We start from the raw sequence: 72,089 nt of genomic DNA, 5'->3' as shown, positions 1-72,089 counted from the left end.
TTGCTCTAACCTCCTTTAAACTTCATAAAATATTTAGTCTCTTGCACTTCTTCCTTTTGTTTTTACATTCTCACCTACTCTTACCTAGTTCATTATTGTATCCTTCACTCTTGTCATGGAATGTCAATGAGCCAAGCTTAGACATGGAGCTAACTTTCATGGGGAACTAGAGAACTCAAAAACACAAGAAATGGATGTCAAATCCACGTAAAGTTATAGACAAACCTCAAGAAATTCAATAGGAAATTAAGCAAGTTGAGTGAGAAATTGTGATAGCATCACTACTTCACTAACATGGAGAAATTGTTTCACATTTGGGATTGGCTACTTGACACGGGTCATATCTAGGAAAGTATAGCCAATACATGTATATTATAGATATATATTGACATCTCAAACATCTCTATGACGACCTTTTCAAAACGATTACTTATGGAGGACATCCCAATAGCCTATTTGATTCCCATAGGCTGTAGTCAGTAAATAGTGGATTGATTAATTTAATTTTTTAAATGTTATTTGGGTAAAAAAGAAACATGTAAAATTGACATTGAATAATTAAATTAAGAAAGGTCATAAAACAAAGACCCATGGTATTTTGATGACATAAAAATGAGAAATTGACCTTTCTTTTGGTCGTGCATTGGATATTTTTCTCAAGTCAATTTTGTAGAGATCTTAGATATTTTGAGTAAAACCTTTCAAACCCTCACGAGGATTAGTTTTGGTGGTTAAACATATCCACCCTAGCTAGTAAAAAAAGAGGAATCCTATAGATTCTTCATAGGTGCTCATATTGAAGGAGAAGATACATTTTGCCAGAGATCATGGGAAATGGAAGGAAAATTGATTCATATAGTTATAAAAACTATTATTGTCGTAGAGTTTGAATTCATAGCGGAAGCCAAAATTATTTTGAGAAAGCTAAATATATTTTGTGGGGGTTGAATTCTCTATCCATGCAGAGTTTCCTTAAATAAGTTGAGTTTATTATTGTGGAGGTTGAGTTTAGTAAGGAATATACAATTCACTGAGGAGACTAAAATTATTTTTGGAAGTCGATTTTACTATGGAGATGGTGTTACTTGAGGCGATTGTGCTATTTGGATGGGCAACATTCTTCCTCAACAAATTTCTTTAGCCAATTAGTGTCGTTTTCCATAGCAACTCCATTTGGCATATTTAAATGGCCATCTAGCATGTAATTTCATGTTGAAGGTTAATAAACATTGGCTTGAGTTATATAGCTAATTTGGGAAATTTTATTGAGTGAGGGTTTCATCTTTAACAACATGAAAAACGTTTGAATAAATGCATCTAAAAAAATAGATCTTCTTGTTTCCATACAAAGTGTTCAAGGAGATATTTACATGCAAAGTATTTTTCAAAATTCTTAAAAGATAAAGTTAAAACATTTTGCAAGTTCAGTTATCTTATTTTTTCAAGGGACATTACATTCTATTGAGTGGGGTCTTATTGTGTAATAATGATACCAAATAGGATATTTTAGTAATTTTTGATGACATACAACTGACATAGCAATCTCTGGAAAGAAGAATAAGCCGTGTGTATGCTCATGTTCGAATCTTGCCTCATACCAGTTGCTCACCTCGTAGTAGCAAAGTGTTGAGAATTCAATAGAGTCGTAAGTATGCTAATTCTCTTAACTTCATAATTTTTTGTGTTACCTTTTTCCTTATTAGCTTTGTTCCTTATTATTATAGTGCGAGATACATCAAACAACTACCAAAACAATAAGAATAGTGACACAGTATATAGGCTGCAAGCCAGAGCCAAAACCCCTCCTCTTGAGGGGAAAACCCTTAATTATCTTCTCTTATTCTAGATTCTTCAATTGACGAATACCATGACCTAGTGACTCGAAGAAATATCCTCCAATATCAATACCAATTCAACCTCCTACTGCAATGATTTCATCGTCCCACTATAGATCCAAATTTTTTTCTCCTGGCAACTGTTGTTTCTCCTCTTAGAGTCTTCGATCTCCCTTGAATAGCCTTCTCTTCCCTTCGCTTCCCTTTCTTTGAGACATAGGGCTAGTGAGATTCCCCAAGTGACCTTTTTTTCCTTTCCTTCTTTCTCTCCTTCAAGATCGAACTACAGACAGTCCTAGTACAAAAACCCTAACTTCAATTTTCACAAGAGAGATAGAACTAGCCCAAGATTTTCGACTTCCTCTTCTTCATAACCTCTTCTTAGAATTCTTTTCTTCCTCTTCTTCGCATAGAATGAGATGAGTGAGTGTGTCTAATGGAGTATGAGTTCCTCTCTATATATAAGCTCTTCTAAGGGTAGACGTGGCTCTTCATGTAGGCTGACTTGACAACTCCTTAGGCTGACTTGATCTTTGAGGTATTTGGACACTTTAAAGACAAAATAATTTTTTCTTTACAAGTTACAATGTGCCCATAGGTCCTTTAATATATGACTATGACTCTTTAACCTATGAAAAATCATAGAAGCACTCAATGGGTGCTTGAACTATAAAATAAAAGAACTTGAGCATGAAACCCATGCTCCAATAATAATTTCTTTTCAATTTATTATTTACAAGAACACATTTCATAGTTATGAAGACCGAACCTAGTTACATATTCTTCAACACTCCCTCTTAACTAGGGTGGTATTCATAAGAGGTACATGGAAATTTTCAATCTGAAGGGATCTCATAAAAAAGAGTTGGATTGGTAACCCATCTGTTTAGCATCATATCAACCAACATTGTTACATAGCAAGGCCATGACTAACAACTCTATCCACATGATCAGAGCACAATGATGGTGTGAGAAATGATTCATAGACACCATAATCATTGTCTCTCAAGGTAAATACTCCAACCAGGTGTTCAAAGAGTATGAACTTCCTTTGGACTACTCTTATCTTGGATAGCTAGTCCTCAAAGAATATTCTTCCATGACTACTCTTGTCTTAAATACCCTACTGCATTCTCAAAGACTATCGAATGCCATATGGTCACCCAATCCTCCATTCTTTCTTCCCAAGTGAAGACAAGAATGTAGTGTATATATCTTCCTCTCAATTATGGAGAATACATCTACCCAACCAAGATTTTCCCTTAAATATACAAGCTTCTTCTTTGGAAGTGAGTTTGTTAATATGTCAACTACCTTTTCATTAGTGGAGATGTATTGTAGCTTCACCACACCATTTTGTAGTAGATCTCAGATATAGTGATACTTGTTGTTTATATGCTTTATCTTTCCATGAAACACTGGATATTCAAGTAGACATATACAATTTCTGTTATCACAACATACGACTGTAGGGTTCATCTATCTTTCAAACAGATTGGATAACAACTTCTTCAACCATACTATTTCTCTGCTTACTTCACAGACTGCAAAATATTCAACTTCAGGACTACTCAAAGTAATTGAGTCTTAATTTTTGCTCATCCATGAGACCATGGAGGATCTAAAACTAAAACATCCTCTTGTAATTCTCCTTCCATATTTCTCACTACCTTCGCAATCAAAATTTGTATATCCAATTAATTGGACATCATTCCTTCTATCATACTTTAGACAATAGTGTATGGTGCCTTGTAGATATCTCAGAATATGTTTTGCTACTACCCAATGATCATGCTTTGGATCTACTTGGAATTGACTGAGAACATTTACTGCAAAGCATATGTCTGAATGAGTATTCACCAAGTACATAAATGAGCTAATGAGTTGCCTATACTTGGAAGGATCCACAGGGCTAGATTCAGAACTCCTTAGCCTTTTCAAGTTTGTGATCATCATAGTAGTCATAGGTTTGCAATCCATCATGTCAAACCTTTTCATCATCTCGATCATGTACTTTCCTTGACCCAAATAAATTTCATTAGGTCCTTTCCATATTTCTAGTCCCAAATAGTAATGCCTCAGCCCAAGATCCTTCATGTCAAATCCTGTTGCTAGTTTCTTCTTACATTCTTCAATTCGACCTTCTACATCTATCAAGAGAAGATCATGTACATACAAAAGAATGATTACAGGTTCACCATATACAACCTTAATGCAAAGGTTTGAATCAGTAGAGCTTTTATTGAAGCCTAGCCATTGAAGGTATGCATCCATTCTAGCATACTGTGCCCTTAGTGCTTGTTTGAGGCCATATAATTCTTTCTTCAGTCTGAAAACATATGCCTTTATATATTTGACTTCAAATCCCAAGGGTTTCTCTATGTAGACTTATTCATCTATTGTGCTATTCATAAACACATTCTTCACATCCATTTTGTGGATGTTCCATCCCATCGATGCTGACAGAGACACTAACTATCGAATCATTTTATATATTTTTGTTGGAGAAAATGTCTTTTCATAGCTGATGCCATCAAGTTGAGAGAAGTCTCTAGCCACAAATATTGTTTTATACTTATATATACTTCCATCAGCTGCATGTTTGATCCTATATATCCATTTAGAAGTAACCACAAATTTGACTTTGGGCCGAGGCATGGTATCCCAGACTCCATTCTTCATTATAGATTGATACTCTTCATTCATGGAATCCTTCCATTCTCGATTATTTATAGCCTCTTCAAAAGAGGATGGTTCTACTTCTATCATTATTTCATGTATGCAACATATCCAAAATATCTCTTGGGTTTCTTGCATTCTCTAAATGAGTTTGTCATTGCTCCATGACCTTTTTGCATGAGGTAGTGTAGATTTCAACCAATTTGGTATTTTCCTTGATTTAGGGATGAACAAAGTTTGAACAAGTTCACAGGGACCTTCTTCTTCATGGTGCAATTCTTATTTTCCTTGGTCAACTTCTGCCTCAAATATCGGGAGTTCTTCATCATCAGATTCTATGCAAAGTTCGTTTATTTCTTGAATATTATGCTTTCATTAAATATGACATAACGACTGACTTCTATATGATGTCCATATTTCATGTAGATCCTATAAGCATTTATTGAGTTGTTATTCCCAACAAATGTTCCCTTTATGCCAAAAGGATTTAGCTTATTTTTTTTTCCTTCGGTATATGCATATATACAAGACACCCAAATATTCGGAGATGATCTACAGATGGCTTCTTTCCAGTGAACACTTCTTCTGGAGTTTTGTTGTATAGATATATGTGGGGACTTCGATTCTGAATGTAGACAACTATCTTCATGGCTTCTCCCCACATAAACTTAGGTAGATCCTAATCGTGCAACATTACTTTTACACTTTCTTCAATGGATATATTCTTTCTTTTTGTAACTCCATTTTGTTCGGGATTATATGGGACTATTAGCTCCCTCTTAATCCCAGATTCCTTACAGAATTCTATAGTCTCTTTGGATGCATATTATCCTCCATTATCATATCTTAGTATCTTGATTTTGCTTTCTATAAGGTTCTCCACTTCACCTTTGAATTCTTGAAATTTTGTAAATACTTCTTCCTTGGTTTTCATTAAGTAAACCTAGGTATTTCTTGAATGATCATATATAAATGTAACATAATTTAGATGAACTCCAAGTGATTTACGAGTCATAGAACCACATACATTAGAAAGAATGAGATCCAAGATTTCTTTTAACCATGAAGCACTGCTTCCAAATGGTATGTTGGTATTCTTACCCAATGCACATCCCTTACAGACACCTTCATGATCCTCCTTTATATTAAGAATTCCATCTACTATGGAATTAAGGGTTGGAACATTTTTCAAATGTAGATGACCAAATTTTCAATGCCAAAGTTCACATGGGCTAATTTCAATGTGATCTAGGGATTGGGCCACATGAGATATCAGTATGTAGAGTATTCCTTCTCAAATGCCTATAACTTTGGCTTGATCTATACTTCAGTCTTTTCCCCAAACAATGACCTTTTCATCAATGAAGGCTATTCTATCACCCTTATCTTCTAGACTTGAAATAGAAAGTAAATTCTTGTGAAAACATGCAATAAAGAGAATGTTGTTGATGTGGATGCTTCTTCCATCTTCTAGCTTTATGGAGATTGATCAAATACCTTTCGCGGGATAGCTCTTATTGTCTCCAAGTTCCACTGAATAAGAAGACTTTCCTTTTGATATGGTTTCAATCTATTGTTGATCCAGGTGGATATTGTTGGCCACCCACCTATTCCACTTGGACCCTCACCATTGTTTCTTTCAGTTTTTCAATTTCCTTAATTGTATCATAATTTACTATTTTTGGCAGTTGTTGGGGTCCTGAACTTCTAGAGTCGTTTTTAGGCCCTAAACAACATTATTTTTGCAGAAGGAAATCTAGTGATTGCTAGGGAAATCGCATTGATAGCTATATTCCTCGAATATATCTTTCCAACGAGGTATCATGTGTGCCAAACGAAGATAATATGACCAAGTTATGACCCTGGGAAGTTGACTTCCCAACTAACCCCAATGGGGCCCATAAACTCTTGGTGTTACATCTCCTCGGGTTATGGTTTTGATTTTTTAGGGTTTTCTCTTATTTTTCAATAATAAAAAGGCCCTTGAGCCTCATTGTAACTTATTTCAGAGGAATGCAACTGCCACATCTCTTCTCACAGATAAGCTACCATTGCCCGAGCTATCTTATTTCCATTATGTTTGTAAGCATAGTTCAGTATTTTTCTATTAATGAAATGGAGTGTTTTTCTATTGCATCTCTATGTTTATGATTATATCTATAAGTTGTTGCGTTCCTGTTTAAGTTCGGATTAGTGGTATCAAAGCAATTTGCTCTTTCTCTATTTTTCTTTTCATGTCCCCAACAAGGTCAGAGTATAAGGAGTTAGGGCTCAACCTAGTTGAAGCATTGTAGGATCAATGTCGTAAAACCTGATGACCTCCCACGGTGGAAGAAACTAAATACGAGGGGGAAGGAGATCCTTTCAAAATGTTGCTCGGAGAAGCCCTCAAGCGACATAGAGACACGATGATGGATAAATTTGCCCAGATCCTTCAATGGCTACCCACAAGTGATGCATCTTCATCCAACAACCACTTTAGCGATGCCACCCCTTTTAAGGTACAGATTAACTTCGATATTCCCATATTCAAAGGCCTGATAGATGCAGATGCCATAGATAAATGGTTAAATCTATTGGAAGGATATTTTCCAGTTCATGACTTTTCCAATAGGGAAAATATTACATTTTTACTTCTCAAAGCTGCTCCACACATCAAGGACTGGTGGGAAACCTACTGTGAACAAAAGGACGAGAGTGAACCCTCATTTTTTTCAGCTACACCCACTTGGAATTCTTTCCAAGATGCCATCAAGGAACAATATTACCCTGTCGAGAGCTATGAAGATAAATACATAAAGTGGACCACACTATGGCAATTAATGGACCAAGATGTGTCGGAGTTCACAAATGCTTTCCATACCATTCACATGAAGTTGGGTATCAAGGGTACTGAGTGGAATTTGTTGCTTAAGTACCGTGACTATCTATACAAGTACATCCGGGACGAGATGGAGTTCTTGAACATTTCCTCACTCGGCACGACATATCAGTACACTATAAAGATTGAGCATCAGTTTAAACAAAATAAATGGGACTTTGGATATACAAATCCAAAGCAAGGAAAAGATGCCCCCAAACCACAAAACAAGGGAGAAAGCCAATGGAGGGCTACCCAGGACACCCCACTGAAGCTACAAGAAAAGAACAACACCATGAAGACGAAGAAGGACAAGGGAAAATGGTGTGAGTTCTATAAGAGGTCCACTCACAATAAAAGTGATTGTCGGGCTAAACAGTCACTAGTGGCCAAGCTGAAGGCTTCCAAATCAGATGCAGGATCTGACTCTGAATTAGAACCCAATAAAGGACTAACAAAGGGAAGCAGATCATTGGTGTGGAGCCCAATGCCACCATGGCCACCATAAAGATCCAGAAAATTGAGCCCAAAGATCTAGAGAAAGGGGAATGCCTCTTCCACTCATAGATACGGGTGAAGGGTTCTGCGTTGTAGTTCATTGTCGACAGTGGGAGCCAAAAGAACCTCATTTCAGTAGAAGTCTTGAAGCCATTGGGCTAAAAGACTACAACACATCCACAACTGTACACCATCAGGTGGCTTCACAAAGGACGAGATCTTCGCGTCAGCCAGCAGTGTCGCCTTCCTTACAACATCAAGCCCTTCAAAGATGAGGTACTGTTTGATGTTTCTCCTATTGAAGTTTCTGATGTATTATTAGGACAACCATACTTGTGGAAGCGACATGCTATAAATGAGTCTAAACCTCACTCTATGATTATTACTTTGGCCAATAAGTTATACAGGATACCGGAGGTAACCCCGCCTACCGCTATCTCTTTGATAACTGCAAAGAAATGCAATAAGATCATTTCCCAGACCAAGAAATTCATTTTCCTTATGATTTCCCCCCAAGGCAAGAAGAAGGTTGTGGCAATGGCTTCTATGCAGGGCTCCTCTACACAGCAACAGTAGATGGACGAAGGCATGGAGGAGTACAAGGACAGTTTCACCTCATCCATTGGGGTACCTTTGCACTATCAAGTTAATCACTCTATCGATATAACCTTGCGCGTTGCTGCCCAATGGACCGATCTATTGACACTCTGTTCTGGAAAATGATGAGATGAAGAGGCAGATTCAGGAACTACTCTAGAAAGGGAACATCGGGCTAAGCTCATCACCTTGTGGGAGCCCGATTATATTGGTAGAAAAGAAGGATAGGACCTGGAGGCTCTCTATTGACTATCCAACACTGAAGAAGATCACTGTCCGAAATAGGTACCCAATCCAGCGAGTTGATGACCTTCTGGACCAACTCAATGGGGATAAATATTTCACCAGGATTGAATTGAAGCCAGGTTATCACCAAGTGCCTATGGAACCCTCTAATGTGTGCAAGACTACCTTCAAATCCAAGGAGGGCTTTTTCGAATGGTTGGTCATGTCATTCGGATTGACGAATGCCCCTGCAACCTTCATGAGATTGATGGATGACATCTTTCATCCCTTCACCAATGCATTCATGGTGGTGTATTTAGATGACATCTTAATCTTCAACCAAAGTTTGGAAGAGCACCTCCACCATATTCGACAAGTCCTTCAAACCCTTCGACAACACAAGTTGTGTGCTAACTTGGAGAAATGCACCTTTGGCCTCACCCAAATTCAATATCTAGGGTACATCATTGATGAGAAGGGTGTACATGTGGACCCATCCATGATACAAGTCGTTCAGGATTGGCCAACACCAACCGCTCTAACAGAGCTCTGTAGCTTTTTGGGTCTTGCCAATTTCTATTGTAGGTTCGTGTTGGGGTTCTCTCATATCATTTGGCCTTTAAATCAAGTCACCAAGGGTAGAGAAAAAGAAAATTTCTTTTGGTCGAAAACCCAACATTGAGTGTTATCTGAGTTGAAGAATCACCTCTATTCTACACCAGTTCTCACATTACATGACCTACAACAACCATTTGAGATTGAGTAATATGCCTCTGACTATGCTATTGGTGTAGTTCTTACTTAACATGGGCATCCAGTGGCTTACCATAGTGAGAAATTTTTAGACAGTTTGAAAGTACCCCACTTACGACAAAGATATGTGTTCCATTGTGTAGGCCTACCATCAATGGAAGCATTACATTCTAGGGAAGGAAATGGTCATCCACACAGACCATCGGCCTCTACAGTTCATACATACATAAGGGAAGTTGCAAAATGATAACCATTAGAAATGGTCCACCTATCTACAATAGTTCCATTTAAACATTAAGTATAAGAAGGAAAACACTAATAATGTTGTTGATTTCCTCAGGTGACCACTGGTCATGGCGCTAATCATTGTTCTTGACTCATGTGGACACGAGACATTGGGGTGGCCACATCTTTACAAGAGCAATCCAGAATTTGACAACATATACCAAAAACTCTTGGAAGGGACTAGAGTTCCAAATTTTCACCTTCAGGATGCACTGTTATGCCACTTGGGACACGCATGTGTTCTTTTAAGTGAGTATTCCAAGATGATTTGGGAGGCGCACTACAGTCGGGTCGCTGGACTTTTCGGATTAGAGAAAATATTGGTGGTACTGTAGAAGTATTTTTATTGGTTGAAACTTCGTCAGGGTCTTGGGAAGTAAATTAGATCCTACACTGCCTGTGCCATTTCCAAACCAACCATCAAGAAGAAAGGCATGTATACGTGTGTACCTACTACTAGTCGAGCTTGGGAATTCGTCTGTATGGATTATATGTCACGACTTCCTTCTTCTAAGAATGACAACGATTGTGCTTTTAGGGTCATCGACATATTATCTAGTATGGCCATTATGGCGGCCTGTAAGAAGAGTATCACAACAATGGTCACTACTAAGCTCTTCTTTGAGTGAGTGTGGGTACACTTTAGGATCCCACAGTCCATTATCTCAGATCGGGATAGTAGATTCCTGAGTGAATTCTGGTTAAGTCTTTGGCCGATGCTGGATACAAAACTCACTAATTCCATGAATTTCCATCCCAAAACTAATGGCCAAATAGAGGTTGTCAATAGGATGATCGTACACATTCTGTGCATGTACAACTTGAAGCATCCACACACATGGGATGAAAGTATCCCCTATGTCCAACATAGCTACAAAAAATCTCTCCACATCACAACAAGCCATAGCCCCTTTCAGGTAGGGCTGAGATTTTAGCCATTTTGCCACATTGATGTGGCCATACCATTTATAGCCACTCAGGTAGATTTGTCTAATGTGCAATCAGAAGCTAAAAGGGATAACAACTTCATTAAGCACATTTAAAACATCTGCCAATAGGTCCATGATATATTGGACAGATCTAATGCTAAGTACAAGCAACTCCATGATCATCATTGAGTGTCGCACAATTTTTAGGTGAGTGACAAAGTTTGGCTTCATTTGCAGAAAGAGTGCCTTGCTGGACCCCACCGCAAGCTTGGCCCGCTCCGATATGGGCCATACACCATCACCAAGGGCATCAGTGACAATGCCTTCAATATCATCGTCCCACCATTCCTTGGTCTTCACCCGGTGTTCAATGTAGATCGCCTTTGGCCATACTTTCCACCATTGTTGGACACATCTGACATTGCATAACAACTCACACCAATAGAGCTCAACCCAAACTGGATGGAATAGGACACAACTAATAAAATCATGGACACACAAATGAAGAACACTCAGCAACAGAGGATACAAATATATCGAGTTGTCAAAGCAGGCCAACTCCTTCACCAAGGAAAATGGCTCACCAAGGACCAAGTTTAGCAGAAGTTTCCTCATCTCATAGAGGAACTCAATGCAATGGGGACCACTTCTTCCTAAGGGGCGAGGACTAATCCAGGTGGATATTGGTGGCCACCTGCCTATTCCACTTGGACCCTCACCATTGTTTCTTCCAGTTTTTCAGTTTCCTTAATTGTAACACAGTTTACTATTTTTGGCAGTTTTTGAGGCCTTGAAATTTCGGAGACATTTTGAGACCCTAAACGACATTATTTCGACAAAATTCATGTGTTAATTACCAAGGAAGTCACATCAACAATTGTAGTACTTAGAGAGATCTTTCCAATGAGGTATCATATGCATCAAATAGAGATAATATGACCAAGTTACCACCACAGGAAGTTGGCTGCTCAACTAACCCCAACGGGGCCCATAAACTCTTGGTGTTACATCTCCTTGGGTTAGGGTTTTTGTTGTTAGGGTTTTCTCTTATTTTTCAATAATAAAAAGGCCCTTGAGTCTCATTGTAACTTAGTTCAGAGGCATGTAGCTGCCATATCTCTTCTCAGACATAAGCTACCATTGCCCGAGCTATCTTATTTCCATTCTGTTTGTAAGCATAGTTCAGTATTTTTCTATTAATGAAATAAAGTGTTTTTTGGTTGCATCTGTTTATGATTATATCTATAAGTTGTTGTGTTCCTGTTTACTTTCGGAACAATTGGAATGAACAATCGTCTGCCTTGATGCACCATTGTCAATTACCGAAATTTCTTCTTCCTGGAATGTGCTCAAGAGAGCCAAGAAGAGACCTTCATCCCTTTCTTTGATTGATACCTTGTTTGTAGAGAATAAGAAATTCCATGCTTCGTTAATGCCTTTCTTGAGATGTCTTGCAATATTCTTGATGAACTTCTTCATTGTAGAGGATATCTTCGTGATGCCCTTAGATAACCTTAACTCTGATACCATGTTGACAAATTCAATAGCAAAGTAAGTATGTTAATTCTATTAACTTGATAACTTCTTGCGTTACCTTTTTTCCTTATTTGCTTTGTTCCTTATTATTACAATGTGAGACACATCAAAAAGATACCAAAACAATAAGAACAATGACATAGTATATATGCTGCAAGCCAGGGCCAAAACCCCTTCTCTTGATGGGAAAACCCTTAAATATCTTATCTTCTTATAGATTCTTCAATTGATGAATACCATGACCTAGTAACTCAAAAAAGTACCCTCCAAGATCATGATCAATTCGACCTCCTGTTGCAATGAATTCTACCTCCCACTGTAGATCCAAAACATTGTCTCCCGACATCTACTACTGCTCCTATTAGAGACTTCAATCTCCATTGAATAGTCTTCTCTTCCCTTTGCTTGCCTTTCCTTGAGATTTAGGGCTACTGAGATGCCCCAAGTGACCTTTTCTTTGCTTTGCTTCTTTCTTTCCTTCAATATCGAACTAGAGATAGTCCCATCGTAGAAACCCTAACTTTGATTTTCATAAGAGATATAGAACTAGCCCAAGCACTTTGACTTATTCGACTTCCTCTTCTTCGTACCCTCTTTTTCGACTTCTTCTCTTCCTTTTCTTTGCATAGAATACAATGAGTGAGTGTCTCTAATGGAGTACGAGTTCCTCTCTATATATAGGCTCTTCCAAGGGTAGGTGTGGCTCTTCATGTTGGTCGACTTCACAACTCCTTAGGGTGACTTGATCTTGGAGGTATTTCGACACTTTAAAGACAAAAAAAAAATTATTTACAAGATACAATGTTCCGATAGGGTCTTCAATATATGACAATGACTCTTTAAATTAGGACAAACCCTACAAGCACTCAATGGGTGCTTGACCTATAAAATAAAAGAACTTGAGCATAAAACCCATGCTCCAATAATAATTTATTTTCATTATATATTATTTAAAACAAAACATTTCATACTTATGAAGACCAAACCTAGCTATGCATTCTTCAACACAAAGAACCTATTATAGTGAAGAATATAGAATGATAATTCCAAATGATCATCTTCTTTAAGTAGCTTGTTTTTAATATTCTTTTCATTTTTTAGTTCCACAATTAAACTATGGTCTTCCAAGCCTTGACTCTATAATTATTTTTCTTGATAGACTAATAAACATTTAAAAGGTGTTTAAACATATGGTTTTTAAGCTTTAATTTTGCCTCCAATATGTTTCCCTAGTGGAAAAATAGTGTCAACTCTTCTTTGCTGTAAATCTTTCTTTCAAAATGATAATTTTTTGACTCGCAAAAAAAGTTTATATATATAGGTGCATTTTTTAAGATGGAGATGTGTTATTCAATTAACTCTCAACATGGAGTTGGCATATTACATATATATTCAAAACCACCAGAAAACCATGTTATCCAGAAATCTATCAAACGTTAAAAATGATCAAATCTTTGGAGATGAAAACCTTCATGTTTTACTCTATACAAGAGGTTGCAAAGAAAATGATTCCCTTTAGGCATTAATAGATCTGGGGTTAACATAGATCTATGTTGGTTTCATATAACAAATTTACAGTGTATCATCAAACTCCTTTCTTTTTTACTTGGAAGCATATCTTTTTTATGCCATTCATTAAAAATTTTGTTTTAAAAAGATATTTAAATAATTAATTAAAATACTTAAAAATGGCATCGTCGTCTCTATATTTTGTTAAAAAATATATATGTTAAATTATTTATTATATTCATACACTTTAAATGTTTAAATTTTTTTATAGTATAGTTTAATATATAACTCTCAAAGGATCTTAGCTTGAGTGGTTTGGTGAAAAAATTGTTTCATTATCTAACATGAGTTGAAGTCTCCAGAGCCATGTTGTAATAAGCATGTTTGTGGCATTTATGAAATAGTTGTATATGTTGTAATAGTGGTAGTTGATCTCTGGAAGTTACCGACTCTCCATAAATTCATTCAGAATTTTAATATAAATATTATTTAATTCATTATAAATATGTGAAATTAATATTTTAAGTATCTATTTATTGGTTAAGAGCATGTTGTTTTTTTAAAAAGTCACAATCCAACGATTAGGTGAGTAGGTTTGGTCCCCATAGGTCTTGTGTCAATCCCAAGTAGGACTATGTATGCCTAAGAGTTTCTCTAGGTACGATTTCTTCACTTGAAAAAAATATAGATGACAGATTATGTGCACCTCCATAGACTAGTGTCATAAAGGTGATAAAATATTTTTATCTCTTATTGTTCTGAGAATTTTCCAACACCAAATTTAACCATAAAGCTCATAAATTTTGTTTCTTATTTTAGTAATAAGAAATATATCTATATACACTACCAAATATGTTAATATACTCTAATTAATAATTCATAAACTTTTTTTTAATAAAAATATTTAAGATTACATTAAATATTTCAATTATATCATGAAAAGAACATAATTTTTAAACATTCCAAATAAGTTTTTATACCATCGAAATAGTATATCTAATTAAATAATAAATATTTGAAAAAAATTGTAATAAACAATATAATTATTTATTCAATACTCATATAACAAGACTTACAAGCAAGGGTAGTCATTGCAAGGTCCGAAATCCTTAACTGGTTATAAGTGTGTGTCATTAATCGTTTGCAGTCGAAAGACCTCATCAATCCCCTAACGACATTAGATGACACTCTCATTATACATTTTCACAAGATTGAAATGACTTTGTAGAAAGGGATCCAACGAACCCAAGAGGCAATAAGTGCCTATTAGTGTGCTATCCACGGTACATTCCAATCTTTTGAGATGACTATCTTCGATCCAAGAACTTATATGATTATATATAGAATTGTTTTATATAAATTATATGATGATATATAAAATTGTTTTAACTACACGAGAGAGGAGGGTAATTTTTAATATCCATTTGTTTAATTTAAATTGATATAATTAAATTTGATTAACCATATGCATAGTAATTCCAATTAAATAAAATTCTAAATGAATAAGATACGTAGATGTTCACTACATATAGTCAGCCCCAATAAATAATTTTAAACAGCAAATTATAGTCTTGTGCATCAAATCATTGCCTTGATTAAACTTGGAATTACATTAAAATGTTATAAATCCAAATTATGCCCTCGAATGTGCCAATATGAGAACCATGAAATTACATGTGCACGCCCACCAAAGCAAACAAAACCACCCGCATACATGGATTACAATTACAATTGCATGCCCATGAAAGCCAAACAAATCGATAAGTTGTCATTGGATATTAGGTCGATAAACTCCATGTGTGCACTCCATGGTGAAGAAAGCTTTAGCTAATGAAGGGGCCTTTTACATAGCAGTAATTGTCAGGGTTTTCAAACCTTCATACAAGAAGGCGTACAAGAACATTGTGAGGTGTCTCTGAATGTTGTGATGGGAAAAAATTGACTAGTCAACTACCTCTGGCCTTGTCTCACTCAATGCAAAGGAATAGATATGTTTCAAGCATCTCCCCCTTGGAAATGAATATTGTTTTATGGTTATGTTGCAATTTTTTCATTTCTTACCCGTGTTAATTCATTCTGCTTGTTTTCCCTTAAAATGCAATGGGTAAGCGCCTAATAAGTGGGTGCATATTGATTCCTTTTCCTAAAATGGTGAGGCCATCTAGGAAGAGAGTGACAGAAGGAAATGAAGATACCCAGAAGATACCCCTATTGTGAAAAAATCGTTGTGCACTATTTCCTGCATAGTTTTTTTAGTGGTACTTTAATTCCCATTTCTTAGATATTTTATTTCCCCTTCAAGCATTCTTGAGGTTGCTGCAAGATATAGAGCTAGCACTAGTGTGAATACCATTTGTTGTTGGGGTAATAGCTTTAGTTGAGGGAAGGTTTAGTCCTGCTTTGTGTCTCGGCCGTCCTTCCATCCCTCCCTCCACTTCTTTATCCACCATTTGGTTGTACCTTAACCTGTCCTCATGTTTGGGGATGGCATGAACGTGAATTCAGGAAGGTTATTCCATGCCCTATTGTACATGTCGAGGATGTCATGCCAAAGATTACATGCCTTAAAGTAAGTGCTAAGAGCCAGTCATTTACCGGAGCTTCTAGCATGTTGTCAGCATATACAAGATGTGGTGCTCAGTTCCAACCGATGTAGAGATTTCCAATCATTCATCAGTTAGAGCTGGGATTTTCTCATGTGATGCTTGATACTTTAGAAAATAGATGAGAGCTAAAGTACAAGCGCCTTCCCTACGTGCAAAAATTTATGTAATGTGTCGTGACATGATGGTTTGGATTACTCTGAATTAACGCAGTTGTTGGCTTTTGAGAATGAGAAATATGACTTGATGTTGTTCAAGCCATCCAAAGAGAAATAAAAACTTCAAATTAATTACCATAACCTCAACGAGGAGGAACAACATATATTCTTAGAGGTGCATGTTTTCTCATAGGAAAAAAGAGGGATACTAACATAAGAATATCGGAGGGATGTGGCTAGAAAGGTGGTAAATGGGTTTCAAATTCTAGAGGATAGATGGCTTTTGAATGTAGGTTGTGAAAATAATATAGAAACGCACGATCACCTTAGGGATTTTGAAATATTTATGGTTGATACTTTGTGGCCTCGTCGCCTTTTGCATTCTAACCACATTAAATATATATATTGGAGGAATTACAGAGATATATTGGAGAAATTATATGTGAGTGCTCAATTATGAATCTAATACACTATTCTATAAGAATGAACTTTCAGTTTTGTAAATTTTTTTTATCTGTTTCAAAATTGAAAAGGAATAACCATCAATTCTCAAGAAATTGGTATTGATGTATAATACTGTAATTTTTCTTTTATCATTTTCGAAAAATGAAATTTAATAACTATCATTTTCTACGAATGATCAGGGAAAAAATGTAGGAAATCAAGCCGAAACAATTGTGCAGGAGAATTAGGATGGTATTGGGTGAAGATAATGGTACTAGGTGAGATGGTTGAAATAAATCTCTAGATGTTGCCACATGCTTTGCAGGTTGTAAATTGGTAACTGTGTACTTGTAGGTTAGTATATTGGTAACTGAATTTTTGTTCAATTAATATAATTGCTTTCAAGTTGGGATGTTGGAACTTAAATGCAATAGTTTTCATTTTCTGTTGAAAATAAAATCTACCTCGCCTGTTGTTGTTGTTGATACTTTGGTTCCCAACTAACTGAAAGCTTTTATTTCAATGAAATGTTAAAAGTGTCAAGCTTATTAATATTCCAATCTTGTTAATAGAAAAATAGAAAAAAATTTAGACAAATATAAAAAACATTGTAACCTACACGGGCTTGACTCATTTATGAGCATTAAACACTAAACTTACCTCACTTGTAGGGACTCTCATTGATTGTTGCATGTCTTTTCTACAGGGTGTAGGATGATTATTGCACTTATTTTCTGTGGGATGAGTTCATATGGCAAGAAGAACATGACCTGTATTTTCCTTAGGATGAGTTTTTGTGGTTAGAAGAGTAGTACCAAATAACCTCTTTGTTGGTGGTGGAATGAAGTAGTCATGTGAAGAATAGATGTGTTGGCCTTGAAATGAAATAGTGTCAGGTGGTGAGAAGTTGCTATAAAAAATATGGCAAGTGGCTGGAAGTGATGGCAGGTGACATGAGCATCAAACTTTGGATAAAAGGTACTAGACTTTGGATAAAATTAACAAAGCGAAATTACAAGGGGAATCTAGACTTTGGATAAAGGGGAACATATCTTTCCCACCCCATGGGCTCCACCACGAGCTGTCCAAACTTTAGATAAATTTAAAAGAACCAAATCTCAAAGAAAATTCATAGTTTAGATAAAATCTATTTGTGGATTGAAAATTCTAGAACCCAACAATAAGACCTCAACAATGAAACTTTAGATAAAAAAAAATATTTTTGCAAAACCATTAGTTAAATGCATCTGTCAACACAAACTCATATTAATATGAATTTAACACCAAATCAATGGCTATAATCCCCGCACTGCCATAAACAAAGACTAATAAAAAAAAAAGACCAATCTACTATAATTATTTTTATTTTTACTTCCTTAAAAAAAAATTGGAATAAACAATTTCCTTTTTGTTACCGAGAAAATATATTAATCCCAAGAATGTTGTGAAAACCACTTGTTTTGGCACATCAAACGCTAGATGTATTCAAGGCATCAACATTGTTATAACGAGAAAGAGATAGTCCATATGACAAATGTATGGATCCCATGAACCCACAAAGATGAAACAAATACATTAAACTCCTTCCATGGTCACCATGAACCCACGTCTATCTATTAACTAAAATACCGTAAACTCCTTAAGTGGCTACCATGGAATGTACTCGTATGTATGGCCACCATGGAATGCACTATAGCACATATTTCCCACTTTTCACGTAATAATTTCGGTACCAACTGATTTCACGTAATTGTTGGCAAGCACTTGGCTTCCATGTGAGCTAGATAAAGCATTCATATGTGGTCCATATTTTAAATTAGTCATAACTTACTAAAGGTGGGTATATACTAATATTTGTTATTTTATATATATATATATATATATAATTATAATTATACATTTAGAAAGTTGTAATTTTTTTTTTAATATATAATAGTTTTATTAATATATGAGAGGATCTCTACAGTGGGATCTCGGAGGTATATGAAATTAATATCTATCCCTATGCTAGGGGTTTCTTTATAGTAGATTTTGAAAACCCTAAAAGAATACAATGTATTCTAGATTCCGACCCTTCGTTTTGGGAAAACTCAGGCTTATTCATGAAGCCATGGAACCTATCAAGATTGCCAAACCTACACTTGCATCTCTCGAATTTCTCCTCGCTAAAAGCCATTGGAAATGCAACTGGGAAATTTTATTGCAGGTGCCTAGAAATAGTGGAATATGCCAAAACCACCTATGCACACATCTGTGTGGAAATGGACTTTCGCGCCGGATTCCTAGCTGAAATAAACCTAACAAGTAAAGACTATGTGTGGAACTAGAAACTCACTTATGAAAGTGTCCTTTTCAGATGTCGATCCTACTTTGAGACATGCCATCTAGCCAAAAATTGCCCAAAAGCCTCCAAGAAAAATTCTACTTGAAAGAATCACCATAGATATGCATGGTGGGAAGGAGCACAAAAAAAACATTGCAGTGTCATCAACGAAGAATACTCTCCAGAAAACTCTGAATCGCAAGAAATCGGGCAAGAAAGAAACAAATCTCAAAATAAGCAGGGGAAAGCCCCGCCCAACAGCAAAAAAGTGAACTTGACAACCCCTCAAGCATCAACACCTATGAGGATTCGAATAACACACAAAATAAATCTTCATTTAACAGCAAAGCAGATCTCCGAGACCAAACTTCTTCTCCGACTATCTTCAAAAGGACGAACACAACAGATCGCGAAGCTAAGACACGAATGTCCCAAGAACCAGAAGAGATGAAGGAGATGCAAGATAAAGGAAGTTGGAAGACCGTACAGAAAAAAAAAAAAAAAAAGCTACAACACCAATCTTGCCAAGAAGGACGAGAAGCCATACAATTAAGAGCTAAGAAAATTATAGGTCTGATAGACCAATTTGGTGGCCATTAACCACCACCACCATCATCATCATCATCATGTTATTTAAAAGTAATTTTATAATTTATTTTAAAGTGGTTGTGTAATTTTTTCTCTATTCATAATAAAATTAAATGTAACATGGAATTAACCTATAATGGGAAAAATAATAATGTTAAAAATATATTTTAATATTGATTATTAATAAATATTTGAATTTAAAATTTAAAATTATTTTTATCAATTTTTTATATAAATAAATATTGGTAGTTAATTTTTATATTTTATTTTGAAAAAAAATTGTATAAATATTTTAATGTGGTTTATAAATAAAATATTTCAATATCTAAATTTAAATAAAATATTTAGATAATTAAAGTAAAATATTACTTGGTATAAAAATTAGTTTATTACATTTTAATATGAATGAGTTGTGTTATTCTTCTAATTCAATAAAAAGTTGACAAGTGAGATTTAAAAAATTATTTGAAAAACATTTCAACATTAATGTTAATAAAATAATTTTGAGTGAATTTTATATACAAGTGATATAAACTAAACTTGTTGCATTGATAAATGTTTTCTAATATAAGGGTGGTGTCTAATTCCTTCAATGCTTAATATGGAGTTTGATTATAGTAAAAGATATTTCAATGCTAGTCATAAATAAAATATTTCATTGTCCACATAAAATAAAATTTTCAATTACCCTCAGATTGGGTGATGAGAGGAAACAAGTGGGAGGGTGCATGACCACCATCCTAGTGAGCATTACCAAAGGGGCACATTTCTATGCACTCTCCTTGATGATATTAGCATACCATAATGCACCCCTTCTTGACGGATCACGTGACCTTATGTGGTTCGATGAAGGAAACATGTAAATTTGATTCTAACTTAATGGAGAAGATCATGTGGATGGGCATTGCAGTTACAATGTGGGGTATAGTCTTCATGAGCCATAATGGAGTCCCCACTAGTGTATTCTCTCATGTGAATCACTCATCACATGCAAGTGAGACCTTCGACCTATGTGGTCAAGGGAATTCACATGAAGAAAATGTTCATTCAAGGTACCATTACTCTTAAAGCAGTGAATTATCATGGGATCTTGCTCCTTGACATAGAAATCATCACAATGGATGGCTTCAAAGAATATAACTTAAAATCCACTCCATGGGAAACACATTCTCCTATTTTTTCCTTTCTCTTTTAATTCGTCCCTAATGCATCCCTGAGGAGAAGGTAACTTTGTTTCTATTTCTCTCAAATACAACACCAATGTATAACCTTTTTCTTATTTTATCACCTTGGGTTAGGTGGGATGACCCCTTTGTTTCAAAATACTTTCTAGGATTTCTATATTTCTTCCTTTTAGCCATCTCTTAGTCTTCCAAATCTTGAATATTTTCCTCTTTTCTGAGATAATCCCCTCCCTGACCTACGTTTTTCTTTAGCCCCTCCCAGAGTAGAGTTCTTTCTCTAAATAATTTTAAGTTATTTTGGTGAAATACCATAATGTATCATTAGTTGCAACCACAATCTCTATTTACTAAGTGTAGAGTCGAGCAAGGGATACTTATTTTATAGAAGAAGGAGGCTCTCGTCTCTAGGAAGGAGTTTAAAATCCTGCAAGGCTATTCCATGGAAACTCTCTAAAAAACATATAAGATGGAACTGGATGAGTAAAATAGGACATTGCGGTGAACATGGATGTTTAATTAATACTAAATTTCCTATAAAAGTAGCCTATTTTGGGTTAGATACTTGACACATTATATGTGACACAACTAGTATATGTATACACTTGACATTTAGTGGCATCTAAAAATTGTGTTGAGATGTTTCTTGCTAGACTGAAATGAGGCTAAGGAGGAAATCCTCCTCATGTTTGAATAGGTAAAACTTTCCATGAAGAAATTAGATAAGCACATGCATCATGTTAAAGAACATTTGGATTTTATATATATCCAAGTGGCTCACTAAGCAACAACAAGGAGCCAATTACTATGGAAGCATTAGACTTAACCATGTTTGAATGATGGGTTATAACTATTGCGACATACCATGTTTAAACCCCAAGCTCATACGAAGAGTAAAAGGAGTTGTTACTATCATTGACCCAACCTCCAAAGTCCTCTTATTGGAATGGGTGCTTAAGAATTTCATCATTTTTCAAACTTCATGAAACTTAAAATAAACAATACCATTTTTCTCGGCTCGTCGAGAACTCTCTAGTGAAACAAAACCTTAACTCAATTGACTCCCAAATCGAAAGTTATGGCCATCTCAAGTTTAGGCCAATACCATCATTTCATCGATCTTTACCACATGCAACCCATGTGGCACTCATCGTTAGGCCACGTCAACCTCCTAGCTAGCTCACCCCTTAGTTCATATATATATATCTATATATATATATATATATATATATATATATATATATATATATATATATATATATATATATATATATATATATATATATATATATATATATATGCAAATGCACCCTTGATTGATCAATAACATACATCCAACGGAGGGATCAACAATGTAGATTGAACTAAGGAACCCCGCCCCCCCCATTGATGTCACCATTTAAATCCCTCAAATGTAATCCTATTTATGGTTTTTTCTAGGAAATTTTCTCCATCTCCTGGGTCAATTTACTTTAGGCATATCCTGATGCCCCCCTTTCGAAACTACCAGGGTGACACCAGTTCCTATCATGCTAACATAATCATATCCATAAAGCCTCCTCTGGATGTGCCATGTGTCTTCCATTTTTTCCCCACTTGGCCCCTCCAAAAAGATGAATATAGGTTCCATGTGGCATGCAAAGGCCATGTAGTCTGGGTCCCACAAATATCTTTCCTTTGCACCCAAATGAATTTCCATCAACTGTGGTATTCTTTCCCATATCAGGACACGGATACCCTGGTACCTAAATTCCATAGTTTTTTGGTTCAAAGTGCAAGTGATCATGATCGTAAAATGTTAGGGACAGGGATTTCAAGTGGTGGTTACAACCTCCAATTATATGGACCCTTTCCACTAGCATAATTTTTATGCATGGTTTAGAATTCCTCCCATCGCTCCATACCACCTTTATATGATAGTGCTACATAGGTTGGAACTTCCACATCAAAATATAGGGATATTAACCCAAAGTTGGTGGATTGTTAAAAATAAAGGATTCATCCACCTTGTGTCATCTTTGTGAATGGTTCCCTCCAATGCTTAACATTAAACCTCTACTCAATCCCTTCCTAACATTGATATATGTATGTGTGTGTGTGTGTGTGTGTAATGAGTTTTCCCCTCCTGATATTTTAATAAAATAAAATGAAAGGCTATCTCCTCAGAGCTTCTGAGGCACACACACACGCACCCACACATGTTTACTAATCGCTTTCAACACTTAGTCGACAAGTTTCCCTTCTTGATATTTCCATACATATTTAGGATTATAAGGACATGGATGTCCTCTGTTCCCTAATATAATAGCCTATCTCTCTTGAGCTTAACTATGCCCATTCTCAACACTTACTGAATTTGCAGGCTATCCATCCTAAGCTTTTACAACATATATAAAATCTTACATATATATTTATATATGTACAAATGTAATACAAGAAATAAATGCTCATAGAGGGCTTGTTATTACCACATTTTAATGCAAGAGATTAATCATGTCGTAGAGGTCACTCATCCCATATACTCAGGAAATTAGGTAAAAGTTTAGCTCATAAGTAAAATTAGAATTGGAAATAATGCATCAAGCACATAGGAGCCCAAAACACTCCTCAAAACCATGAAGGAAGGAACATTTCTTGGCATAATACATGTATTTAATACATAGTGAGTAATTACACAATAATCACAAGCACATATGGCTAGATAAGAACTTATCTTTCAGTAAAGGAACTAACAACTAAGACTGAGACTTCAACTCTCCAATCAAACTTAGATTGGTATGCACTATAGTATTTCTTATAACCAATCATCCCCAAGCCAGATTTTAGAGCTTGAGGAGGGTCTCTCAAAGGATCTGCTTACATACTCAACACCACTAGGAGTCCAAATATCCTCCTATCTCCACCCAACAACCATTTTCCCTTCCAAAACTACTGAGATCAACCCTTTAGTGTTTTTTTCTTTTTCTATAGCTATACCACTCTATTCCTTGGTGTTTTTCTTAGCTAGTATTCCTTTCCCCACACAACACTGCTCTTTAGCTCCTATGGAGAGTTTCCTCCCTATTATCCTCCCTTATTTACTTTGTTTCTTATTGTATTTCATTTTCTCTCTAATCCTCCCACTAATGTGTACTCCTACATGTACTCTCCTTGTTGATTGATTGCTTTCCCTTGAGTATTCCTACCCCAACCCTATGGTTCTCTTCCCTATTGCCATGTTCTCCCTAACTATCCTCCTTTTCTTGGTCTTTGACTATATTTTTGTTTCCATTTCATCGGGTGGTGGTGGTGTTATCATACCAACTCCCCATGCCACTTCTCAACTAGTCATCTTTTTCATGCTCTACTCCTGCCAACATGGCCCACTCTTTAGTTATTTGTCCTCTTTCACTTGTGGACTTTCCCATGAGAGGTATGGCTCTCATCCTTTTTTCCTCTTTCCACAATGTGTAGTCATCCAATTTATGGCCTCTAGTCATCTTTCCATAACTAGTATTAAATAACCAACTTCCTCTAATTTTCCCAAGAAAATATCCATCCCTTAGCTCTAAAATATATATCCTGTGTCTCATCTAGATTATATTTTGATTACAACAATGTTATAAATGTTTACATAGTTTTTTGCATATAAAATCAATTAGCATAAAATTCATCAAATCATCCATCTTTCACTGGATCCATTGTAGTTTCTTGTGCTTTTTTTGCACTCAATGTAACTTAATAATATTAACATTTTCCTAGATTCCTGCCTACCTCCAATATCAAACTTTTTTGTCCTTTGTGCTCCTTATTCCTTTAATAAAAAATCTTGGCACGTTGCTTCCCAAGACACATACAATGTGGTTATGATTCCAATCGATCATTCCCATGACCATTTTTAAACCAAATTACTTTCTAGCATCCCCTTCTCTAAATCACAGTTGATTGGGTGATTTAGTTCCTCTTCTATGTAGTCACTAACCTTCTAAGTTCAGGCACCCTCCTTCCTTTGGCAAGGTTTCCTTGCATTGGAAGAGCTTCAGAACCGAGGTAATTCCTTGCCTCAGTACTTTCATACCTATCATGACATGCTTCATGGTAATCATTGGGCACTATTAGGTGTTAGTGTCCCACAATGGCCCTATTCCTGAAACATTTGACTTCAACATATTGTTGCATCCTTTAATACCTTTACTATTGTTGTCGTTTAACCTTGCAGGCAGTGTTGTTCACCCAAGAAGGGTAGCTCCCATGCTTTCCTACATCATGGAATATGATCTCTCATGAGATTCACAGTAAAGAATATTGTGAATAAACTTAAATCGTACCTCACGTGCAATTTTTCCATGAGATGAATGTTGCACTCTGATTTTACTTCCTATCATAGCAAGACTAAATTAGTTTGTAAACCAAACCATTATAAAATAGAATATTAAATTATCTTCATAGTTTAGAAATTCATAAAGTCCAATGAAATGTTGATACTTATCTTTAGTTTTCTCTTTTTTTCTTAATTCATACACACTTGATCAATTTCCAACCTCGGAAAATTCCCAATGGTATTCTCTTCTCTTTTTCTCTCACACACACTACATTGGTCACCAAAATCAAAAAGCATCTATTGGCCTTCTCTTCTCTTCCCTTCTATTGACTCTCACTGTATTAGTTTTTGAACTTGGAAAGCACCTAGTGGTGGAGGTGGTACATGCAATCTTCACTGTTCAACCCCTATGTGTTGGATCAATTTCCAAACTCGGTAAGAATTTAGTGGAAGATATATATAAATAAATCCATTTACTTCACTATGAGTATTGACACTACCAATCTCGGTAGTCTTCTTTCGACAAGAATATAGGTGTTAACATATCTTCACAAGCCAAAGCGACCCCCAAACCTAGGTGCTCTACCAGCCCAACACATTACACAACACACATGCATAGACAATCCCATACCTGCCTGTCCCATTACATTACACCACAGAATCATATAAACAGTGTACAACACACACACCTACACATGGCACAATACAACATGTACACATATGCATTTTACAAAATATGAAGGCAAATATTAAGACTACACCATCTCTACCTACATGAACTAGGAAATATCACCTCTAATCTCTTTCCAAGATTTCCACGTGTACCTAAAACCCAAACCTAGGTTTGTGGTTCCTTCAACTTTCCCATGCTTGTCCCAACATGTCGTATATCACACTACTCTTTATCCGCTAACACAACCCTCAACCTTCCTTATTCATAATCATGACAAAACATGAGTGTCATAATCTCGTGATGATAAAATAAATAACAACATGAATTTCTCCTTCCTCAATAAACTTCATCCGATAGACAAGAATCTCTTTGGGTAATTTCATTGTGTTATCTCAACAATCTATTAATATATGCATCAAATTGATAACAAATCAATCATCCTTCCACAAGAATGATCCCTAAAAAGAACTTGTATGTCACCATGGTTTTTTCACACATTCATTTAAGCATCATCATATCATGACTATAAGACATACACATAATCCCATATGTTAAGTAAGATCAAGGTTAAGATAACCTCCTTGTTGTACCATTTCTATGGCTTCCATATTATTGTCCATTACTCCCATGGACATCACACACATTAGCATATTTAAAATTAAACTAGGGTTTAGAGAACTCCCTACATCTACCCAAAGTATTCATAAAATTTAGAACAATAGTTTCCATTTCGATGAATAAAATTGTTACCCAAATTTCCTTTCCTTTTACATTTTAATGTGCTTCCATCATCAACATGATGTGTTGATACTATTGTTGTTGCAAAAATCAATAGCTCATTAGACTTTGCAATTCTTATTCTAGTTGTTCACACGGTCAATTGTCAACACACATATATTCCCTCATTCATGCTTGTAGTCACCTTCAGGTTCAATGCTCCCATATACACCAACAATGGTCCTTTTTTTCCCACCTTTCCAACTCCATCCTATCTCATTTTCTAGTCAATTCTCTTTATTTATGCATAGGGCCATACCTAGGTTTCATAACTCTATTGGGTTCCCCCCAACTATTTCCCTACATCTCGATGGATTTCCCACCACAACCAACAAATTTTCCAAGCCCCTAAAGCATGAAAGATAGAAGGAATAATCAAATGGGAATGAGGGCAACAATAAAAGAACAAATAAATTCATGAAAGCATTAATAAAATCACAAAACAAATACCATGGTCATGCTCAACTCAATAATCAAAGTAATCAAACAAATCATGAGGCCAACATTTCAAAGAATTATATGCAAGCATTTAAAAATACCAAAACAACTCCATTGCATAAGTCAAGAGTTCAGTGTGTCCTTTTCCAACATATAAAAATGTGTATATAAAAAAATTATTCTAGGACTTTTCCAAAGGTTTTACAGAAACATTTAAGTCTCAACATCACTCAATAATTCACAAGGGATATTTCAATATATATATATATATATATATATATATATATATATATATATATATATATATATATATATATATCAGGGAGCTTGAAGGGATATCCCCTCCTCTTTCCCAGTCTTGTACACCACTTATTCATGTCCCAGTGGCTTGCAGGGACTTCTTTCTTTATTTCTTAGCCTACAGGGAAATTCCTTTTTTCAGTGTTGTCCTCCACGATACCAACATAATATCATTTTCCTTTTCTTTTGTACCTTATGCTGCCTCTTTCTTGCTTTGTTAGCAAGATATTTTTCCACATCTCAAAGGGGTGAAGTGTGTTTTAATAGTCCTTGTATATAAGACAATTTTTGCACCAACATGGCATTTAGCCTTCCCTATTCCCTTTTCCTTCTAATAAGCTTTTGATTCATTTCCTTATATATCTTGAGAACAACCTTCAAGTCCTTGAAGTCCCCTTCTCTTCGAGCAGAGTTCCCCCTTTTCTATTCATGTTGAATTCCACTAGTCATGCCTTTCATTTAGTGATAATTTCATAGGAGATAAGTGTAATGATTAAGGATAATAAATAATAATGATTTATTTAATTATTCCTGGATGATACAGTCAAGAGGAGTTAGAAATAAATAGTAAATAATGATTTAAAAATTATTTAGAGGGAGATAAGTTAAATGATTAATGAATAATAAATAAGTAATGATTTATTTAATTTATTTATGGATGAGGGAAAATATTTTTAATTATTTCTTAAATGTATCATTGTTTTTCATTTTGATAAATCTCAGTATTTTCACTAAATGGGTAAGTATGAAAATAACATGAAACTAATTAAAAAAAATTGGGTTATTTCAAGTGGGTAAACATAAATAATTTAGCAAAAACGGTTCTCTCAATTATTTCCTAAGATGAAAGTGGGATTTTAATGTGTAAAAGCCCATATTACATGGTGTATTTCGATCATCCTACTGGAACATGGCTAGGTGATCACTTTTTAGGTGATAAAAACTGCCTAATTGGTTCAACCTTGGTGTGTATGTGTGTGTGTGTGTATCAATGTGGCCCATTAATGAAACAACTATATATATACACGTTCCACCTTGACTAATAAACAACGTACATTCAATTGATGGATGGATGACACGGATTAAACTGAGGAATCCCCACCTTGCTGAAGTCATTACTTAAATACCACAGGACAAAATCTTGTTTATGACATTTTCTTGGAATTTTTCTCTGTCTCCCGAGAAAATTTACGCCATGCATTTTTTGTTGTCCCATTTTCAAAATCTTCGAGGTGACGTAAGCCTAGGGTGACCTCAATTCCCGTCACATTGCAATCATCCTATCCATGTGGCCACCTTTAGGTGTGCCACATGTCTCCTAGTTTTGACCCAAATGGCCCCTCTAAAAGGCTAAATACGACTACCACATGGCACGCCACCATAGCACCACTTCACTTGGGTCCACATCAAAGTCCATGTATTCGAAGTTCAACCATGCCCTTGCCTTTTCACCCAAGTAATTTTTTTTCAAATGTAGTATCTTCTCCCATCTCATGATGTGAATATCCCAGGACATAAATTCCCTCGGGGTTTTGGTTCAAGGTGTAAGTTGTCACAGTTGTAAAATTTTGGGGACCAAGATTTAAAGTGTTGGTTAGGACCCCTAATCATATGGACCCTTTCTTCTAGCATGAATGTTAACAAATTACTTATAATTCCTCCCACAACTCCATACCACTGTATATATGAAAACGCCACATAGTTTGGGACCACCACGTTGAAATACAAGGATATTAGGTAAGAGTTGGGGGTTTGTTAAAAATAAAGGATTTATTTTGCATGTATGATCTTTGTGAAGGGTTTCCCTCCAGTGCTTACCATCAAACCTCTACATAATCCATTCATGAAATTGATTTATATACACATAACAGGGCTTTCGCTCCTAAGCTTTTAATTAAATAAAACAAAGGGTAAATCTCTTCAAATATTCTAAGGGATATATATATATATATATATATATATATATATATAAGTAATGAATGATCAAATAAGTAATGAATTTAAGAAGTAATAACAAAGCACCGATCCATGCAAAAGTAGTAGCAACATAAGATTTTGCAATATAGCACCGTTAATAATTCATTATATCCTTGACCTCTTGTTATAAGGGTCATCACACTCTCTACACTCATACAATGATTTCATAATCCCAACAATAGAAGAATTAGAACCAAAATATCATAAACAACATGCATACTCTCATGAGACTCAACTAGCTGCATGCTCTCTCCATGTGTCATCAACAATATACCTCTAATTCCACTTCCACAAGCACATAAGCTCACTACGACTCAACTATCCAAATGAAAAAAATCTTGGAAGCAATATGCACCATACATCTAGATATATAAACCATGAATGAAAATATGTACACTCTAGAAGTTCCAACTCTAATACACCATCGATTGACCTCAATAGTAGCCACACATGTAGGACAATGAATGACATAAATGTGATCTAGAAATATGATCACTAGTAGTATACCAACTATGCCATGCATGCATACTAACACTTATAAATATCTACGAGGCATCAACAAAAAAACCCATGTCAAATAGATGCATAATAAGGTCCTCCACAATGAACACAATGCGAAAAATATATATGCAGATCGCAAAAATTATCCTCCTCAATATGTGATCTTCCTTTACTCCTTCACATTCTTCTCTTTGAAGAGTGCATGCTCTACCACTTGATCACCAAACTCTGAGATGATTCGCCATTAGTATCATAAATCATTATAGCATGCATTAGCTCAAATACATGGCTTCCATGTCCTAAGAAATACCATAAAAATAAACATGAAAATGCTCCAAACCTATCAACAAATATACATGTTGATGACTCAACTGCTAAAAAACTATATTAAGAAATTGAAACAATACTTCAAACCTCATGTACCTCCCACTGAGCTCATGCATCACATTCCTAGTATGTATAGTTATGTTCTTACAATCTCTCTGATATGGCTGCACCTCCAATGATCTACATGCAACTCAAGATGAGGCCATATGATACCCCTAAGACCATGTAGACCTTGATTTTTGGTGCGAGTACCTTTATCCTCCTTTATCTTCCATACTTTGATATTCTAATATTTGACATGTGCATTTCCTTCTTTCTTCTTGTGTAGTTGACCTTGCCTGAATTTCTCCCTTTGACTGGATATCCTATAACAAATGGGAAACTTGCAAGATTTGGCCTTATGGCCAATGTTGTAACACATGTAGCACCTTATGTGACCAAGAGGCAAAGGAATAGGCTTGTATATCTTGGTGACCTATTTTCTACTCCTTGCATATTCCCTAATTCAAAAACCCTATGGGAAAAATCATCGCATGAGAAACAAGAACCATGAAAAGGATTGTTATACGTTATTGTTGGTGAACTTCATGGAGAGCAAAATATTCTTTGCATGCTTGCTTGATGATGCTTCTCCTTTGGATGCTCATTTTGTTGAGAGGACTTGATTTCTTTCCTTTTTTAATTCACTACTATATATCCAAAAAACTTGACATTTCTCATTATGGGAGAAATATATTTTCTTGGTGAATGTACCTTTCTTGGCCCATTCTCTTGCTCCTTTCTTGGTTGTTGGTTTCTTTGATCATTCTCCTTTTCCGTGTTGCTACTATTATTTCTTGATTTTCTTATAGATGCTTTTTTGTTAGATCTTCTCCTTTTTAATTCTTATTTTGTAGAATCTTTTTCAACCTTCAGTGCTTCATATTTTTCTTTAATCTCTTTCATCTGATTTCTCACTTCCTCTTTTGTTCTCCTTTCCTCCTGCAGTTGGGTTTTCAAATTATAAATATCTTCCTTGAAATTTTTCTCTCTTTCATTAATAATTTTAAGAAGTTTCCTCAAGTCTCTATTTTCAAGTGATAGCCTTTGTATGATATTCAATTTTGATATAAGTAGCGTTTTATCATCAAATAGTCTCTCGTTTTCTCCAACATCACTATTAATTTCTTCTCCAAAAGGATTACCTCCAATTATAATCAAAATATCATTCTCAACTGATTGGTTATCATATTTTAACCCATCAATCTCAAGAGAATCATCATCATTACATGTGCAAGAGGATGGGAAATTAGATATAAGAGGACCATCATGATTATCTTCACCATTCTTTATCAGTAAAATGAGAGATTCTTTTGAATTTGAATTTTTTCTATCTTGTTTGTTGCTCTTATTCTTTTCAATCGTCTTCTTCTTGTTTTTGGCCATGGCTCCCAATCTACTCTCGAGCAGTTAATATTCATTGGAGAGAACCCACTCTGATACCACTTGTTAGAAATGTAGATCACAACTAAAGGCGGTGGTGGGGTGAATAAATAGTGATAACACTTATAAATTTTTCACATTTTTTTCTTAATCACTAAACAACGATACACATCATAACATTAGTATATAAATGTACTATAAAATAAAAACACAAGAGAGATGATAAACATCAAGATAAGCATGCACAAGGAGACACAAGTATTTCTGATGGAAGCCCCAAAGAGACAAAAACCACCCACTGTTATTATGTTGTCTCTCGTTATCTTATTATTATATAATAAAAAAATTTAAAAATTTCAGCTGGCCACCGCCATCTAGGAGACACTACCCCTTTGACAGTTATGTTGGCCATCACCATGTAGGAAGTCTCTAATCACATGACTTTGTAGGCCACCACCTGCTGCAAACCACTACTCACAATAACCCTCACCCAGTGAGCTTCGACTATCTATCCACTACTAGATATTCCAATATATTATTTTTCTGGCCACGAACACCCTTTCCTCCATCTTCTCACTCTCTACTCATGATAGTGATTGAAACATGGTTTTGATACCTTTTGCAAGTTTTGATCTATCTCTGCAAGTCTTCAGGAAATATGCATAGTTTGCTCCAATTGCATACTCAAATATTCTCACACAAAGTCAACCAATAATACAACCCACCTTAACTCCTCAAACCATTCTCCAATATATAATTTTATGAAGTGATTAAAATAATAATTACGAAGGAGTACCAAGCTCAAACAACTTTGTTCATTCACTCATGAATTGGTTTAGTATTTTGAACATTTTTAATCCTTGACCTGATCCTTGATAATCTTCATTGAATGAGAGGAGCTTATCAACTTTAAATATATTACACAAGGTTTCCTTACGCTCTTTGACCAATTACCAAGTGCAATTAACATATGAAATTCCCTTGAAAATGATTGAAATGCATGAAAAATCTAGGATAAACCACCTACAATGTGTAATGTGGGATCTCACTTCACGAAGTGTGTTATAATGCACCCCAAAATCCTAATTAATAGCATTATAATGCATTTTATTCTCATGTTACCTGTGTTACTCCTTCTATGCCTCCTTTCTTCCATGTGCTTAGCTTTAAGACTTCCAAAAATTGTTCATCAACTTAGTTAAGAATATCCTAAACCTGTAGAGCCTTTGCAAACCCATGACAAGTCTTTCGTAGTAAAAAATGCCAAACATTTTCTATGCAAGAATCAATACGTTAACATAAAACTCCACATTGACAGTCACTTGTGAATCCTCCTATGAATTTTCTGCCAATCTCAAAGAGTGAGATACAATCTAGGTTGACATCAACATAAGACAAACATAGCTAAGTCCTTGTTGAAATGAATGTCAACACTACAATGTGTTATCTCTGAAATCCCTTCTACAGATAGAAGCAACCCCTCTAGTCCAATTAGTGCATCTAGTAACAACTGAAACAAATGCATGCAAAACTCTCCTAGTTTAAATTTGAATGACATGAGAGAGGAAAGATGGCCTACCTCACTCCTATGCGGTCACTTTTCGATGTCAATCTCTATCTTCTCACTTCCAAGGTCGATCATTGTTATTCTATTGTGAACCAATACTTGCAATAGATCTCAAACAAAGACAACAAAGGAAAACATATCATATTGCGTTCTAATGTAAACCATATGATAGATCAATGAGCATCATACTAAGCAATTAGTCATTCACACACTTATGGAAAGTAAACATGCATTGTATCAATAATAGACTTAAGAGGGAAGCATAAAACCACTGCCTTGATGTTGGAAGCCTCCTTCGGGATTGGTTTCCATGTCCAGGCCAAGACTTCTCAATCTTTCCTTTCTCCTTTTCAAATTGGCAGCAATTAGGCACAAATTAGGTGAAGCATGACCAATCTATTTTGACCAACCATTTGAGGGCATAAGGGAATGTCTTTATAGGGTAGGAGAAGGAGCTAGTTATCCACAAAAGGGGGAAGAAGGTTTACATCTTAAGGGGAAGATCCCTAAAGGTAGGATGAAGGATTCAAAATGGGAGAACTTGACCATACCCTTACTCAAAAATAACCATCTCATCGTTCTCGAGGCTTCTAGTAGGAGAAGCTTCTACTCGATTTTTGGAGAAACTGCTTGAAGAGCATCAATGTGGAATATCCTATCCAAAGTCGCACTACCAGCACTAGTCACTAGTTAGACCAAAGGGTACCAACATAGGTTTTCTTGCCAAAAGTAGCAGAAGGCTTGAAAATAGGTTTTTTTGACATGCTCTTCCAAAATTAATTCAAGGAATTTCGTTTTCTTTTCTTCAGGGATGTTCTGATCAATGTTTTTCATGGTAAATTTATTGATAACTTTTGTCTCTTTGCGACATTTTGGGCAAAGTTCGACAACTCATGGTATGAGATAGGGAGTACAACAAATTACTCTATAACAGATTCCCCCGAAAGCATGAAGTTAGAATAGGAAGTGTTGGTTGAAGTGATTTACAAGTCAAGGAAATTACTTTGGAGAGCTATCACTAGGATACCTACAAATCAAACATAATATAACATATATGACATCTTTGAATAGGCACAATACATGAATCCACGACATGGGCATAGCCATCTGACTAGAAAGGATCATGTGCATGGATCCATGGCATGGACAAAGCCATTCAACTAGAAAGGATCATATGTATGGATCCACAGCATGGACAGAGCCATCCGACTAGGGAGGATCATGTATACAATCATGAATACCAAATAACTCCACGCAACCTGAATTATCAGATGAAATCGAGGGTCTTCATCTTTGTCTAGATCCAACCAAAGTACGAATCTAACCATGCGAATAGACATGTTGAAGTCGAACATGGTAGAAACCACTTGATCATTGGTCAATGATGTGAACCATTAATAGCCATGTGAGAAACCACCAATAATGACAATGCTCTCAAGGTACAAAAACACAATCCATGAGTGTGAATAAGGAATTTGAAGTTGAAAACTCGCAGAATCATCCAATTACAGGTGAATGATGTGAAACTTTCGTCGAATGCGAAGAACATGCCATTGGGGAATGTAAGCTCCCAGATACTGAAAGGGAATTTCTAGATCATTTGCCTAGATAATTGATCTAGGTGGATATTGGTGGCCACTTGGTTATTCCACCTATACCCCGCTATCGGTTTAACCTATTTCCTTGTTCATTTCAACATTTACTATTTTTAGTAGTTTTTCGGGTCCTGAACTTCCGGAGCAGTTTTTACCCCCAAAGCAACATTTTTTTGTGGTCCATGGTAGGTCGAAAGCCATAGGAAAGTGCTTCTAGTGAAACCTATAGTAATCGGAAAGACCTTTCCAACAAGGTATTATTTGTGCCAAATGAAGATAATATGACCAAGTTATGACACCAAGAAGTTGGCTGCCCAACTAAGTACAACAGGGCCCACAAACTCTTGGTGTTACATCTCCTAGGGTTAGGGTTTTGGTTTACGGTTTTCTCATGTTTTCCAATAATAAATAGGCCCTTGAGCCTCATTGTAGCATAGTTCAGAGGCATGTAGCCACCACATCTCTTCCCAAAGATAAGCTACTATTTCTCGAGCTATCTTATTTCCATTATGTTTGTAAGCATAATTCAATATTTTTCTATTAATGAAATGAAGTGTTTTTTTGTTGCATCTCTGTGTTTATGATTATATCTGTAAGTTGTTGCATTCTTGTTTAAGTTTGGATCAATGGTATCAGAGCAATGTGCTCTTTCTCTGTTTTTCTTTGCACGTGCCCAACGAGGTTAGGGTACAACGAGTTAGGTCTTGATCTAGTTGAACCGTTGCAAGATCAGCCTCATAAAACCTAACGACTTCCCATGGCAGAAGAAAATAAGGACGAGGGGGTAGGAGATCCTTTTGAAATGTTTCTCAAGGAGGACCTTGAGTGCCAGAGGGACGTGATGATGGATAACTTTTCCTAGATACTTTGATGACTACCCACAGGCGACGAATCTTCGCCCAACATCCAATCTAGAGGTGCCACTCCTTTTAAGGTAAAAGTTAGCTTCGATATTCCAATATTCGAAGGCCTGATAGATGTAGATGTCATAGATAAATGGTTAAAATTGTTGGAAGGATATTTTTGACTTCATGACTTTTCCAATTAGGAAAATATTACTTTTGCACTTCTCAAAGTTGCCCCAGACATCAAGGACTGGTGGGAAACCTACTTTGAACAAAAGGATGAGAGTGAACCCTCACTGTTTTCAAACAAACCCACTTGGAATTCTTCCCAAGATGCCATTAAGGAACAATATTACCCTGTTGAGAGCTATGAATAAAAATGCATAAAGTGGACCATACTACAATAGGGAAGGGACCAAGATGTGCCATGGTTCATAAATATTTTCCATACCCTTTTCACAAGGCTGGGTATCAAGGATACTGAGCGGAATTTGGTGCTCAAGTACCATGACTGTCTACACAAGTACATACAAGATGAGATGGAGTTCCTAGACATTTACTCACTCGGCACGACGTATCGGTACGCTGTCAAGATTGGGAAGAAGTTTAAACATAAGAAGCAAGACTTTGGATCTGCAAATCCAAAGCAAGGAAAGGGTGCCCCCAAACCACAGAACAGAGGACCAAGAAAAGGTGGGGCTACCCAGGACGACCGCCAAAGCCAGAAGTAAAGAAAAAACCACAAAGACGAAGAAGGACATAGGAAAATGGTGTGAGTTCCATAAGAGCTTCACTCACAACACAAGTGAGTGTAGGGCCAAGCAGTCAATGGTGGCTGACCTGAAGGATTCTGAATCAGACACTAGTTCCGACTTCAAATTAGAACCTGATGAGGGAACTAATAATGGGAAGCAGATCGTTGATGTGGAGCCTAGTGCCATTGTCACCACCACTAAGGTCTAGAAAGATTGAGCCTAAAGATCCAGAGGAGGGGGAATGCCTCTTCCACTCATAGATGTGGTTGAAGGGTTCTCTGTTGTCGACAGTGACATAAAAAAGAACCTCATTTCAGCAGAGGTCAGGAAGCGACTGGGCCTAAAGACTACAACACATCTAGAATAGTACACCATCAGGTGGCTTCACCAACGACAAGATCTTCACATCAGCTAGTAGTGTCACGTTCCTTACAGCATCAAACCCTTCACAGATAACGTATTGTGTGACGTTGCTCCTCTTGAAGTTTGTGATGTATTTTTAGGATAACCATACTTGTGGAAGTGACATGTTGTATATGAGTCTAGACCTCACTCTGTGATTATTAATTTGGCTAATAATTTGTATAGGATATTGGAGGTAGCCCCGCCTACCACCATCTCTTTGATCAGTGCAAATCAATGCAATAAGATCATTTCCCATACCAGGAAATTTGCTTTCCTTGTGATTTCCCCCCACGGAAAGAAGAAGGTTATGGTCACGGCTTCTAGGCAGGGCTCCTCTACATAACAAAAACAGATGGATAAGGTCATGGAAGAGTACAGGGATCTTTTTGCCTCACCCATAGGGGTACCTCTACACTGTCAGGTCAAGCATTCCATCGATCTAACCCAGGGTGCATCACTACCCAATGGATTGATATATCGACACTGTGTTATGGAGAAAAATGAGATAAAGAGTAAAATTCAGGAACTATCACAGAAAGGGCACATCAGGCCAAGCTCATCACCTTGTGGGAGCCCGATTGTATTGGTGTAAAAGAAGTATGGGACCTAGGGCCTCTGTATTGACTATCGGGCACTGAATAAGATCATTGTTCGGAATAGGTACCCAATCCTGTAGATTGATGAACTTCTGGACCTGCTCAAAGGGGCCAAATATTTCAGCAAGATTGACTTGAAGTTAGTTTATCACTAGGTGCCTATCAAACCCTCCAATGTGTGGAAGATTTCCTTCAAATATGAGGAGGGCCTTTTCGAATGGTTTGTCATGCTGTTTGGATTGACGAATGCCCCTGTAACCTTCTTGAGATTGATGGACGACATCTTGCGACACTTCACCACCGCATTCGTGGTGGTGTATTTAGATGACAACTTGATCTTCAACCAGAGTTGGGAAGAGCACCTCCATCGTATTATATGGGTCCTTCAAACCTTGTGACAACACAAGTTGTGTGATAACTTATATAAATGCACCTTTGGTCTGACCAAGGTTCAATATCTAGGATACATCATTGATGAATGAGGTGTACATGTGGACCCATCCAAGATACAAGGATTTGCGATTGGCCAACCCCAACTACTCTAATAGAGCTCCACAACTTTTTGGTTCTTTCTAATTTCTACCGTAGGTTTGTGTTGGGGTTCTCTCATATCACTTGTCCTTTAAGTCAAGTCACCAAGGGTAGAGCGAAATAAAAGTTTCTTTGGTAAAAAAACCAACAAAACGTGTTCTACGATTTGAAGAATCACCTCTCTTCTACACCATTTCGCACATTGCCAGACCTGCAACAACCATTTGAGACTGAGACAGATGCATTCGACTATGCTATTACTGAGGTTCTTACTCAACATGGGCATCGAATGGCTTACCACAGTGAGAAACTTTCACACACAGTCCGAAAGTACCCCACTTATGACAAAGAAATGTATTACATTATGTAGGCTTGTTATCGATGGAAGCATTACATTATAAGGAAATGGCCATCCACATAGACCACCGACCTCTATAGTTTATACAGACACAAGGGAAGTTTCAAAATGATTTCCATCAAAAATGGTCCACCTATTTGCAAAAGTTCCATTTGAACATTAAGTATAAGAAGGGCAGCACCAATAATATCATTGATTTCCTCACCGGACCACTGGTCATGGTGCTAATCACTGTGCTCAACTCCTATGGGCACGAGACATTGGACTGATCGCATCTTTACAAGAGAAATCTAGACTTCGGCATCATATACCAGACGCTCCTGGAAGGGAAGAAAGTTCCAAATTTTCACCTTCAAGATGCACTATTATAACACCTTAGACACATTTTTGTTCCTTCAAGTGAGCGTGCCGATATGATTTCGGAGGTGCACTATAGTTGTGTCATTGGACATTTCAGAGTAGAGAAAACAATGGCGGTATTGCAGAATTATTTTTATTGGGTGAAACTTCATCAGGATATTGGGAAGTACATTAGATCCTGCACTACCTACACCATTTCTAGAGCAACCATCAAGAGGCAAGGCCTATATACTCTTCTACCTACTCCTAGTCGGCCTTGGGAATCTGTCTCCATGGATTACATGTCAGGCCTTCCTTATACTAAGCATGACAAAGATTGCATCTTCATGCTCGTCGACAGATTCTCTAAGATGGACATCATGACGGCCTGCAAGAAGAGCATCTCAATAGAGGCCACTGCTAAGCTCTTATTTGAGCGAGTGTGGGTATACTTGCGATCCCACAGTCCATTATCTATTATCGGGACTATCTAATATCGGGACAACAGATTCCTGAGTGCATTTTGGTCAAGTCTCTTGTCGACACTAGATACAAAACTTACTAAGTCCACGACTTTCCATCCCCAAATTGATGGCCAAACAGAGGTTTTCAACAGGATGATCGTACACATTCTACGCATGTACAACTTGAAAAATCCACCCATGTGGGAAGAAAGTATCCCCCTATGTTCAACACAGCTACAACAAATATCTCCACAGCTCAATAGGCCACAACCCGTTTTAGGTAGGGTTGGGATTTCAACCATTATACCCCATTGATGTGGCCATACCATTTGTAGCCACTCAGGTAGATTCGGATCATATTCCGTCCGAAGTTGAAAGGGCCAATATCTTCATTGAGCACATTCAACACACCCTCCAATAGGTCCATGATATATTGGACAGAACCAATGCTAAGTACAAGCAGTGCCATGATCAAGATCGAGTGTCGCACAAGTTCCAGGTGGGCAATAAAGTTTGGCTACAATTGTAGAAGGAGCGCCTTGCTGGATCCCATCGCAAGCTTCACCCACTATGATATGGGCCATACACCATCACCAAGGACACTAGTGACAATGCCTTCGACCTCAGCATCCCATCGTTCCTTGTTCTGCACCCAATGTTCAATGTAGATCGCCTTCGGCCATACTTTCCACCATTGTTGCACACATGTGACATTACAAAACAACTCACACCAATAGAGCTAAACCCGGACTACATGGAACATGCCAGAACTGATCAGATCATGGACACACAGATCAAGAAAACTCACCAATGGACGATATCGTTACATCGAGTTGTTAAAGTAGGCCAACTCCTTCACCAAGGAAAGTGGTTCATCAGGGACCAGGTTCAACAGAAATTTCCTCACCTCATGGCGGCTCTACACGTAATGGGGACCATTGATTCCTAAGGGGGGAGGAATGATCCAGGTGGATATTGGTGGCCACCCGCTTGTTCCACTAAGAACCCCCGATTCATTTTCATTTGTTTCCTTGTTCATTTTAGTATTTACTATTTTTAGCAGTTTTTCGGGTCCTGAACTTCCAGAGCAATTTTGACCCCCTAAATGGCACTTTTTGGGTTCTACAGCATGCCCATAGTCATAGGCAGGCGCTTATGGTAAAACCTATAATATTTGGTGAGACCTTTCCAACAAGGTATTGTATGTGCCAGACCTAGATAATATGACCAAGTTACGACCCTTGGAAGTTGGTTGTCCAACTAACCCTAACGGGGCCCACAAACTCTTGCTGTTACATCTCCTGGGGTTACGGTTTTGATTGTTTAGTGTTTCCTCATGTTTTCCAATAATAAATAGGCCATTGAGCCTCATTGTAACATAGTTCAAATTCATGTAGCCACCACATCTCTTTTTAAAGATAAGCTACCATCGCCCGAGCTATCTTATTTCCATTCTGTTTATAAGCATAGTTCAGTGTTTTTCTATTAATGAAATGAAGTTTTTTTCTAGTGCATATCTATGTTTATGATTATATCTATAAGTTTTCATGTTCTTGTTTAAGTTCATATCAACAATGAGTTGGATTCAACAGGAAATGATCCGTTGAAGGAGGGCCATAATGTTTCCCACATCATCAACACGAAACAAAGGAATTTGTAAATTCAGTGAGAGTGACTCAAGATTATAGCAGAGAAGGTCAAATGGGGTATAAGAGGCTTGAATTTGCAAATGAAACTTATCTTGAACATATCGGCAACATGACTTTGGAGTTTGGCAGCTTTTGACTCAAAATGGGATCATTGGTCATGATGACAATAGGAAACAATCAAATGAGAGGCAAATGGATTTCCCAAACATAGGAAGGCAAGTGACTGAGTGAAGATATCCCAAAACCAACATGAAATGCAGATGGGTGTCATGGTCAAGCAAGACATGCTTCCTTTCATACAGAATACAAGACACATTTAGTTCCATTCCCCTGGCTCCCCCTCCCCGTATTTCTAGTGAGTACCTCTTTATTTTTAATCAAAAGCTTGAAGAGGATACCATATGCTTGCCATATATGTTCATCCTTCGAATGAATCCATCCTAGTAAGTTTAACAAGCCCTAGGAAGGAGTAACTTGACCTCGTCATGGTGACAAGTCCTGCGTCATTTAGGTTTTATGAGTCCAACAGAGGGGTAACTCGACATCTTTTCCATGTTTATAGAGTTTGAAAACGATATAGAAAAGAAAACGTCAAAGGTCCCTTTTCGTAGATAGTCTCTCAAATCCAAGAAGGTAGAGAATAATATTCAAGAGAACTTCTTAGCCATGTTCGACGAAGGTATTCCTTTTTTGTAGCTAGTCTATCTCAGTCTGGAAAACGGTTAAACTTAAACTAAGTAGACATATTTTTATTTACTTTTACGAGTTTGAAATGACAACTGCTAGTCAATATTTTCATATTTTTTGACTCTGAAAAGAGTTGAAAGAGGAATCCACCTAGAGGAACGAGTGGTATAAAAGCATAGCAACTGGTTCTGGTAATGATGGAACATCTCAAAACACTCAAAGGTCAAGTGGATGGCTAATAAGACCACTCATCGCAGTTGTTCCTCAGGAAAGGGTAAAACAACCAAGTGAATGTGTATGATCGGTCAAAGAGATGGTGATGATGGAATGAGAAAACCAAGGCGCATCCAACAAAAACAAGCTGATAAATATGGAAATCGTGAGAGGTAAAGTGGGAATGGTTTCATTTTTATACAAGCTTGAAATATGGGAAACTATTCTTGAGTATACTTGAAGATGGTTTCTTTTTCACAAGCTTGAAACATGAGAAAAAACTATTCTTGGATTTGGTTTCATTTTTACACAAGCTTGAAACAGAGATAAACTATGCTTGAGATTAGTTTCATTTTTACACAAGCTTGAAATAAAGAAAAATTGTGTTTGAGATTGGTTTCATTTTTACACAATCTTGAAACAAAGATAAACTATACTTGATATAAGTTTTCATGCTCCTAGCATAATGATTCAATTCGAGGTACATGCCCCCCAAGCTTCATTTCATTCACCTAAGTAGACTACTGGTTACTAACAGGTTGATGGAATGAAGGTTCACTTACGAGATCAAGTGAAAGACTCAACTAGGAATTTACGAGATCTAATCAAAGACTCTAATTGGAAATGGATTTGTTTCATTTTTTAACGAGCTTGACACAAGAAAATAACCATGGTCATGACACCTCATTTCATTTTTTAATGAACTTGCCATAAGTAAGGAATGATGCTCATTTTACCTCGTTTTGTTTTTTTTAATGAGCTTGACACAAGTAAACAAACTCTGCTTCGACAACTTGTTTCATTTTTTAATGAGTTTGACATAGGTAAAGGAACTTTGCTTGGACACTTTGTTTCATTTCTTAATGAGCTTGAAAAAAGAAAAGAACCATGCTCATAGGGACCTATTTCATTTTTTAACGAGGTTGACATAGTAAAAGAAATATCCTCATGGGTACCACTTTCATTTTTTAACAAGGTTGAAATAGTAAAAGAACTATCCTCATGTCATGGGGACCTATTTCATTTTTTAATGAGGTTGACATAGTAAAAGAACTATCCTCATGACATCTATTTCATTTTTTAATGGGGTTGACAGAGTAAAAGAAATATCCTCATGACACCTATTTCATTTTTAATGAGGTTGACATAGTAAGAGAACTATTCGCATGACACCTATTTCATTTTTTAATGAGGTTGACATAGTAAAATAACTATCGTCATGACACCTAGATTACAGCCTATAAGAGGTCATAGCTTCCAAGAGGTTCTCATCAAATGGGAGAACAATGCTCTGTAAGGGATACATGTCAGGGTATTTAATGGAAATATCAAATTCCAATACACCCAGTACATGATGCACTATGTCATTAACTCGATCATTAGTAGACTCGGGCATGGAATAGGGGGCCATATAATTAACCTGTGGTGGAGAAGATACCACTTGCGTGTAGGGAAAATTTAGGGAAGATGGTTGATCAAGAGTCAAATTAGGACCAACGAATGAAAGTTGATCAATGGCTACAATTATTCCTTCATGCAAGAAACATATGACACGAAAGAGAGGAGTAACAAGAGCTCCCATGACATAAACATAGTCATGGACGAGGAATAAATTAAAATCCAAAACTCCTTGGACAACCATCACATCGAGAGAGACGATTTTTCCTCCCAAAGTAATAGGAAAATTAGGAAGGATCCCTAATGGTTGACTGGTTCCTCTGTTAAAACCTAACAAATTATGGGTAACGGGTACAAACTGTGGAGAAACTAAAGCTTGCAAAGTAATTGAGTATAGAATACTAACAGATACATGTTCATCTACAATTGTGCTAGGTACGGGTATATGATAATCTTGTACCATGATCTAAAAAGGCACATGAGAAGGAAGATGATATCCTGCGAGTTGACTCCAATAAAAGAAAGTGACTAAACTACTTAGAGGGGGTGCCATCAAGATGGTATAATGTCCCCTTTGTGTTAGAGGAATAGGAGGATCACCCCCATGGATCGTAGAAATAGGCTAATCACCCCCCTGTACTGTGGGAACAAGAGGATTTCCCCCTAATTATTGGGAATCTAAAGAAACAAGGAGAACTTGAGCGGTATTAACTTCACTCTCTATAGGATAGATATGATCAACCGAAAGCGGAATCTGGTTAACCATTTTATCGACCAATGGTTGGTTGGGAACAGACTCATTGGATTCACTTTCAAAGAGAGTGGGGTTTACTAGAGATGAACTCTAATCAATCCCTTGGTTCTAGTGGACGGTCAAGGGAAATATTTCTTTAATCATTTGGAAGACGAGGTTGAGAAGTGGTAAGGTTATCTAACACTTTAGAGGCCTCATCCATATAAGGAAAAAGGTGATTAGGATGATTCCCTTCACATAAACTACCAGGAAATTTAACTTTTCCCCTTTTTCCATGGGTTTTACTGTCACTAGTTGAAGGTTTATCACCATCATCATATCTAGAGGCTGATGATAAAGGTTGAATGGAACCTGTGGACCACATTTCTAAGACCTTGGGAATACTAGGGAAATCTCTAAGAAAGTGGTCACCCTTACATAACATTCAAGGGAATTTCGCGTTCTGGTGTTGATTGGTATATTTTTCAACATCAACTCCATTAGTAGCAATGACTACTTGATTATACTTTTGCTTATTATTCTCCTTCTTAATCTTCCTTTTCTTCTTCTTCTTATCCACCTAGTTGCTATGTTATAGGCTTTCACCATATGAAGAGGAAGAAGAGGAAGAAGACCGAACATGCATAGAAGGTAAAGGGTCAATTTCAAGATCAACCAGAGGATGATACTACTTAGGTGGAAGAGAGCCTAGTTGAGGAGTAGTTTTGACATTCGAAACCATAGGGGTCAAAAATAACCAAACTGGAAAATGAATGGTAAACCCAAGAAGGGACAACGTTTCCATATAGGGAGCACCAACATTTCCAAAATAAGGAAAAGGACTAGGATTCTCGTCTTAGGGGTTTACTTGGTTGGTAGACTTAGTAAATTTTGCCATTAGTCTCAACCTAACATCTACTAAGGATTATTTCCATGGGAAGGATGTTTTTCCGAGGTTAATTAATTGATTTTAGAACTTAACAAAAATAAATAAAAAAGGGGTAACTAGGCATTAAGGTTTACCAAGCAACTATGAAATGCAATATACACCTTCGTGAACCAAGGACTTAACATATGTCAACCAATCTCCCTAAATGTTGTGTTCAGTGTATCATGGTATACAAGGTGATAGAATCAGTTACCTATGGATGGATAGAAACGTATAGGGGACTAATAAAATATATGCGATGATACATGGGAGTGCAATTTGTAGTAGTGTTATCTAATGCATAACCATTCGATGAGAGCATTACCATATACTTCCCATGCGTGGAGCGCCTCCAATATACCTAAAAGTACTGGAGAATGGTCCTATACACTTATGTACGTGGAACGAGATTTCACCCCCGGGATACAACGCTTGTAAATAACAATAGATCCCACATTTCACGATGTCGAAACACGTCTCTAGCCTAGACCTATAATTTTTTTTCATTAATGACAAATGATCCTTAGGTTAATAGAGGTAAATTTTAAGTTGATATTCAATTAAGTTTTAGTTTTAAGGCTCAAAACGATGTCACTTGAGCACCTATGATGCAAATATCATGAGAAAAGGATTCTTTATATTTCGATGAAAGATAATCCAGTAAGGGAAGAGATTCAAACAATTATGCAACAACAAAGAATGTAGCAAGCAACTATTTCCTATCTAGATCTTTCACTTTCATTTTCCAAATACAACCACCAAAAGCGAAATGATTTTAATTTTTCTTTCAATGAATGAGAATTCACTCAATGGATTTTGATCACTAAACAATGTAATCTATGTCCTATGATAAATCTAAAAAAAATGGCTTTTCAATGAAATTTGATCTAATGCACTTCACGAAAAGAAAATTATGAGATGAAAACTAAATGAATGCAAAATCAATTTATTTATGATTGCAAGAGAGCTACTACTGCTCAATCAATAGAAAATCAGTATTTTCCCACTCATACAAGCAACAAACAAAGATTTTAATTGAATCAAAGTATGAAAGACTCAATCAAAATGGAATTTTTACCACTTACAACATGGGATCAACTTTTGCACGCCACAAACAAACTGAAGGCAAACATACAGGATCTAATGCACACAGAGCAGGAGGATGACTTGAGAGATAAGGACACACTAGGATTTTAGAAGAAACCCTAAAAATTCTGAAATTTAATGATCAACACTACTTTTCATAGAAGAAGTTGCGCTCACAGTGTCATCCATGTTACTTTTTATAGAAAAATCTATGTTGGTAGCACTACTTTACACAACAAAACTCGTGCTAGACGAGAAGCTGGACCAACGTGAGTAAAAAGTTTCCACCATGACTGTATGGGGAAAAATAAGCATTGTCAGCGTGATTATGTCATTTAAAAATGGCGTGGGGGAATTGATCAATTGATTAAAATGACAGAAATGAGATACATACACAATAACAAAAAATATTAAGAGATAGAGAGATTTTTTATCCCATGGATATATGCTTTCTACTTCTTAGTATGACTATGGATTGTATTTTAAAATATACCTATAATTTTTTTTTTTAATATGGACAATATGGACTATAAATAAATATTTCGAGTGAGACATGTATTTAAAATATAATAATAGCAAAAAAAATTAACATTGAAAATGTGGGTCATAAACTTGATATTTCAATGCACATGTCAAATAAAATATTTAATGTCAAATTATATATACATTATATAAACCAAATCAAAATAAACAATTTCTTATGGCTAACACATTTTGTTACTGTGTTTTGGTATTGTTTTAATTTTATAGCTTAGATGGATTATGCATATCTCTGCCTTGTGCTCATAGAGATTCATAGTCATTGTTTAACCTTGCCTTGAATGCACATTCCATGATCTTCTATCACTTAAAATGGGAAATATCAATCATCTTGTCTAATGTCTTTAGTATGCATGTGGATTGCAGTCCTCTCACCATCAATGGTGATTTGAAGGTGGAATTAAAGAAACTCATGGAATAGGGTCTTATTTGGTTGTCTTCTCGGGAAGGTGATTCTTCAACTACCTTATATGAGTTCAATTCTTTGGTGGTGTTTCCTTCTTTCTCTACTGGTTTCACCCCTATGGCCTTATAAATCAATATATTTCTCTCCAAACTCCATTAGCTTGATGAAGTTCCTTACAATCTCTCCCTCCTTTCTCTTTTCCTCCTTCCATAACTTTGGTCACTAATCTCTCTTTTCCTTATCACCTCATGTGGCTCTTTCTTCTCGTACATTACCCTGTCCTACCAAATTTTCTTGCTCTAACCTCCTTGAAACTTCATAAAATATTTAGGCTCTTGCACTTCTTCCTTTGGTTTTTACATTCTCTCTTAGTCTTACCTAGTTCATTATTGTATCCTTTACTCTTGTCATGCCTTGTCAATGAGCCAAGGTTAGCTATGGAGCTACCTTTCATAGGGAACAAGAGAACTCACACACACAAGAAATGGATGTCAAATCCACCTAAAGTTATAGAGAAAACACAAACCTCAAGAAATTCAATAGGAAATTAATCAAGCTGAGTGAGAAATTGTGAGAGAGCATCACTACTTCACTAACATGGAGATCTTGTCTAACATTTGGGATTGGGTATTTGACATGGGTCATAGCTACGAAAGTATAGCCAATACATGTATATTATAGATATATATTGGCATCTCAAACTTCTCTATAATGATTGTTTTCAAATGATCACTTATGGAGGACATCCCAATAGCATATTCGACTCCCGTAGGATGTAGTAGGTAAAAAAGGGATTGATTAATTTAATTGTTTAAATGTTATCCAGGTAAGAAAGAAACATGTAAAATTAACATTGAAAAATTAAATTAAAAAAGGTTATAAAAGAAATACCCATGGTATTATGATGATATAAAAAAAAGAAATGGAGCTTTCTTTTGGTCATGCATTGGTTATTTCTCTCAAGTCAATTTTGGAGAGATCTTAGATATTTTAAGCAAAACCTTTCAAACCCTCACAGGGATTAGTTGTGGTGGTTAAACATATCCAACCTGGCTAAACAAGATTGGTTTTAGTGGTAAGACACATCCACCGTAGCTAGTAAAAAGAGAGGAATAATCCATATTCTTTGCAGGTGCTCATATTGAAGTAGAAGACACATTTTTCCAAAGATCATGGGAAATGGAAGGAAAATTGATTCATCTAGTTATAACAATTATTATTGTCGTTGAATTTGAATTCACAGTTGAAGCTAAAATTATTTTGATGAAGCTAAATATATTTTCTGGGGGTTGAGTTCTGTATGCAATCAAAGTTTCCTTAAAGAGGATGATTTTATTATTGTGGAGGTTGAGTTTATTAAGGAATATGCAATTCATTGAGGAGACTAAAATTATATTTGAAGGTTGAGTTTATTAAGGAGATGATGTTCCTTGAAGAGATTGTGTTATTTGGATGGGACACATTCTTCTTCAACAAATTTCTTTAGCCAATTAGTGCCATTTTTCATAGAAACTCAATTTGGCATATTTAAATGGCCATATAGCATGTAATTTCATGTTGAAGGTTAATAAAAATTGGCTTGAGTTATTATAGCTAATTTGGGAAATTTGTTTGAGCAAGGGTTTCATCTTTAAATACATGAAAAATGTTTGAATAAATGCATCTACAAAAAAAAAACTTCTTGTTTTCATACAAAGTGTTCAAATAAATATTTACATGCAAAGTATTTGTCAAAATTCTAAAAGAGAAATTTAAAAGTTTTTGAAAGTTGAGTTAGCATAATTTGTCAAGGGAAATTACATTCTATTGAGTAGGGTCTTATTGTATAAGAATGATTCTAAATAATATATTTTAATAGTGTTTGAATACATACAACCAACATAGAAATATCTAGAATGTATAATAAGCCTTGTTGATGCTCATCTGGCAATCTTACCTAATATCGGTTTCTCAGCTCATAGTAGCAAAGTGTTGAGAATTCAATAGGGTAGTAAGTATGTTAATTCTCTTAACTTTGATAACAGTTTTTGTTACCTTCTTACTTACTATCTTTGTTCCTTATTATTACAATGTGAGATACATCAAACAACTACCAAAACAATAAGAATAGTGACATGGTGGCTGCAAGTGAGAGCCAAAACCCCTCCTCATGAGGGGAAAACCATAAAATATCTTCTCTTAATATAGATTCCTCAATTGAAGAATACCATGACCTAGTGACTCAGGTAAATACCCTCCAAGATCAATATCAATTTAGCCTCCTGCTACAATGACTTCGACCTCCCACTATAGATCTGAAATTTTGTCTCCCGACAACTGTCGCAATTGTTGTTTCTCCTCTTAGAGACTTTGATCTTACTTGAATAACCTTCTCTTCCCTTCACTTGCCTTTCCTTGAGACTTAGGGCTAGTGAGATGCCACAAGTGGCCTTTTTTTTCCTTTCCTTCCTTCTTTGCTTCAAGATCGAAGTAGAGATAGTCCTAGCATAGAAACCCTAGCTTCAATTTTCATAAGGGAGATAGAACTAGCCCAAGCTCTTTGGCTTCTTCAAATTCCTATTCTTCGTACCCTCTTCTTAGACTTCTTCTCTTCGTCTTATTCACATAGAATGAGATGAGTGAGTGTGTCTAATGGAGGATGAGTTCCTCTCCATATAGAGGCTCTTCCAAGGGTAGACATGGCTCTTCATGTAGGCTCACTTGACAACTCCTTAGGCTGACTTGATCTTGGAGGTATTTCGACACATTAAAGACAAAATAATTTTTCCTTTAAAAGATAGAATGTGCCCATAGGGTCTTTAATATATTAAAATGACTCTTTAACATAGGACAAAGCTTAGAAGCACTCAATTGGTGCTTGAACTATAAAATAAAAGAACTTGAGCATGAAAACCATGCTCCAATAATAATTTCTTTTCCTTTTATTATTTATAAGAATAACGTTCATACTTATGAAGAGTAAACCTAGTAACACATTCTTCAACACTCCCTCTTAAATAGGGAGGTATTCATAAGAGGTACATGGTCATTCTCAATTTGAATAGATCTCAAAAAAAAGATTCAGATTGGTAAGCCATCTGTTTAGCATCATATCAAGCAGCATTTTTAAATAGAAAGGCCTTGACTAAAAAATCTATCCACGTGGTCAAACCACAATGTTGGCGAGACCAATGATTCATAGACACCATAATCATTGTCTCTCAAGGTACATATTCCACCCAGGTGTTTACAGAGTATGACTTTACTTTGGAATATTCTTATCTTGGAGATATAGTCATTAAATAATATCAGTCCATGAATTCTCTTATCTTGAATACCCTAACACATTCTCAAAGAGTATCTAATTCCAGATGGTTACCCAATCCTCCATTCTTTCTTCCCAAGTGAAGACAAGAATGTAGTGTATATCTCTCCCTCTCAATTAGGGAGGATACATCGACCAAACCAAGCTTTTCCCCTAAATATAAAATATTCTTGTTTGGAAGTGACTTTGTCAATATGTAAGCTACCTACTCATCAATGGAGATGTATTGTAGCTCCAACACACCATTTTGTACTAGCTCTCGGATATAGTAATACTTGTTGTTTATATGCTTTGTCTTTCCATGAAGCATTGGATCTTCAAACAAACGTATACAACTAGTGTTATCACAACGTATCACTATAGTGTTCATCGATCATTCAAACAGATAGGGTAGCAACTTCCTCAACCATACTGCTTCTCTTATTACTTCATGGGCTACAACATATTAAGCTTCAGCACTACTCAAAGAAACTGAGTCATGCTTTTTTCTCATCCATTAGACCATGGAGGATCCCAAACTAAAACATCCTCCTATAGTGCTCCTTCCATCTTTCTCATTTCCTCCCCAATCAGAATATTTATATCCAATTAATTGGACATCATTCCTTCTATCATACTTTAGACAGTAGTGGATGGTTCCTTGTAGATATTTAAGAATATGTTTTTCTACTACCCAATGATCATGCTTTGGCTCCACTTGGAATTGACTAAGAATATTTACTACAAAGCATATGTCTGAATGAGTATTCACCAATTACATCAATGAGCCAATGAGTTGCCTATACTTGGAATGATCCACAGAGCTAGATTCACAACTCCTTAGTCTTTTCAATTGTTTATCATTGGATTGGTCATAGGTTTGCAGTCCATCATGCCAGACCTTTTCAGTATCTCGATCACATACTTCCTTGACCCAAATAATGTTCATTAGGTCCTTTCCAGACTTCTAGTCCCAAATAGTAATGCATCAGCCCAAGGTCCTTCATGTCAAATTCTACTGCTAGTTACTTCTTACATTATTCAATTTGACCTTCTACACCTGTCAAGAGAAGATCATCTACATATGGAAGAATGATTACAGGTTCACCATCTAAAACCTTAATATGAAGGTTGGAATCAACAAAGTTTTTTGTGAAGCCTATCCTTTGAAGGTATGCATCCATTCTAGCATACCATACCCTTGGTGCTTGTTTGAGGCCATATAGTGCTTTCTTCAGTCTGAAAACATATGCCTTTCTATCTTTGAATTTGAATCCCAAGGGTTTCTCTATGTAGACTTATTCATCTATTGTGCCATTCAGAAACACAGTCTTGACATCCATTTGGTGGATGTTCCATCCCATCAATGCTGACAAAGAGACTAATAATCAAATCATTGTATATCTTGTTGTTGGAGAAAATATCTCTTCATAGTTGGCGCCTCTAATTTGAGAGAAGTCTCTAGCCACAAATATTTCTTTATACTTATCTATACTTCCATCAGCTACATGTTTGATCTTAGAGATCGATTTGGAAGTAACCACAGATTTGTCTTTGGGTCTAGGCATAGTCTCCTAGACTCCATTCTTCATTATAGATTGATACTCTTCATTCATGGCATCCTTCCATTCCTGATTATTTACAGCCTCTTCAAAAGAGGATGGTTCTACTTATAACATTTTTTTCATGTATGCATCATATCTAGAATATCTCTTGGGCTTATCACTTTATCTAAATGAGCCTTTCATTGCTCCATGACCTTTTGCATCAGTTAGTGTAGATTTCAACCAATTTGGTTTTTTCCTTGTTTCAGGGATCACAGGCTGAACAGGCTCACAGGGATATTTTTCTTCATGGTGTGTTTTTTTTTTTCCTTGGTCAACTTTCTCCTCAAATATCGAGAGTTCTTCATCATCAAAGTCTATGGAAAGTTCCGTTATTTCTTGAATGTTATGCTTTCATTAAATATGACATCACCATTGTCTTTGATGCGATGTTGATCTCTCATGAAGATCCTATAATCTTTTGATGTGTTTTTATACCCAACAAATGTTCCCTTCATGCCAAAAGGATCCAACTTGTTTCTTTTTTCCTTTGATATATGGATATATACAAGACACCCAAAGGTTTGGAGATGATCTACAATTGACTACTTTCCAGTGAACACTTCTTTCGGAGTTTTGTTGTCTAGATAATTTTGGAGACTTTGATTCTAAATGTAGACAAATGTCTTTGTGGCTTCTCCCAATAGAAAGTTAGGTAGATATTTATCTTGTAACATTTCTTTTACACTTTCCTCAATGGATCTATTCTTTCTTTCTACAACTCCATTTTGTTTGGCATTATATGGGACTATCAAGTCCCTCTTAATCCTAGATTTGTTATAGAATTCTATAATCTCTTTGGATGCATATCCTCCTCCATTATCAGATCTTAGTATCTTGATTCTTCTTTCTGTAAGGTTCTCCACTTCAGCTTTGAATTCTTGAAATTTTGTAAATACTTCATCCCTGGTTTTCATTAAGTAAACTTGGGTATTTCTTGAATGACAATCTATAAATGTGACATAATATAGATGACCACATACATTAAAGTGAATGAGATCCAAGATTTATTTTGTCCGTGAAGCACTGCTTCCAAATGGCCTCTTGGTATTCTTACCCAATGCACATCCCTTATAGAAACATTCATGATCCTCCTTCAGATTAGGAATTCCATCTACTATGGAACTTAGGGCTGGAATGATTTTCAAATGTAGATGATCAAATATTCGATGTAAAAGTTCACATGGGATAATTTCAATGTGAAATAGGGATTGGGCCATAGGAGATATCATTCTATAGAGTCCTGCTTCTCGAATGTCTATAAATTTGGCTTGATTTATACTTGAGTCTTTTCCCCAAAAAAAGACCTTTCCATCAATAAAGGCTATTCTATCACCCTTATCTTCTAGAATTGAAATAGAAAGTAAATTCTTGTGCAAACCTGGAACAAAGATAATGTTGTTCAGGTGGATGTTGCTTATGTATTCTAGCTTTATGGAGGTTGATCTAATACTTTTCATGGGATAGCTCTTGTCTGAATAAGCAGAATTTTCTTTCAATATGGTATTCAATCTATTGGAATGTCCAGTCATGTACCTTGATGAACCACTGTCAATTATCCAAATGTCTTCATCTTGGAATGTGCCAGAGAGAGTTGAGAAGAGACCTTCATCCCTTTCTTTGATTGATACCTTCTTTGTAAAGAATAATAAATTCCATGCTTCCTTAATACCTTTCTTGAAACGACTTGTAATATTCTTGATGAAATTCTTCACTATAGAGGAGATCTTCATGACGCTCTTAGATAAACTTAGCTCGGATACGATGTTCAGAATTCAATAGGGCAGTATGTATGTTAATTATATTAACTTGATAACCTTTTGTGTTACCTTTTTCCTTATTAGCTTTGTTCCTTATTATTACAGTGTGAGATACATCAAACAACTACCAAAACAATAAGAATCATGACACAATATATAGGCTACAAGCCAGGGCCAAAACCTCTCCTCTTGATGGGAAAATCCTTAAATATAATATGTTTTTATAGATTCTTCAATTGACGAATGCCATGACCTAGTGACTCAGAAAAATAACCTCCAAGATAAAGATCAATTCGTCTTCCTGTTGCAATGACTTTGACCTCTCACTATATATCTAAAATTTTGCCTCTCGGCAACTGCTGCTTCTCCTCTTAGAGACTTTGATCTCCCTTGAATAGCCTTCTCTTCCATTTCCTTGCACTTCCTTGAGACTTAGGTCTAGTGATATGCCCCAAATGACCTTCGATTTCCTTTCCTTCTTTCTTTCCTTCAAGATCGAACTAGAGATAGTCCCAACGCAGGAACCCTAACTTCTATTTTCACAAGAGAGATAGAACTAGCCCAAGCACTTCAACTTCTTCGACTTCCTTTTCTTCGTACCCTCTTTTTCAAATTCCTCTTTTCCTCTTCTTCGCATAGAATATGATGAGTGAGTGTGTCTAATGTAGGATGAGTTCCTCTCTATATATAGGCTCTTCCAAGGGTAAATGTGGCTCTTCATGTAGGCCAACTTGACACCTCCTTAGGCTGACTTGATCTTGGATGTATTTTGACACTTTAAAGAGAAACTAAATTTTTCTTTACAAGATACAATGTGCCCATAGGGTATTCAATAAATGAAAATGACTCTTTAACCTAGGGAAAATCCTAGAAGCACTCAATGGGTTCTTGATCTATAAAATAAAAGAACTTGAGCATGAAACCCATGCTCCAATAATAATTTCTTTTCATTTTATTTTTTACAAGAATACATTTTATACTTATGAAGAATGAACCTAGCTACACATTGTTCAACACAAAGAACCTATTGTAGTCAAGAAAATAGACTGATAACTCCAAATGATCGTCTTATTTAAGTATCTTGTTTTGAATATGCTTTTCATTTTTTTAGTTTCACAATTAAACTATGGTCTTCCAAGCCTTGACTCTATAATTATTTTTCTCGATAAACTAATAAACATTAAAAAGTTTTTTAAATAAATGGTTTTTAAACTATAATTTTGCATCAGGTATGTTTCCCTAGTGGAAAAATAGTGTCAACTCTTCTTTGTCTTGTAAAACTTTCCGTTTAAATTATAAATTTTTTACTCACAAAAAAAGTTTATATATATATATATATTATATATATATATATATATATATATATATATATATATATATAGATATATATATATATATATATATATATATATATTGGTGCATTGTTTAAGATGGAGATGTGTTATTCCTTCAATGCTCAACATGGAGCTGGCATATGACATATATATTTAAAACCACCAAAAACCATGTTATCGAAAAATATATCAAATGTAAAAAATGATGAAATCTCTGGAAGTGCAAACCTTCATGTTTTACTATGTACGAAAGGTTGCATAGAAAATGATTCCCTTTAGGCATTAATAGATCTGGGGTTAACATATATCTATGTTGGTTTCATATAACAAATTTACAATGTATCATTAAACTTCTTTCTTTATTTACTTGGAAGCATATCTTTGTTATCATTGATTAAAAAAATTGTTTTAAAAAGATATTTAAATAATTAATTAAAATATTTAAAAATGGAATCATTGTCTCTATATTTTGTTAAAAAAATATATGTTAAAGTGCATATTATATTCATACATTTATTTAATTTAAATTGATATAATATTAACTTTGATTAAACCTATCAATAGTAATTCCAATTAAATAAAATTCAAAATGAATAATATATGTAGATGCTCACTACATATGCTCAACCCCAATATACATAATTTTAAACACCAAATTATAGTCTTGTGCATCAAATCATTGCCTACATTAAATCTGGAATTACATTTCATATTAAAATATTATAAATCCAAATTATGCACTCGAATGTGCCAATATGAGAACCACGACATTACACGTGCACACCCACCAAAGAAAAAAAACCCACCCAGATGCATGGATTACACTTGCTTGCCCACCAAAGCTAAGGAAATCGATAAGTGGAATCTGTCATTGGATATTCTGTCAGGGAAACTCCAAGTGTGCACTCTATGGTGAAGAAATGTTTAGCTAATGAAGGGGCCTTTTACATAGTAGTAATTGTTGGGGTTTTCAAACCTTCATAAACAAAGGCATACAAGAACATGTGTACATGAATGTTGCGATGGGAAAAAATTGACTAGTCAACTACCTCTAACCCTCTCTCACTCAATGAAAAGGAATAGATATGTTTCAAGCATCTGCCCCTTGAAATAAATCTTGTTTTACCGTTATGTTGCAAGCTTTTCATTTCATACCTACGTTCATTCATTCTGCTTGTTTTCCCTCGAAATGCAATGGGTAAGTGCCTAACAAGTGGGTGCATATTGCTTCTTTTTCCTAAAATGGTGAGGCCATCTAGGAAGAGAGTGACAGAAGGAATTGAAGATTCCCCTCTTGTGAAAAAAAATTTGTGCACTATCTACTTACAAGCCAAATACCCATCTTAATTTTTTTGACAAGATCATTTTCTTGCATAGATTTTGTAGTGACTCTTTAATTCCCATTTCTTAGAGATTTTATTTTCCCTTCAAGAATTCTCGAGGTTGTTGCAAGATATGGAGCTAGCACTAGCGTGAATACCATTTGTTGTTAGGGTAATAGCTCAAGTTGAGGGAAGATCTAGTCCTGCATTTTGTCCCCACCCTAGTTCCAACCCTCCTCCGATTGCTCTATCCATCATTTGGTTGTACGTTAACCTGTCTTACTCTCTCAGGATGACATGAACATGAATTTAGGAATGCTAGAGCATGCCCTATTGTGCACAACGAGGAGGTCATGCCAAAGAGTACGTGCCTTAAGGTAAGTGCCAAGAGGGAGTCATTTACTAGAGCTTATAGCCTATTGTCACTATATATAAGATGTGGTGCTCAATGCCAACCGGTGTAGATATTTACAATCATTTTCCGGTGAGATCTGGAATTTTCTCATGTGATGCATGATAGTGTAGAAAATAGATGAGAGCTAAAGTACAAGCGCCTTCCCTGCATGCATAACTTTATGGAATGTGTCATGATATGATGGTTTGGGTTAATCCCAATTAATGAAATTGCCGACTTTTGAGAATGAGAAAGATGACTTGATGTTGTTCAAGCCATCCAAAGAAAAAGAAAAACTTCAAATTAGCTACCATAAGCTCAACGAGGAGGAACAACCTATATTCTTAGAGGTGCATGTTTTCTCATAGGACAAAAGAGGGATACTGAAATAAGAAAGGTGGTAAATGGGTTTTAAACTTTAGAGGATAGATGCCTTTTGAAAGTAGGTTGTGAAAATAATATAGAAACGCACGATCACCTTAGGGATTTCAAAATATTTGTTGTTGATACTTCATTGCCTCATCGCCTTTTGCATTCTAACCATATTAAATATATATTGGAGTAATTACATAGATATATTGGAGAAATTATATGTGAGTGCTCAATCATGAATCTTATAGACTATTTTATAAGAATGAACTTTCAATTTTCTAATTTTTTTTATTTGTTTCAAAATTGAAAATTAATAACCATCAATTCTCAAGAAATTGGTATTGATGTTTAATACTGTAATTTTTCTTTTATGATTTTCCAAAAATGAAATTTAATAACCATCCTTTTGTAAGAATGACCAAGGGAAAAATGTATGAAATCAAGTGAAAACAATTGTGCGGGGGCATTAAGATGGTATTGCGTGAAGATAAGGGTACTCAGTGAAATCGTTGAAATAAATGTGTGGATGTTTCCATATGATTTGCAGGTTGTAAATTGGTAATTTTGTACTTGTAGGTTAGTATACTCGTAACTGCATTCGTGTTCAATTAATAAAATTTCTTTCAAGTTCGGATGTTGGAACTTAAATATAGTAGTTTTCATTTTTGTTGGAAATAAAAAAATGGTGTTCCTTTATCTACCTCACATGTTGTTATAGATAATTTGGATCCCAACTAATTGAAAGCTTATATTCCAGTGAAATATTAAAAGTGTCAAGCTTGTTAATATTCCAATCTTGTTAATAGAAAAATAGAAAAACATTCATAGAAATATTCAAAACATTGCAACATACATGGGATTGACTCATTTATGAGCATTAAACACTAAACTTACCTCACTTGTAGCGACTCTCATTGATTGTTGCATGTATTTTCTTGAGGATGTAGGATAATTATTACATGTCTTTTATGTGGGATGAGTTCATGTGGTAGGAAAAACATGGCCTATATTTTCCTTAGGATGAGTTTTTGTGGTTGGAAGAGCAGTACCGAATAACCTCTTTGTTGGTGCTGGAGTGTTGGTCGTGGAATTAAGTAGCGGAGTGAAGAATAGATGTGTTGGCCCTGAAACGAAATAATGTCACGTGGTGAGAAGTTGCTATAAAAAATATGGCAAGTGGTTGGAAGTTATGGCAGGTCGTATGAGCATCAAATTTTGGATAGCGGTACTAGACTTTGTATAAAATTAACTAGACTTTGTATAAAATTAATGTAATGTACTAGACTTTGGATAAAATTAACCAAGCGAAATTACAAGGGGAATCTAGACTTTGGATAAAGGCAAACAGATCATTCCTACACCATGAGGTACACTGCGAACAATCCGAACTTTAGATAAATTTAAGAGAGCCAAATCGCAAAACAAATCTATACTTTGAATAAAATCTATTTGCGAATTGAAAATTCTGCAACCCAACAATAAAACTTCACATAAAAACATGCGTTTTTGCAAAAACAATGATTAAATGCATCAATCAACACAAATTAATATGAATTCAACACAGCGGAATCAATCGTTATAATCCCCGCACCACTGTAGAGAAAAACTAATAAAAAAGATACCAATCTACTATTATTATTTCCTTTTTGTAATTGAGAAAATATATGAATCCCAAGAATGTTGTGAAAACCACCTCTTTTGGCAGATCAAACGCTAGATGTATTGAAGCCGTAAATATTGTCATAACGAGAAAGAGATAGTCCATATGATAAAGGAGTCGTCTAACGAGGTGGAGGAATTGCCTGGATGACCAAATGTCGATGGAATTCAGGGAAAAAAAAATTAAAAATCTTGTAGAGGTAGCGTTTGAATCGCATTTTTGATGGTGGAAATGGATTTGGCACCATCAAAAATGTGTAAGACACCTAAAATTTTAAAGTTTAACAACTATAATTTAGATTTACAAAAGTTTTGGCCAGATTTTCTTTAAATATGATTAGAATTTCCATAACTTTCCGGACAACTCCTCCACCTCATTAGACTACGCCTATAATAAATGTATGGATCGCATGAACCCATTTCTATCTACTAAGAAACAAAGATGAAACAAATACCTTAAACTCCTTCCGTGGTCACCATGAACCCACGTCTATCTGTTAACTAAAATACCGTAAACTCCTTCAATGGCCACCATGGAATGCACTCATATGTATGGCACGTATTTCCCACTTTTTAGATGTGATGTGCAATACTTTCGGTACCTACTCATTTCACGTAATTGTTGGCAAGCACTTGGCTTCCACGTGAGCTAGATAAAGCATTCGTATCTCCATTATTGTCCATATCTTAAATTAGGCATCACTAATTAAAGGTGAGTATATAATAATATGTGTTATTTTCATATATATAATTATAATATTTTTGGAAGTTGTATAATTTTCTTGATATATAATAATATTTAAAAGTAATTTTGTAATTTATTTTAAAGTGGTTGTATAATTTTTTCTATATTCATAATAAAATTAATGTAACACGGAATTAACCATAATGTTGAATAACGATAACAATGCCAAAAATACATTTTAATATCCATTATTAATAAATATTTAAATTAATTTTTTTATTATTATTTTTATCAAATTTTTATATAAATAAGGATGAGTAGTTAATTTTTATATTTTATTTTAAAATGGGAGATGTATAAATATGTTAATGTGGATTATAAATAAAATATTTCAATATTCAAGTTTAAATAAAATATTTGGATAATTAAAGTAACATATTACTTGTTACAAGAAGTAGTTTATTACATTTTAATATGAGAGAGTTGGGTCATTCTTCTAATTCAATATTGACAAGTGACATTTAAAAAATTATTTAAAAATTATTTCAACATTAATGTTGATAAAATAATTTTGGTTGAACTTTATATACAAGTGATATAAACTAAACTTGTTGTAATGATAGATGTTTTCTAATCTAAGGGTGGTGTCTAATTCTTTCAATGCTTGATATGGAGTTTGATTACAGTAAAAGATATTTCAATGCTAGTCATAAATAAAATATTTCATTGTCCACATAAAATAAATTTTTGAATTACCCTGAGATGGGCTAATGAGAGGAAATAAGTGGGAGGGTGCATGGCCACCATCCTAGTGAGCATTACTAAAGGGGCACATTTCTAGGCACCCTCCTTGATGATATTAGCACACCATAATGTACCCCTTCCTTATGAATCATGTGACCTTATGTGGTTTGATGAAGGAAACTTATAGATTTGATTCTAACTTAATGGAGAAGATCATGTGGATGGGCGTTGGAGTTACAATGTGGGGATATGGTCATCATGAACCACACTAGAGTCCTCCCCTAGTGTATTCTCTTGCGTGAATCACACATCACATGCAAGTGAGGCCTTTCAACCTATGTGGTCAAGGGAATTTACATGAAGAAAATGTTCATTCAAGATAGCATTACTCGAGAGCATTGAATTATCATGGGCTCGTGTTCGTTGACTTTGAAATCATCACAATGGATGGCTTCAAAGAATCTAGATTAAAATCCACTCCTTGGGAAACACATTCTCCTAATTTTCCTTTCTCTTTTAAGCCATCCCTAATGCACCCTCGAGGACAAGGTAACTTTATTTCTATTTCTCTTGAATGCAACACCAATGACTAACCCTTTTCGTACTTTATTACCTCGGGTTAGGTTGGTTGACCCCTCTGCTTCATAATTCTTTCTAAGAATCCTATATTTCTTCCTTTTAGTTATCTCTTAGGCTTCGAAGTCTTGAATCTTTTCCTCTTTTCTGAGATTATCCCCTCACTGACCTCCCTGTTCTTTAGCCCCTCCCAGAGTAAAGTTATTTCTTTGAATAATTTTGAGTTGTTTTTGGTGAAATCCTGTAATGTATCATTAGAGGGCTTGTTATTACCATTGATTTTAATGCAAGAGATTGATCATGTCGTACAGGACACTCATCACATATACTTAGGAAATTAGAGAAAATTTTAGCTCATAAGTAAACATAGAATTGGAAATAATGCATCAAGCATGTAGGAGCACAAAACACTCCTCAAAACCATGAAGGAAAGAACATTTCTTATTATAATACATGTATTTAATATATAGTGAGTATTTACACAATAATCATAAGCATGAAGGGATACATAAGAACTTATTTTATAGTAAAGGAACTAACAACTAAGACTCAGACTTCAACTCTCCACTCAATATTATATTGACATGCACTATAGTATTTCTTATAACCAATCAACCCCAAGCTAGATTTCAGAGCGTGAGGAAGGGCTCTCAAATGATTTGCTCACATAGTCAACACCACTAGGAGTCCAAAGATCCTCCTCTCTCCACCCAACAACCATTTTCCCTAAGAAAACTATTGAGATCAACCCTTCAATGAGTTCTTATTTCTCTAGAGATATACCAATCTATTCCTTGGTGTTTTTCATATGTGTTATTCCTTTCCCCACACAACACTGCTCTTCAGCTCCTATCGAGATTTTCCTCTCTATTATCACCCCTTATTTACTTTGTTTCTTATTTTATTTCATTTTCCTTGTAAGCCTCCCACTAATGTGTACTCCTACATGTGTTCCCCTTATTGAATATTTCCTTTTCCCCTTGAGTATTCCCACCCCAACCTTATGGTCCTCTTCCCTGTTGCCATGTTCTCCCCAACTGTCCTCCTTTTCTTCTTCTTTTACTGTAGTTTTTTTTCCACTTCATCGGGTGGTGGTAGTGTCGTCATAACAAATCCCGATGCCACTTCTCAACCAATCATCTTTGGCATGCTCTACTCCTACCAACATGGCCCAGTCTTTATTTCTTTGTCCTCTTTCACTTGTGGACTTGCCTGGGAGAGGTATGGCTCTCATCCTTTTTTCGTCTTTCCATAATGTGTAGTTATCCCATTTTCGGCCTCTAGTCAGCTTCCCATAACTGATATTAAATAACCAACTTCCTCTATCTTTGCTAAGAAAATATCCCTCCCTAGCTATGAAATAAGTATCCCATGTATCATCTAGTTTATATTTTGATTACAACAATGTCATAAATGTTTACATAGTTTTTTGTATAGAAAATCAATGAGCATAAAACTCATAAAATCAACCATATTTCAATGGATCCATTGCAGTTTTTGGTGCTTTCACTGCACCCAATCTAACTTGATAAATTTAACATTTTCCTAGATTGTTTCCGACCTCCAATATCAAACTTTGTTATCCTTTGTGCTCCTTCTTCCTTTAATAAACAATCTCGACTCATTACTTCCCAAGACACACTCAATGTGGTTATGATTCCAATCAATCATGCCCATGACCATTTTTAAACCAAATTACTTTCTAGTATCCCCTTCTCTAAATTCCAGTACATTGGTTGATTCAGTTCCTATTCAGTGTAGTCACTCACCTTCTAAGTTTAGGCACCCTCCTTCAATTGGCAATGTTTCCTCACATTGGAAGAGCTTCATAACCGAGGTAAGTCCCTGCCTAAAAACCTTCACACTTGTCATGACATGCTTCATGGTAATCATTGGGCAGTATTAGGTGCTAATGTCCCACAACGGACCTATTCCTAAAATATTTGACTTCAACATATTCTTGCATCCTTTAATACCTTTATTGTTTCTATTGTTTAACCTTGTAGTTAGCGTTGTTGACCCAAGTCGAGCGGATCCCATGCTTGCGTACATCATGGAATATGATCTCTCATGAGATTAACAACAAAGAATATTGTGAATGAACTTAAATCATACCTCACGTGCAATTTGTCCATGAGATGAATGTTGCACTTTGATTTTATTTCCTATCATAGCAAGACCAAATTACTTCTTAAACCAAACCATTATAAAATAGAATATTAAATTATATTCATAGTTTAGAAATTCATAAAATCCAATGAAATGTTGATACTTATCTTTAGTTTTCTCTTTTTATCTTAATTCATACACATTTTATCAGTTTCTAACCTCGGCAAATGCCCAATGGTATTCTATTCTCTTCTTCTCCCACACACACTAGATCAATTTCCAAACCTAAAAAGCATCTAGTGGCCTTCTCTTCTCTTTTCTTCTATTGAGTCTCACTGGATCAGTTTCCGATCTTGGAAAGCATGTAGTGGTAGAGGTGCTACATGCAATCTTCAGTTCAACCCCTACAAGTTGGATCAATTGCCAAACTCGGTAAGCATTTAGTAGAAGATATATATAAATAAGTCCATTTACTTCACTATGAGTATTGACACTACCAATCTCAGTAGTCTTCTTTCAATAAGAATAAAGTTGTTACCACATCTTCACAAGACCAAGAGACCCCCAAACCTAGGTGCTCTACCTACCCAACACATTACACAACACACATGCATAGACAATCCCTTAGCTTCTTATCCCAATACATTACACCACATAATCATATAGACATTGTACAACACACACATACACATGGCACAATATAACATGTACACATATGCATATTACACAATATCAAGGAGAATATTAAGACTACACCATCTCTGCCCACATGAACTAGGAAATATCACCTCTAATGTATTTCCAAGATTTCTACATGTACCTACAATCTAAACCTAGATCTGGGCTTCCTTCACCTTTCCCATGTTTGTCCCAACATGTCGTAGATCACATTGATCTTTATCTGCTAACACAACCCTCAACATTCCCTATTCATAATCATGACAAAATATGAGTGTCATAATCCTAGGATGATAAAATAAATAGCAACAAGAATTATCACTTGCTCAATAAACTTCATCCTATAGTCAAGAAACTCTTTTGGTTTCGTTGTGTTATCTCAATAACCTATTAATATATTCATCAAATTTATAACATAATCAGTCATCCTTCCACAAGAATGATCCCTAAAAAGAACCTGTCTATCACCATGGCTTTTTCATGCATTCATTTAAGCATCATCATATCATGATTATAACACATACACATAATCACATATGTTAAGTAATATCAAGATTAAGATAACCTCCTTGTTGTACCATTTCTATGGCTTCCATATTATTGTCCATTACTCCCATGGGCATCACACACATTAGAATATTTAAATTAAACCAGGTTTTAGAGAAATCCCTACATCTACTCAAGGAATTCATAAAATTTATAATAACTATTTCCATTTCAGCCAAGAAAATTGTTACCCAAATTTCCTTTCCTTTTACCTTTTAATGTGATTCCATCATCAACATTATGTGTTGATACTACTGTTGTTGCAAAAATCGATAACTCAATAGAATTTTCATTTCTTATTCTAGTTGTTCACATATTCAATTTTCAGCTCACATATATTCCCTCATTCATGCTTGTAGTCACCTTCAGGTGCAATGCTCCCATATACACCAAAAATGGACCTTTTTGGCTAACCTTTCCAACTCCATCATATCTCATTTTTTCTTCAATTCTCTTTATTTATGCATAGGGAATTACCCAGCTTGCATAATTCTTTTGGGTTCCCCCCAACCATTTCCCTAGATCTCGATGGCTTTCTTGCCATACCCAAAATTTTTTCGAAGGCCCTAAATCATGAAAGACAGAAGGAAAAATTAAAAGGGAATGAGAGAAATAATAAAAGAACAAAGTAATTCATGAAAGAATTAATAAAATCGCAAAAAAATACCGTGGTCATGCTCAATTCAGTAGTCAAAGTGATAAAACAAATCATGAGGCCAACAATTCAAATCATTATATGCAAGAATTTAAAAATACCAAAAGAACTCAACTGCATGAGTCTAGAGTTCAATGTGTTCTTTTCCAACATATAAAATTGTGTATATAAGAACTTAGTCTGAAACATTCCCAAAGGTTTGACAGAAACCTTTAAGTCTAAACATCACTTAATAATTCACAAGGAATGTCTCAATATATATAAATATATAAATATATATATATATATATATATATATATATATATATATATATATATATATATATATATATATATATATATATATATATATATATATCTATAGATATATATATATATATATATATATATAAATATATATATATATATATATATATATATATATATATAGATATAGATATAGATACATATATATATATAGATAGATAGATAGATAGATAGATAGATCAAGGATCTTGAAGGGGCACACCCTCCTCCTTCCCAGCGTTGTACGCCACTTATTCATGTCCCTATGGCTTGCAGGGACTTCTTTCTTAGCCTATGGAGAAAGTCATTTTTCAAGTGCTCCCCTCCATGGTAGCAACATAAAATCATTTTCCTTTTCTTCTGTACCTTACAATGCCTCTTTTTCACATTTTTAGCAAGACATTTGTCCACATCTCAGATGGTTGAAGTGTGTTTTAATAGTCCTTGTATATAGGACAATTTTTACACCAACATGGCATTTAGACTTGGCTTTTCCCTTTGCCTTCTAATAAGGTTTTGATACTTTTCCGTACAGATCATGAGCACAACCTTCAAGTCCTTGAAAACCCCTTCTCCTCTAGGGGAGTTTCCCCTTTTTTTTCATGATGAATTCCACTAGCCATGCCTCTCATTTAGTGATAATTTCATAGGAGATATGTGTAATGATTAAGGAATAATAAATAAATAATGATTTCCTCGTTGATACAGTAAAAAGGGGTTACAAATAATTAGTAAGTAATGATTTAGTAAATATTTGGAGGGAGATAAGTTAAATGATTAATGAATAATAAACAAATAATGATTTATTTAATTTATTTAATTTATTTATGGATGAGTGAAAATATTTTTAATTATTTCTTAAATGTATCACTGTTTTACATTTTGATAATTCTATCTCATCATTTTCACTAAATGGGTAAGTATGAAAATGACATGAAATTAATTAAATAATTTTTTGGGTTATTCGAAGTGAGTAAACATAAATAATTTAGGAAAAATGGTTGTCTAAATTATTTCCTAAGATGAAAGTGGATTTTTAATGTGTAGAAACCCATATTACATAGCATATTTTGATCATCCTACTAGAGCATGGATAGGTGATCACTTTTTAGGTGATAAAAACTACCTAATTTGTTCACCCCTTGGTGTGTATCTGTGTGTGTGCATGTGTATTAATGTGGTCCATTTTGAATGTGTAAAAAGCCATAATACATGGTTTATTTCGATCATCCTACTGGAACATGGCTAGGTGATCACTTTTTAGGTGATAAAAACCACCTCATTGGTTCACCCCTTGGCGTGTGTGTGTGTGTGGTGTATGTCTATGTGTATATGTATACGTATGTATATGTATATGTATATGTGTATATATATATATATCTATATATATATATATATATATAGATATATATATATATATATATATATATATATATATATATATATATATGACTAAGGAATCCCCACCTTGCTGATGTCATTACTTAAATAACCCACAATAAATTCTTATTTATGACATTTGCTTGGAATTTTTCTCTATCTCCCGAGACAATTTACCCCATGCATTTCTTTTTTTCCCATTTTCGAAATCATCGAGGTGATGTAAGCCTAGGGTGACATCATTTCCTGTCATGTTGACATCATCCTATCCACGTGGCCACCTCTAGGTGTGCCACATGTCTCCCAGTTTTGACCCATATGGACCCTCCAAAAGGCTAAATCCGAATACCACATGGCCTGCCACCATGGCACCACATCACTTGGGTCCACATTAAATTCCATGTAGTCTAGGTCCAACCAGGCCCTTAACTTTTCACCGAGATATTTTTTTTTGAAATCTAGTATCTTCTCCCATCTCATGTATGAATACCCTAGGACATAAATTCCAATGGGATTTTGGTTCAAGGTGTAAGTTGTCATAGTTGTAAAATGTTGGGGACCGGGATTTAAAGTGCTAAGTAAGACCCTTGATCATATGGACCATTTCTTCCAACACGAATGTTAACACATGAGTTAGAATTCCTCCCATGACTCCATACCACTATATATTAAAAAAGCACGACATAGTTTGGGACCACCATGTCGAAATACGAGGATATTAAGTTAGAGCTAGGGGTTTGTTAAAAATTAAGGATTTATCTAGCCTAGATCATCTTTGTGAAGGGTTTCCCTCGAGTGCTTATCATCAAACCTCTGTGTAATCCCTTCAAGGCATTGATATATATACATATAACAGGTCTGTCACTCTTGAGATTTTAATTAAATCAAACAAGCAATAAATGTATTCAAATATATATATATATATATATATATATATATATATATATATATATATATATATATATATATATATATATATATATATATATATATATATATATATATATATATATATATATATATATATATATATATATATATATATATATATATATAGATAGATATAGATATATATATAGAAAGTAATTCAGGACCAAATAAGTAATGAATCCAAGAAGCAATAACAAAACACTGATCTATGAAACAACAACAACAACATAAGATCTTGCAATATAGCACGTTAATAATTCATCATCTCCTTGACCTCATGTTATCATGGTCATCACACTCTCTTTGCTCATACAATGATATCATAATCCCAACAATAGAAGAATTAGAACCAAAATATCATAAGCAACATGCATACTTTCATGAGACTCAAGTAGTAGCATACTTTCTCCATGCATCATAAAAACTATACCTCTAATGCCACTTCCACAAATACAACTCAACTATCCAAATGCAGAAAATCCTGGAAGAAACATGCACCATACATCTAGATATATAAACCATGAATGAAAATATGTAGACTCTAGAAGTTCCAACTCCAATACACCATCAATTGAGCTCAATAGCAACCACACATGTAGGAAAATGATTGACATAAATCTGATCTAGAAATATGAGCACTAGTAGTATACCATCTATTTCATGCAAGTATACTAACACTTCTAAATATCTACGAGGCATCCACAACAAAACCTATGTCAAATAGATGCATAAAAAGGTCCTCCAAAATGAACACAATCCCAACAAGATATATGCAGATCCATTTGGAAGCAAAAATGCTCCATATGGATCTTCCTTTACTCCTTCACATTATTCTCTTTGAAGAGTGCATGCTCTACCACCTGATCACCAAATTATGAGAAAATTCAACATTAGTAGAATGAATCACTATAGCATGCATTAGGTCAAATACATGGCTTCCATTTCCTGAAAAAAATCATAAAAATAAACCCAAAATTGCTCCAAATCTATCAAACAATATACATGTGGCTGACCCAACTGCTAAAAAACTATAGTAAGAAATAGAAACAATACTTCAAGCCTCATGTACCACCCCCTGAACCCATGCATCACCTCCCTTGTATTCATTTTTATTTTCATACAATCTCTCTGATATGGCTACACCTCCAATGATCTACATGCAACTCAATATGAGGCCATGTGATCCCCCTAAGAGCATGCATACCTAAATTTTTGGTGCAATTCCCTTTCTCCTCCTTTATCCTCCATACTTTGATAGGCTAATATTTGACATGTGCATTTCCTTCTTTCTTCTTGTGTAGTTGGCCTTGCCTGAATTTCTCCCTTTGACTGGATTTCCTATAATAAATGGGAAACTTGCAATCTTTGGCCTTATGGCCAATGTTGTGAAACATGTAGCACCTTATCTGACCAATAGGTAAAGGAATGGGCTTGTATATCTTGGTGATATGTTTTCTAATCCTTGCATATTCCATAATTCAAATATCCTATGGCCAAAATCATTGCATGAGAAAAAATAACCATGAAAAGGTTTGTTAAACCTTATTTTTGGTGAACTTCGTGGAGAGCGAAATATTATTTGCATTCTTTCTTGATGATGCTTCTTGTTTGGATGCTACTTTTGTTGAGAGGACTTGATTTATTTCCTTCTGCAATTCGCTACTATATGTCCAAATTTTTTATAGCCGAAACACTTAATATTTCTCATTATGGGAGAAATATATTTTCTTGGTGAATGTACCTTCCTTGGCCCATTCTCTTGCTCCTTTCTTGGTTATTGGTTTTCCTGATCATTCTCTGTTTCCATGTTGCTACTATTTTTTCCTTATTTTCTTATAGTTTCTTCTGTACTATATTTGCTCCTATTTAATTCTTCTTTTGCATAATATTCTTCAACCTTTAGTGCTTCACATTTTTCATTAATCTCCTTCAACTCATTGCTCACTTCCTATTTAGTTCTCCTTTCCTCCTACAGTTGGGTTTTCAAATTATAAATATCTTCATTGAATTTTTTTTCTCTTTCTATAATAATTTAAATCAGTTTCCTCAAATCTCTATTTTCAAGTGAGAGCCTTTTTATCATACCCAATTCTAATATAAGTTGAGTTTTATCTTCAACTAGTCTCTCATTTTCTCCAATGTCACTATTAATTTCTTCTCCAAAAGGATTACCTCCACTTCTAATCAAAATATCAATCTCAACTGATTGGTTATCATACTTTAACCCATCAATCTCAAGAGCATCATCATCACTGCATGTGCAAGAGGATGGGAAATTAGATATAAGAGGACCATCATGATTATCTTCACCATTCTTGATCAGTAAAATGAGGGGCTCTTTTGAATCTGAAATGTTTCTAACTTGTTTGTTTCTCTTCTTCTTTTTAGACATCTTGTTCTTGTTCTTGGCCATGGTTAAAAATATACTCTCGAGCTATTAAGATTCATTGGAGAGAACCCACTCTAATATGACTTGTTAGAAATGTAGATCACAACTGGGGGGGGTTAATTGATAGTGATGGAACTTATAAAATTTTCAAACTTTTTGCTTAATCACTATAAAATGATACACATCATAACATTAGTAGATAAATGTAGTATAAAATAAAAACATAAGAGACATGATAAACATCAAGATAAGCATGAACAACGAGACACAAGTATTTCTGGTGGAAACCCTGAAGAGACAAAAAACACCCACTATTATTGTGTTGTTTCTCGTTCTCTTATTATTATATAGTAAAAAAATTTAAATATTTCAGTTGGCTCCCACTAGCTAGGATCCACTACCCCTTTGACAGTTATGTAGGCCACCAACATCTAGGAAGTCTCTACTCACATGAATGTGTAGGCCACCACCTGGTGGAAGCCACTACTCCCAATAAGTCTCACTCAATAACACAAGACTATCTAGCCACCACTAGATGGGGATACCACTTCCAATATAATTTTTTTCTAGCCACCAACACCCTTTCCTCCATCTCCTCACTCTCTGCTCATGATAGTGACTGAAACATGCTTTTTCTACCTTTTGCAATTTTTGATCTATCTCTGCAAGTCATCAAGAAATCTTCATATTCTACTCAAATTTCATACTCAAATCTTCTGACACACTCACTCAACCAATAATACAACCAACCTCAAATCCTTAAACCATTCTCCAATATATAATTTTATGAAGTGATTAAAATAATAATGATGAAGGAGTACCAAGCTCAAACAACTTTGTTCATACAATCATGAATCAGTCTGGTATTTTGAACATTTTTAATCCTTACCTAATCCTTGATAATATTCATTGAATGAGAGAGCTGATCAACTTTAAATATATTCTAGAATACTTCCTTAGACTCTTTGACCAATTACCAAGTGCAATTACCATAGGAAATGCCCTTTGAAATGATTGAAATGCACGCATAATCTAGGATAAACCACCTACAGAGTGTAACATGGGCTCTTACTTCAGGAAGTGTGTTATAATGCACCCCAAAATCCTAATTAATAGAATTATAATACATTGTATGCTCATGTTACCTATGTTAACCCTTCTATGCCTCATTTCTTCCATGTTCTTAGCTTTAAGTCTTCAAGAACTTGTTCATGAACTTATTTAAGAATCTCCTAAACCTGCAGAGCCTCTGCAAACCCATGAAAAGTATATGATAATAAGAAAAAACCTCCAAACATGTTCTCTGCAAGAATCAATACGTTAACATAAAACTCCACCTTGACAGGTACTTGTGCATCCTCCTGCAAATTTTCTGCCAATCGTAAAGAGTGAGATACAATCCATATTGCCATCAACATAATACAAATAGAGCTAATCCCTTGTTGAAATGAATGAAAACACTACAATTCCAACATCAACTTAGACATTTAACTATATGATGTGAAATGATTTGAATTGACACTCAAGTAGCCAACAAAATAACATTGATTTCACAAAAACAGTTGGGACTATTGATGCTCATTTGTGGACCAAATCTTCCACGATTTAAGGAATTTTGTTTGATATGTACACCATAAATAAAATAGAATATGGTTCGAATATGGATCTTGAAAATATGTGGAAGTTATATTTTCTCCATTATAACACATTATGGCATCCTGATCATAATGCATTATGCTTAAGTGTTATAATGGCATGTTTATACACTAGTCATCATCTTGGAGCATTATTACTCTTTTTCTTTTCTTTTAGATTATTCTTTTTTGTTTCGTGTTATTAGGTTCAATCCCAAAGAAAATAATACAAGTTTCTATATATAGGTCAAGTACATTTATTAATCTATATATTCAATCCCTCCTATATTGCAAATGAATATTCAAAAAGTGATGTTATTTGAAGAATACCTCGGCTTAATCGCTCTTGACCATAACAATTCTTCTTTGCACATAAGAAAAAAATTGATTCATGAGAATTCAAACAACCAAAAAATAATTTCAATATGCTTGAAGTATTAGTATTTAGGAATATTCAAGGCATGAGAGAACTTTCATTCTCTAGGAAAGTGGAAGGAAAGAATAATAATTGAATCCATATCCAATTGACAACCACACAATGGCTAGTCTAGTGCACCTAAATTATTAGACCTTTCATTATTTTACATCCAACAATCAAACTTAAGAATTATATTATGAGAGATAAATGAAAGAAAAAACCTTATAAGCTTGAAGAAAAAATTTCCATAAACAAATTCTTGCTATTGGACCAAATATAACACTGAGAGGCGGGTGGATGAATCATTGTGAGAGAAATTTTACCATTTCATAACTTTTCATAATCAATCAATTAAAATATAATCAACCATAACGATAAGTAGCATATCAATATGTAAAATAGTGCACCATAAAGCTTCGACACATCAAGAAGTCATCACATCAAACAGGCAGAAGCTTTTACGTGAAAACCCATATGGGAGAATACCCCAAATACTTCTTCTTAATATTCAATTCATTA

This window comes from Pinus tabuliformis, chromosome Q (assembly GCF_031772625.1).
Source record: "Pinus tabuliformis cultivar Carrire ecotype Pingquan chromosome Q, CPIR1, whole genome shotgun sequence".
Classification (NCBI taxonomy): domain Eukaryota; kingdom Viridiplantae; phylum Streptophyta; class Pinopsida; order Pinales; family Pinaceae; genus Pinus; species Pinus tabuliformis.
The sequence above is the reverse complement of the archived record's forward strand: the minus strand, read 5'-3'. Positions refer to the sequence as shown.